This window comes from Leucopleurus acutus (genome assembly GCF_964270905.1).
Source record: "Leucopleurus acutus genome assembly, chromosome: 16".
Taxonomy (NCBI): domain Eukaryota; kingdom Metazoa; phylum Chordata; class Mammalia; order Artiodactyla; family Delphinidae; genus Leucopleurus; species Leucopleurus acutus.
The window spans coordinates 66592366-66653313 of NC_139158.1; the positions used below are offsets into that span (position 1 = coordinate 66592366).

A 60948-nucleotide genomic window follows, 5' to 3' on the forward strand; every position below is an offset into this window, starting at 1 on the left:
ACCTACCTTGCAAAAATACCCAGAGAGGGCAATAGTCTTCTCCAAGGACACACAGAGTGTCCATGGCAGATCAAGATTCAAACCCTCTACCCTGACCTCTAGCCCAGGAATCTACCCCCAAATTCCAGAGTGCTGGAAATGGGAGGCACACAACAGGCCTATTTACAATATTACCCAAGCTGCCACTATGGGGACACCCATTTCACAGAGAAGGTAAGTGGGGCTCGAGGGGCTGGTAGAATTTCTCCCGCATCACCTTGGAGTGGCAGAGCTGCAAAAAAAATAGGATGTGGGGCTTCCCAAGTTATGTATGCCCCCAACAGCCACAGCTTGGCCTGATTTACCTTCATCCCTGGAATTCTCAGCCCTAAAATGTCTCCTTCCCCAAATCTCTAGCTCTTTCCCCCTCTTTTCTCATGAGAATGCCCCTTCCCCTTGTGGCCCCACTTCAAGGCTTTAGGGCCACCCAAGGACACCCCAGGCCTCTCGCTGGGGTGAAAAGGCCTGGGCAGTGCGAAAAAACTGGGCAGATGGTGCTACGGCAATGGCCACAGGGAGGGGGCCAGGGTCATCCTGCGGCCTCTTCCCACCAGCCAGCCAAGAACTTAGCTCCTAATGAAAGGGCTAAATTGTCCTGTGCAGCTGTGCTTGTTTTTTCCTCCTCTTTCAATCTGCAAGGCTGATAGGAGAGGGGGGAAGGTCTCTTTCTTCCTGCCTGTGTTCTACCCCCCACCCCCAGGGAATCCCCCAGGACTATTCTACAAGGGCTATCAAGTGCCGCTTTCCCTTTCTGGTTTCTTGTCAAAGCAGAGTCTCAGGTCTGCAGAGTGAGAAGGGGGTCTCAGAAGCCATGGTGTCCAGCTGTCGCCACATCAGAATGACCCATGGGGTATATTACACGTAGAAGTCCCTTTCTTCTCCGGAATCGGGACCTCCAGGGCTGGGACTGGAAATTGTATATTTTCATAAACACAGCTGGTTGGTGAGACACCTGGTTTCACAGATTGAGAAAAACTGAGGCCCACAGAGTTGTGGACTTGCTCACAGTCACAGAGTGATTTTTATGGCTAGACCCAAGCCAGCTCACTCATTCAGTCAGTCATAAAAGCATTCACGGGCTTCCCTGGTGGCGCAGTGGTTGAGAGTCCGCCTGCCGATGCAGGGGACGCGGGTTCCTGCCCCGGTCCGGGAAGATCCCACATGCCGCGGAGCGGCTGCGCCGGTGAGCCATGGCCGCTGAGCCTGCGCGTCCGGAGCCCGTGCTCCGCAACGGGAGAGGCCACAGCAGTGAGAGGCCCGCGTACCGCAAAAAAATAAATAAATAAATAAAAGCATTCACTCAGCGCTGACTCTACCACACTATATGTTAAGGATTTACCAGAAAGAAGGTTTGCTAACAAGATGCTCACAATAAGCAAACAAGCAACAAACGGGTCCTTCAAAAGCACAATGATAAGTCTGACCATTGAGATGTCCAAGATACTGCAGGAGCCCAGGAAAGGGTACTTAACCGGGCAAAGGAGCAGTAATCAGGGAAGGCTGCCTGGAGGAGGTGATAACCCAAGCAGACTCTTCAAGGAATCTTATGAAATATCTATGTAGCGGAGGAAAGGCCCTCCAGGAAGGTGGATCAGCATGAGTAAAGGCTTGGAGGTGATTAAACAGCATGTTGTGCTTGGGCAGCCAAAAGCAGTTCAGTGTTGCTGAAGCCCAAAGTCTGAGGGAGGAAGAAGTAGAATTTCACTCACTGCTTCTATCTATTGAGTGCTTGCTGTATGCTGGACCTTTTTCAGGCACTGGGTTTGGGCACAGTGAACAAAGTGGACAAAATCTTTGCCCTCGTGGGACTTACATTCTAGTGGGAAGGAGAGAAAAACACAAACTGGTAAGCAAACAAGCAAATAACATGCATGAGGTGATAAGTGCTGGGGAGGAATATAAAGTAGGGTAAGAGGCTGAGGTTTCCTGTTTCATGAGGGGCAGACAGGAAGGCCTCCTGGAGAAAATGGCCATTAGTGGAGACTTAAAGGAAACAAGGCAGTGAGTCATAAAGTATCTGAGTGGAATGTGTTCTAAGAAGAGGGAGTAGCAAGTGCAAATGTCCTGAGGCAGGAGTGAGATGGAGAAATGTTGGTGGGTGTCAATTCAAGGAGGAACTTATGCAACATGTTAAGAATTTTGTTTTCCTTCATTATGGAAAGTATAAGTCAGCAAAAGATTTAAGCAGAGGAGGGGACAAAGTCAAATGCGGACTTTAAAGATCCTTCTGACTGTCATTTAGAGAATGGAGCAGATGGCAGCAGGAAGACCAGTGAGGAGGCTGCTATGGCTGTCAAGGTGGGAGGAGATGGTGGCCTGGACTGAGGGGGTTGATGAGGAAGAGAAAAGAAATGCTAAACTAACTCTCCAAGAAGCAAAATCCACAAGGCTGGATTGGTTGCTATTGTAGGGAGAGAAGGAGGTGTCCAGGATGGCATCAGGTTATAGGTGGGAGGCATGACCATCTCTTAGTTGGAGGCATACTTGGACCTGGACGAGCGGGACTGGGGAAAAAGATACATTTAATTTTTAACTCCTGAGCCTGGGGTTCCTGTGGGATGCCCCTGTCCAGAGGGAGGATGATGTAGGGCTCTAGAGGGATCTGAGACAGAGATGGGGGTTGGGGAGTTGGCAGCATAACGAGGGGCTGGGGAGAGGCTGGACAGATGGGTCATTTGAGATGGTTCATGAACGTTGAATGGGAAGGAAAGGGGGCCCGGAACAGAACCCCAGGAAGCCCCAGCGTTTAAGGGGTGGAACAGACACCCACAAGGGAATAAGAACCAGGGAGCTGGGACCCAAGGAAGTGAGGAGAGAGTCTTTTGGGTGAAGCCAGGGGATGCTTCAATGGGAGAAAGACAGGCTGTGTTAAGGGCTCTCAGAGACACATTCAATCAGGGACTAAAATATGCCCATGGGATCTTTGTCAGGCATTAAACAGAATGGCGCTCCTCTCAATGGGCTGATGTGGAGCTGTCTTCAAGACTGTATTCATTACATACTGCTGGGTAACAAATGACTGACAACTCAGCAGCTTAAAGCAACAGTGAACATTTATTGTGTCTCACAGTTGCTGCAGATCAGGAATTTGGGAAGGTTTAGCGGCCCTGTTCTGGCTCAGAGTCTCTCACGAGGTTGCAGTCAAGATGGCGGCCAGGGCTACAGTTATCTGAAGGCTCGACTGGGGCTGACAGACCTGCTTCCAAGATGGCGCACTTACATGGCTGATGAGTTGGTGCTGCCTGCTGTCAGGAGGCCTCTGTTCCTCACCCCGCGGGCCTCTCCACGGGGCTGCTTGAGCCACAACGTGGCGACTGGCTTCCTCCCCCAGCAAGTGATCCAAGAGAGCACGTGGAAGCCACAATATCTCATGACCTCACCTCAGAAGTCACACACTGTTATTTCCACAATATCCTATCGTAGTCAGTCCTATTCAGTGTGGGAGGGGACTCTACATAAAGGCAGGGGTCACTGGGGGTCATCTTCGAGGCTGGCTTCACAAGATGAAGACAGTAAGACCATCAGGTGCCCAGCAGCATGTCTGGTACACGATGATTTGTGGAAGTCTGTCAAAGGCCACCTGTCTACATAAGCATGTGATGCTTATTTCATAGAATATTTCTGGGCAGATATGCTTTTCACTGTTTAATCCCTTTGTATATTTTACATGTTTCCCCTATTCTAATAAATACATTTTAAACAATAATTATCAGGTGACTGGAAGAAGTGTCCATTGAGTTTGGAAAGGAGTTCTTTCATTCCTTCAAACAACAGACACTTGCACTGAGTTCCTACTGTGTGCCAGGCATTGCCCTTGGCGTCGGGAACAGTGAAGTGAGAGAAAGAAAGTCCTTGTTGTCAGCTGATTCGTTTGCCAGGGCCACCGCAACAAAACACTGCAGACTGCAGAGCTAAACAACAGAAGTTTATTTTCTCACAGCTCTGAAAAATCAAGGTGTCAGCAAGGTTGGTTCCTCCCAAGGGCTCTGAGAGAAGAGTCCATTCCAGGCCTCTCTCCCTGGTTTATGAATGGCCATCTTCATGTTCCAAAGCCTTCTCCCTGTGTTTATGTGTGTCCAGATTTCCCCCTTTTTATAAGGACACCCATCATATTGGATGAGGGCCCCCCTCATGACTTTCTTTTAACGTGATTACCTCTCTAAAGACTGTATCGCCAAATAAGGCCACATTGTGAGGTACTGGCAGACAGAACTCCAGCGTATGAATTTGGAGGGAACACTATTCAGCTCATAGCATCACCTTATGATCTAGTGAGAGAGACAGATGATAAGCCAATAAGCATATGATTCCTCAGGAGGTGAGGGGTGTCATGGAGAGAGAGACAGCAGCACTAGGGATGAGTAGGCCAAAGGAAAGGTGTGGCTCTTATCTGTGGGATGGAAGGTTCCAGGGGCTGGGTGGGGAGGGGTGGCCTGAGGGCAGGAAGTGGGAGTCTGGGCCAAGGAGACAAATGGGGCTTTGTGGAGGTTTAGCTGAGGAGAGGGTGGAGGATGGTAGCTGGAGGGAGGACTGGGATCAAAGGGAAGTTTTATCTAATTTTACGAGGAAGAATTTCATGAGCTGAGAAGACTCAAAAACATTCAGGAGGGCTTCCCTGGTGGCGCAGTGGTTGAGAGTCCGCCTGCCGATGCAGGGGATGCGGGTACGTGCCCCGGTCCGGGAAGATCCCACATGCCGCGGAGCGGCTGGGCCCGTGAGCCATGGCCGCTGAGCCTGCGCGTCCGGAGCCTGTGGTCCGCAATGGGAGAGGCCACAGCAGTGAGTGGCCCGCGTACCGCCAAAAAAAAAATTCAGGAAAGTGGGGCAAGACCCCAGGTGGAGAGCTGGGCCTCTTCTGGGAGCTATGAGGAAGTGAGGGAACGAGTGAAGAGGTGGAGATATCAGCATGAGTGTCAGGGAGGGGAGGGAGGGAGCTGAAGCAGGAGACTTGCTGATGGAGCTGCAGGGTGGGTATGAGGAGAAGGCTGAGGGCTTGGCTGAGGGACACAGGAAGCTTGAGGGTGGTGGCTCCCCAGCCCTCTCTGCCCACAGGCCTCCCTCCCAATCCCCCACCAGCCCCAGCAGCCTCTGTCCTTCCCATTTCCTCCCTGTCTCCCCCAGGACCCTCCTATGACACGGCTGTGGGACACTCCCTCCCCACCGCTGTCCACTCCATCAATGGATGCTGTGTTCTCTCTGACGTTCCCCCCACCATGTGTCCACCGTCACAGGGACCACGTGGCCTGGGGTCAGTCAAGGCCATCTCCATCTGGCGGCAGGGAAGCTCTGCCTCCACGTTATGACAATTCGGAAATTCTTAAGAAGCTGTGCGGGGCTTCCTTGGTGGCGCAGTGGTTGAGTATCTGCCTGCCGATGCAGGGGACACGGGTTCGAGCCCTGGTCTGGAAGGATCCCACATGCCGCGGAGCAACTAGGCCCGTGAGCCACAGTTACTGAGCCTGCGGGTCTGGAGCCTGTGCCCGCAACAAGAGAGGCCACGATAGTGAGAGGCCCGCGCACCGCGATGAAGAGTGACCCCCACTTGCCACAACAGGAGAAAGCCCTCGCACAGAAACGAAGACCCAACACAAATATAAATACACCCAAAACCCAAAAATAAATAAATAATAATTAAAAATGAATATCTGCTTATAAAGAAAAAAAGCTGTGCGGTCAGGTTTGTTTTGGGGTTTTTTTGTCTTCAATTTTTATGAGAAGCTGTGTTTTGTCTTTTCATATCCATTGGACTCTGCCCCACCTTTTGAAAACCCTCCAGTGATGCCCTGTTGCTCAGAGGACAGAATCCAAACACTTCAGAGTGGCCTCCAAGGAAGGCCCTGCATGGTTTGGCTTCTTCAGTACTTTTTTTTTTTTTTTCCACATCGCGCATGCGGGATCTTAATTCCACAACCAGGGATCGAACCCGCGTCCCCTGAAATGGAAGTGCAGAGTCTTTTTTTTTTAAATTTATTTATTTTAGGCTGTGTTGGGTTTTCGTTGCTGCGTGCGGGCTTTCTCTAGTTGCAGCGAGCGGGGGCTACTCTTTGCTGCGGTGCCCGGGCTTCTCTTGTTGCGGTGGCTTCTCTTGTTGTGGAGCACGGGCTCTAGGCGGGCGGGCTTCAGTAGTTGTGGTACGCGGGCTCTAGAGCGCAGGCTCAGTAGTTGTGGCGCACGGGCTTAGCTGCTCCGCAGCATGTGGGATCTTCCTGGACCAGGGCTCGAACCTGTGCCCCCTGCATTGACAGGCAGATTCTTAACCACTGCGCCACCAGGGAATTCCCTAAAGTGCAGAGTCTTAACCACTGGACCACCACGAAAGTCCCTCTGTAGCACTTTTAAAAAACTTTTTCGTTTTGAAGTAATTTCAGGTTTGCAGAAGACTTGCAAGCGAAGACAATATAAAGAATTCCAACATACCCTTTGCCTAGGTTCCCCTAATGTTGCCATCCTACCTCACTATAGTACATTTATCAAAACTAAGAAATTAACGTTGGTTCAACGATGCGTTACTTTTATAATAAATAAAAATGCTTATGGATTTTTTCATTTTTATTGTGGAATTACCACAAATACAAAGGCATATATGTGCAGTTTGAAGAATAATGATAATACCCTTGAACCCACCAGTCCATTTAAGAAATAGAACCTTACTGTTACCTTGAAGATCTCTGTACGCCCCTCCCCGATCAAATCCCCCAGTCTCAATGATTGTACCCACAGATTTCAATTTATGGAGGTGACTGAGTGAGGACTCAGAGAGGCTAAGGTCACTGAAAAAAGAATTGATTACTTACACTTTCCAAGGGAAGGGGGTTGCCCCAGGCCACTCAGGGTCACATGAGAAAGACACCTGGGTGATTAGCAGGCAGAAGCAAGGATGTAAGGAGCTTAAGTTCCTTTACAGGGGTTTCCATGGCTGTAGGGGTGGTCTCTAGTTGCCTGGTTAGCTGGATGATTTAGGGCAGGGAAGTATTGGTTTGGTGTGTGAGAGTTAGATAAAGTGGGTAGTAGTGGGTATGGACTCTGGATTCGTTGGTTTGCATGTAAAAAGCACACTCCTGGAGAAACCCTTTGCTATCTCTAAGAATTGGCTACCCTGCAGTGCCATCTCTCTTGGGCCAACAAGATTTTCAAAATGTCAAAACATCATAAGATAACAGAAAATAAAAATCACAATTAAGGGAGTTCCCTGGTGGTCTAGTGGTTAGGATTCTGGGCTTTCACTGCTGTGGCCCCTGGTCGGGAACTGAGACCCCGCAAGCCGCAAGCTGTGCCGCGTGGCCAAAACAAAACGAAAACAAAATGATTAATATGCCCCCCTCCCTCCATGCTCCTGCTGCCTCACTCGGAAAACCCATTCCCTTGTTTTTCGCTATAGTTTTACTCTTTATATATAATTTCCTAAACAAAATATTCTTTTGCTTTGTCTGTTTTCAAACTTTATATAAATGGAGTCATACTGAATAAGTTCCTCTGCGAGTTGCTTCCTCCCAATCCTCCCGAAACTTCTGCTTTTAAGATTCATCCATGTGAACACAAGCAGCAGACAGTTTCATTTGCCTTCACTGCTGTATAGTACTTCATTGTCTGCATATTACAATGTGTATTGTACAATGCAAATTACAATGTAAGTATGTTCTATTGTGGATGGATACTTGCATCTTCTCCAGGTTTTCGCGGTGGTTGTTTTTCTGTTGTGAACAACGTTTCTCTGAGTATCCCTGCAGATATTGCTGACATACAGATGTGCTTTTTTTGGGTAAACCTAGCAGTGGAAGGGCACGTACAAATACATTCACGTCAAAGCACAGCATCTTCAGCGTTACTGAGGATAACGGAAAACTGTTTTCCGAAGTTTATATGCCTGCCAGCTCCCCTCAGACCCTCATCGTCTCTTGGTACCATCTGACTTTCAAAATTTTGCCAATCTAGTGGGTATGTAAGGTATCGGATTGGGTCTTAATCTCGACTTCTTTGATTGATAATCAGGTGTCAGTCCTGACTGTTGGCTTTTCTTTTTGTAATGGAGGTGGCTGACTTAAGCTTTGATTGCCCAGGCATGCACTTCCAAGAGGGCTACCTCAGATAAACACATTGCTGGCCACAGAACTAGGCCACCTGCCCCAACTGAGGCTCTTTTGTTTTAGAGATCTTGGTTGATTTCAGTAATTGACCTTTTGGGCTACTTGTTTTTGGTTGTTTCCTCTTCCTGTGCTTTAAATTCCCACTCTTATGCTTCAAATTTTCCAATAAAGAGAGAGCCTGAGAAACCCTAGGTCCCCACCCTTGACCCCAATTAAAGCAGGACCCCAGGCCCTCACCCTCTCTCTCTGCTCGAACCTTGCTGTGTGGCCCCAGGTGTGCTGTGTAACTTCTGGTTCCTGTAAGTAATAAACCTTTATTTTTTCATGCTGAAGGGCATCTTGCAATCGTATGAACCACAAGGGCCGGTCCATCCCAAGCACTGTTTACTGATGGGCTGAGACCAGCACACAACAATTAGTAAAGTTGGCTGGATTCTATGATTGCCCTTGCGATTAATCAAGGGGAATGCCCCTTTTACCTGCAACCTTCATACTAACCACCTGACTCAGGTGGGGACTCCACCTGGGAAAGAGCACCGCTTGCTGGGCTTGTTGCACTGCTATGTGCTTTTTTTTTTTTGCGGTACGCGGGCCTCTCACTGCCACGGCCTCTCCCGCCGCGGAGCACAGGCTCCGGACGCGCAGGCTCAGCGGCCATGGCTCACGGGCCCAGCCGCTCCGTGGCATGTGGGATCCTCCCAGACCAGGGCACGAATCCGCGCCCCCTGCATCGGCAGGCGTACTCTCAACCACTGTGCCACCAGGGAAGCCCTGCTATGTGCTTTTGCATATTGCTTCTGTGGTGTGTTGCCTGCAGTATCCAACCCAAAAGGTAACGGCCGCCATAATAATCCGAAGATCTCCCCAGAGCAGCGTGATCAAGGACATATGGTTTAAAGAGACAATTAGACAACTGATTATAAAGGGTTTAATTGACTACAAATGTGAATAAGGGTCCTCCACGTCTCAAGACTAAGGGGAGCCAAGGAGGGTGGATTGGATCGCAAGGCTATTGTCACTGCCCAGGGAGAGGCTCTGGGCTAAAGGCACCAAGAAAAAGTAAGGAGGACAAAGAGGGTGGGAGACCTCAGCCTGCAACCACTGAGTCAGTGGGTTGTACCTGGACTACGTGTCCTACCCCAGGAGTCAAATAGCCTTGCAACCGGAAACCAATGGGAACACCAGAGGGAAAATACAACAGAGGCCTATGGTCTCTGTGTCACCATTTCACTCACAACTGTTGCTCTTCAGTTTACTATGGATTCAATCCCTGGCGAGATGTTGCTGGCAAAAGCCAATCCCTGAGAGGTCTCTTGGGATACCCTAGGGGGAAAAAAGGAAGTGAAAGGGCTCACAGTGATGTCATCCAAAATTTGCCAGTAACAACACACAAGATTAAGGTAACAGGAGAAATCAAGAGGTAGACACTGAGATCAGAAGCTATACCTTAATCAAAATTCAAACCTTTCTTAAAGATTTTACGCAACAAGAAGGAGGGAGAGGGTCTAATTGGCTATTGTAGGTTTTTATTTGTTTGTTTGTCCGAAATGGGCTCCAGATTATTTTTCATGGCTGCCAACATGCATCAACTGGCTTGTATCTCTGAGGACCCTAAATTCCATAATTTTCTTAAAGATCCTTCCAGGCTACACGCTCACTGTCTTCAAGATACCACAGATCCTAAGTCCCCTCGGCTTTCCCTTGAATGGGGCAAAACTAAAAAACACACACCTCGCCAGGAGTTCCTGCCCTCAAGGGAAAAGCTGGCAGGGTTACTGAGGCCTCCAGTGAGGATCACTGCTAAGGCTCACAGTGAATGAAAACCATTAAGATGAGACCTATCTCCTGGTGCACAAAGTTGACCTGGTCCAATGGGTTTATCATTTCCGTGACCGCTGTGATGCAAAAGACACCCTCTTCACTTCCAACCCTGAAGAGGCCCCATCTGACCTGGAATCGAAGGAATTATTTTTACAGGGGCCTTCCCTGATTGCAGGGCAATGCTACTACATTTTCTTGGGACTGTCAAAACCATCCAAAGGACACTAAAACTTCTAGAAGAAAACTTACATTCTTTCTCTGTCTCTTGAAGATATAAATCTCCCCATGTCTTTGAAATTTAAAACCCCAAGAGGTAATTTAAGATCATAAGTGGATGGACACAATTCAAACCCGTGTTGTTCAAGGGTGAACTGTACTTTTTTTTCTCACTACCTGATCCCTCCAGCATTTAGAAACTCTCATTGAGTATTCTTACATTCACAGCAGTATAGTTATTTGCATAAGTTCAATAAGAATCTGTTCTCCTTGTGACAGGATACAATTTGAATCATTGGTTATATTACCAAGGCGTTGGCTGGAACATCGTATTTGAGAATGTGCATAAAAATACACATGACCAGGTTGAAGGAACTAAGGCTGACGATATTGAGCCAGTAAAGCCCAACACCAAGTCTCCCTAAAACTGAGCGCCCTTACTGAGTGTATGATTAATCTCTCTACCCAAAACTTTATTCCCCTCCTTGTCTCCTTTGACCTCAATCCCTTTTTCGTCCCCCCTGACTTCAATCCGGTGCTAACCAAACACTGATCAACAAGAGTCAGATGACTAAGATTGCTGTGGTCAATAACATCGTTAATGTACTAAAATTGCCATTATAGTATCATCATTAATATACAAATTCGGTTTGTTTCTCCAGGGCAAGAGGAACTAACAGACCCCCAAGCCATGGACCACCTGACCTGAGAATTGTAAACCAAAGACATCCTGACTTCCAAAACTATGATTAAGAAATGTTACAGAAATGTCCCAACATGATGTTTAATCCCAGTTTCTTTGTTCTTCCCCTTTAATACATCCCTAACTCAAAGACCAAGTTGGAGTGGATCTGAGACTTGTCTCCCACTCCCTTGCTTGGTGCCTGACAAATAAACCCTTATTTTGTTGCAAACACTCACTGTTAAGAGTTTGGCTTTCTGCACCAGGGGCACATGAGCCCTTGCCCAGTAACAGCCCCTTGGAAAATCAGCCTGGCACCTTTCTTATAGGGTTGCTGGCAGCCTTACCAAGTGGGTAAGAAAGGTCACTTCCTGGCAGGCCCAGGAACCTCAGGATATTTGGGAGACCTCAAGAAGAGAGGAATTCATCTAAATCTATAGGTATTGCAGGCAAAGTGTGATGGTAAATGTTTGGCTTGGCCTCCTAGCCTTTAAAAGTGCAATCTGAGATTCCTTATGAAAACTTCCAGCAAATCAGACATAAAAGAGTCTGTATGGTCCATCACTATTCTTGCTGCACTTATGTGAATAATAAGGCCAGGTTTAATGAGACTAGATTTCTTTTGTGAACAAATTAGTCTTACTTTGATTGCCTCTGATAGAAAAAGGGGTGACCGTAGAGAAAAAAATTATGTTTCAGTAGAAACTATAATACACGCTTGTGGATGCTAGATTCTAGTTCTGTTAGTGGTCTTTGTGGTTTTGTTTTCTACCTGTAAACTGGAATGGATACTGAACCCTTTTCATTTCCTCTGATATCTGGCTCCAACTCTCCAAACTAATGTTTCCAATTTTTCTCCCCCTTTCTGACTTGGAACCACTGAGAACTAAAACTGCCCTTTCCCAAAGTCGCAAAAGCTAAAGTGGAACAACTTGAAATAAACTTCAGAGAAATCACCACACCAGCTCATAGATGGTTGATCTTCATGTCTGTTGCTATGTGGGCCCCTCAGAACGATCACCAGAGGCATTCAAACTGCAAACCAGGAAAATCTGTCAGATCACCACCGCCTGCCCTCATTCCATCTGAAGATGCTTCAAGCTCAGCATCTAGAAATCTTCTCTACTGGTTGCCTTCAAAACTCAGAATCTTTTGTTTCCATAGAAATGCCTCTTATGCAAGTACTTGCACCATGTTGGCCTAACTTGGAGAACTCACCTGCATCACAGCCAACTGAAGACACAACCCTTTAACTGAAGCAACCTGTTGTCAGGACTAAGAGACTGATTCAATGAGATGACGGAGTAATCTACCAAATCAGGACAGGTTCAAACCTACTTATAGCAAATGGCCCAAGGTGTTCAAGTATTTCATAAAACTACTCAAATCTTTGAACAGACTGCTAGGGCTCCCAGATCACTGAGTTAGTTCCATCACAAGGCCCTGCAAGATTGAGAAAATGGCCACGAACTGGATTTCAGACCATTGGCTGTATAATTATTGTAGAATTTGCTACTATAATCCTATTTAGGTGTGTAATTTCTGGGTTGAAACATGCCCTGCCCCTGACTTTTAGCATCCAGCTATCCAGGCAGTTAGTTGACTCATTGTCGACTCTGCTGCCTCCACATCACAGGGTAGATTGTAGTGTAAACCTTGACAACTGGCTTTTCCTTTTGTAATGGAAGTGCCCGAGCATCCACTTCAAAGAGGCCTATCTTGAATAAACAACCAGGTAAACAGCAAGGCCCACATCCCCCACTGAGGCTCCTTTGTTTTAGAGATCCTGGTTAATTTCAATAATTGACCATATGGACCACTTGTTTTTTCTCTTCCTGCACTTTACATTCCCCCTCTTATGTTTTAAATTCACCAATAGAGAGAGAGCCCAGGAAACCTGAAGCCCCCACCCTTTACCCCAATAAAAGCAGAACCCCAGGCCCTCACATGTGTTCTCTCTTGCTACTTGCAGCCTTGCTGTGTGGACCCAGGTGTGCTGTGTACTTTCAGATCCTGTAAGTAATAAACCTTTATTTTCTCAAAGTTTCCTGATGGTTATTTCTGAAGGACATCTTGTAATCATAATAAGAACCACAAAGGCCGGTCCAACCACATTGCTTGTTGATAGACTGAGATGAGCACAAAACAGGTGGAGTGTCTTTTCTCATGTTTATGGATCATTTCTGCTTCTTTTTTGAAATTTCTGTTCATATTTTTGCTCATTTTCTATTGTGTTATTTATTAGTCTCTTTCTTATTGATTCATAGGTGCTTTTACATATTATAGTTGCTACTCTTTGGTTAGTTATGTGTGTTGCAAATATAGCAGATTGTGACTTGTCTTTTCATTCTCTTAATGGGGTCTTTTGATGAATGGAAGTTCTCAATTTTCATGTAGTCAAACTTATCATATATTTCCTTTACGGTTTCAACCTTTTGTATCTTGCTTTTAAAAGCTTTGGTTAAAGAATCTTTCCATAAAGATGCTCTCCTACATTTTATTCTAAAGTTGTAAGCGTTACCACTACATTTAAATTCCTAATTCATCTGGAATGGGTTTTTCGTATATGGCGTGAGGTAGGGAATCGTTTTCATTTTCTTCCTTATGAAGAGCCGATTATTCTGGCACTTCACTGGAAAGACCAATATTTCCTTCTGCATTTGCAAGGCAGGTTGTGTTGTATACCAACTTTTCATATATGCATGAGGAAAAAAAAGTGTTAAGGAAAAAGTAGAATGAAATAAAGTGGCACGCAAGTCTTCAGCCCAGCGAGTCCACGTCTAGGAATGTATCCTAAAGGAATAACTATAAATGCAAAAGAACACTTAGCTCAAGGATGTTGTTCATAAGACCTAAAAAAAACAACAAAAAAAGGAAACTATCTACTTGCATATCCAACAAGAGGGGATTGTTTAAATATATTATGGTACATCCATGCATTGGAACACTGTATAGTAATCTAAAAAGATGTGGTAGGTTTCAATGTGGTGACATATGTTGACTGAAAAAAAAAAAATGCACCACCTGAAAGTTGAGAATTATGTTTTATTTGGCAGACTTGCTGAGGACTTAAGCCCGGGAGGCAGCCTCTCAGCTCTGAGGGACTGCTCTGAAGAGGTAAGGGAGAAGCCAGGATATATAGGAGATTTTGCAACAAAAACCAGGTAGTCAGAACATCAAAAGATTACGGTTAATTAAAGAAAAAACAAACATCTCAACTTAATGAATTTAGTGCTTTTGTATGTATGGGAAGATGCAAGAGTCTGGGTTCATTGAAATCATTCCTTTGATACGCACCTTAACTATCTAGGGCCAGTATCCTCTTTTTCTCCATCCTGAAGCCCCTCAGGGTACACAGCTGGGGGAGCTGCAGTGGCTGATGCCTTGTTGGCCACAACCTCCTTTGTTCACTGATACGGCAGGTGACATTTTTTGTTCACACATGGAAAGAAATACTGAGAAAAGCAGACTGTAGAACCACATATATAGTATAATTCTCTTTATATAATCAGTTCATAAATACATTTCAAAGAAGGGGAAGAATTTCTGTTAAAATACCAGCAATTTATGTGTATTGTTCGAGTTTTTCACAGTGCTATCAGACAAACATAAATAACACACAATTAGCTTTTCCTATGTTAAAACATAATGTTGCCTATGTTAGTAGGACCCAGAAATCCTACTCCTAGGTTCTTATCCAAGAGAAATAAAAAATTAAACACAAAAGCCTGTATGTGGATGTTTATAGCAGATCCACTCATAATCACCAAAAACTACAAACAGATTCCTTCGTCTGGTGAATGGACAAACTGTAATACATCCATACAATGGAATATTACTCAGAAATTAAAATAAAAACAAAAAAAACACTGCTATTAGATGGATATACCTCCATGCTCCGTTCTGTAAAAGAAGTGAGGCTCAAAAGGCTATACGCTCCATTTATGACATTTGGGAAAAGGCAAATGTATAGAAAAAGAAAATATCAGGGGTTGCCAGGGTAGGGCTGGTGGGAGGGGCTGACTGCAAAAAGGTACAAAGAAACTTTTGAGGGTGAAGGAACTGTTCTATATGTTGATTATGTGGTGATTAGACAACTACGGGTTTGTCAAAACTCAGACATAAACACTAAAAAGGGTGACTTACTGTATGCAAATTACACCTCAATTAAAAAAGTGCTAAGTATAAAAGGTGATGCGTATTAATATCTTTATAAATTAAAACAAGCCAACCACATGAAAGCTAGAAAAAATACGCTGTGTAAGAACATCTAATGATATGGAAAAACATTCCCAACATTGTCAAATGAATATCCATGGCACACAACTAAGTAATAGACTTCCATCTGCTTGTGTGTATATACACAAATGTGTATACACACAAATGCACACATACATGCACACACTGGTAGGAAGACACACTGCTGGCTCAACACCAGAAATGGTGTCCACGTCTCTCCTAGTGGAGGGGTCACAGCTGATCTTTATTCTCTTTTGCCCCTCCTTTTTTTTTTTTTTTTTTTGTGGTATGCGGGCCTCTCACCGTTGTGGCCTCTCCTGTTGCGGAGCACAGGCTCCGGACGCGCAGGCTCAGCGGCCATGGCTCACGGGCCCAGCCGCTCCGCGGCGTGTGGGATCTTCCCAGATCGGGGCACGAACCCGTATCCCCTGCATCGGCAGGCAGACTCTCAACCACTGCGCCACCAGGGAAGCCCTGCCCCTCTTTTTGCTGATTTTCCCACGATGACCACGCTTTGTCCTGACTCCTTGGAACCACTGGAGTCCAGGAGGCTGGGAGGACGCGGCCATTCCACAGCTGGGAAAACAGCAGCCCTCACATGAACCCTGAGCCCCGTCCTGTCAATGTTTATTTTTCCTCCCTGAACAGACAAGGCAGGAGACTGGGACGGGGGGCAGAACTTCAGACCCTGAAGCCCCCTTCAGTTGCCACAAGGCAGCCTGGCCGTCTCCCAGGCAGGGGCCCTACACCCTGGGCTCTAGTACATGAGGATAAGGTCAAGAGGGTGGGCTCTGGTGCCCCCTGGATCGACTGGCAATTAATCACTTATCAACTGTGTGTCCCTGGGCCAGGAAGTCAGCTTCTCTGTCCTCCTCTGTAGCATGAGGATAAAGATGGTGCCTCTTTCATCAGGATGTCGTGTGAGCACGCACACATGTGCAAAGGGTTTTGAACGATGCCTGGCACCATTTAAGTGCTCGGCAAATGATTAGGAGGATTGCTGTGAAAATCCCGCTGATAGATGTATGTGTATGAGCCTACTGGTCCCATCTCAGGGCATGTGGTGCTCACAGGGTCACTGTCCTGATATCCCCCAAATAATTTTTAAACAACTCATTGTGATTTAGAGCACCCAGAAAGGAATAGGCACAATCTCCTGAGATCCTTCTTAATATTTCCCTCTCAACAGTTCACATCTCTCACCACCATCACTAGCATCTCTCTGGAGGTCTCCCTTAATTCAGCCAACAGGCGCCTACTGTGTGCCAGAAGCCAGTCTAGCTACTTAGGAGCAAAACAGGTAAGAATCCTTTTATCCATAGTAGATTACAGAGCCATCCCCCAGAGCTAGCCCTGGAGCCTGGTCTTTTCCCTCTTTCTTCCCCCACCCCTGCTTCATCATTTTGCCACTCAGAACCCCCAGATCCCTGCAGCTCCCTCTTCAGAGGGCGGAGGATAGGAAGAAGCTGAGCCAGCCTCTCTTTAGCAGGCAGGGCTCAAGCAGAGCCTGGGCACCTCCAGTCACCAACAGCCATGTCCATTACAGACGGAGATTTCCAGCTCTGGCCGGGCACACAGGAAAGGCTTAGCCATGGTGGCCTTATTTTACAGTGGTCATCTCAACCCCAGTTGTACTGGCAGCAACTTCCAGGACAGAGCCCACTGTTGTTCACTCCTCGGGGAAGGTACACCATGGGGCAAGGCGCGCAGTAGGCTCTTGGTGGCCAACGGGGCCCTGTAGGGCACCCCATGGAGAGATCTCTTTCAGAGACCATGGATGGCCCACGTCAGAATCCACTGATATGCTGGGGAGGTGTGTGGGGCAGGGGGTGGGACTCACCAGCCCAGCCAGGGTTTTCTGTGCACTTACAGAAATCACAGCGCCCCACGCTGGCAGAGCACTCTGCCCCTTTTGAAGACCCCACCTGGCCAGTCTGCCACGCGTTTAGTCCTCAAGATACACCCATGAGCTCCAGGGGACAGACAGTGGGTACGGTGGGAGGAGGCCAGGGTTTGGACTTGTCCTCAGCTCCACGCTTAGTAGTGCTGAAGCCTTGACAACCTTCCTGACCCTCAGTGTTGTCTTCTATAAAAAATACAAATGTTAACCCCTTCCTGGGTGGAGAGGATTCAATGAAAGGCGGTACACAGAAGCATTTGGTTAATGTTTGTCTGCCCTTTTCTCTCAGAAAAATCCTCCACCTTCAGACTATCAGACACCCGGGAACAGAACCCAGTACACGGCTTCTCATGGTTCTTATCACCGCGGTCACTGCAGATCCATACGTGCGAGCTTGTGTACACCACACACACACACACACACACACACACACACACACACACACACACACACGGCAATTATGGATATTGTTCTAACCAGGGATCCTAACTGCAAGCAACAGAAGGCAACTGTGGCTGATTTGAGCAGGAAAAGAAATGTATGGAAAGGATAAAAATTTGCTTCACAGAGTCACAGGAATCTCCAGGCCTTTAGTCTGAAGGCAGAGTGAACTTCATTAAAATGAATTGAGAGGCACACATAACATCAGTGCTCCATCAATGTTATCTAAGATAAGAATTACCTTATGTTACACCTCTGCTCAAAACCCTTTAATGGCTCCTACTGTCACCAAGGTAGTCCTGGCCTCGGGCTGTGGTGCGGGTGGGGATGGAGGATCTGAATTCTTTCAAAGGATCTGTGAACCCAGATAGTCAGGAAGCGTTGTCTGGAAGCCAGCTCACATCCCCAAGGAGGGTAAGAAATGCTCTCAACCCCACCTGCTTCCCTGCTCTCGCCACCTTTCCCCCTCCCCTAGGAATTTGGAATTGCTACTCCAATTGGCTGGATTCCAAGACGCTGATGGGTTCTGGTTTGCTGGTGGGCAGGAGTCTCTGGGGCTAAAGGGCTGCACACCCAAGTGCCCTTTCTCTGTTCTTTTGCTCTGTGCCTTGTGACCAGTAAGCCAAACCCAAGCTCACTCTGGCTTTCTCCCCCCACCTCCCGCCCCCCCTCCGCTCTCTCTCCACGCAAGCCAGCCATTGTTGGGATTTCTCCACCAGGCAGTCAGTCAAAGTCTGGGAGGGGACGGGATGAGCCATGGGAAGAGACCCGTCCCCCTGGCGTCTGTGCTCCTGGCCAGGCTAAGCCACTGGCCACTGGTCCAGCTGACAATGAATCAGTACTTGGTTTCTGAGCTTGACAGTCTCTGAGTTCAGCTCCCCAGGTGTAGTGGGGGCCAGGCGGCAGGGAACCGGCAGCACAAGTTTTAGGCGTTTAGAGGTCCCTTTGCCAAACTATCAACTATCACCTGAACATGCCCCTGGCTCCTCATCTCAAATGTCTAAACCCTGAGCTCGAAAAATGAAAATTCATTTAAAAGAGTGGCTAGTGGCCCCCACTTGCCACAACTAGAGAAAGCCCTAGCACAGAAATGAAGATCCAACACAGCCCCAAATAAATAAATTAATTAATTAAAAAAAAAATCAGAGAGAACATTTCCCGGCTGTGGTCAGAGGAAGTCCTGACTACTGAATAAAGGCACAGAGATGCAACATTGGTGCCTTTAAACAATAAAAAATTAAAAAAAAATAAAAGAGTGGCTAAATCTGCAGTGGCTTTTCCTCAACCTCCTGGTTGCAAACATTAACTATCGTCACGGAGGACCTTCATACTTGAAAAACTTGGGAGTCAGTGGGCTTTCAGAACAAGACCACAACGTGCCTTGGCTTACCTGTTCCCTCCACCTGGCCTCCCCCCACACGGTCCATGGAAAATGCTCAGGGGGCTAAGGGGATGTGTTTCTCAGGGAGTCCTGACATTGCAGAGTCAACTCCATCATGCAACCCAACAGGAAGTGCACCCTCCCCTCTTTTTGAGGCCCTCAACACCCATGTGCCATTCCTCAGTTGTGTGGCCTCAGGCAAGCTACTTAACTTCTCTGAGCCTCAATTTTCTCACCTGTGAAATGGAGCCAGTGATACCTACTTTCAGGGATGGGTGAGGATTATTAAAAGGGAATGTTAGGGTTTCCCTGGTGGCGCAGTGCTTGAGAGTCTGCCTGCCGGTGCAGGGGACACGGGTTCGTGCCCCGGTCCGGGAAGATCCCATATGCCGCGGAGCGGCTGGGCCCGTGAGCCATGGCCGCTAAGCCTGTGCGTCCGGAGCCTGTGCTCCACAGCGGGAGAGGCCCCAACAGTGAGAGGCCCGCGTACCATAAAATAAAATTCAAAAAAAAAAAAAAAAGGGGGAATGTTAGCCAAGGGTTTGACATGGTTGCCAGTGTGGTTTAAACCCTCCAAAGAGGGGGCTGCTCTTACGGATGAGGACCCTGGGCCCAGAGAGGAGCAAAGACTCGTCCAAGTTCACATAGCCGCGTAGAGGCAAGCCAGGGCTCAAAGCCAGGCCGTTCCTCACTGGCCCTCCGTGGTCCCAGCCCGCCTGTGTCTCCATCTCCGTGCTCTTACCACTGTTGGGCAGGGCCAGGCCGGCAGCGGTTTGCTCTTTACCGGCCACAGTCCCCCGGGGCTGGCTGAGCACACACCTATTTCCTAACGTGGCTGAGGCGAAATGGTTCTGGGTGCTCCTTGGACATTTGGCAACTGTGTGTCGCTTTACTTCCTGTGATCCGCCGTGGGGCTGGAGGAGGCCCAGCCTGCTAGAGCCAACACTCTCAGCTTCCAGAGCGAGTGGAGAAGCAAGAGTGACACTCTCTCTCCCCTCTGCCCCCTGGGAGAACAACATTGCTTTCTATTTCCCTTTCCCTCGGCCTTCAGCTCTCCCCAGAAACTGTCCTTCCTGCAAAGCTAATGCCTTCAGACTCAGAAGTGGCCCTCCTTCTCTTAACCCCAAGGCTGCCACCCCAAGGCTGCCACCCCAGGGCCCAGGTCAATGCTCACCTCCTCCTGGAAGCCTCTGGGGATTGTCAGGCTGAGCTTGTCCTTCTCAGTCTACATACATTTATCGTCTGGAATTTATGCTCTGGGTTCTGACCCTTCTTTCATTTATTCATTGGTTTTATTAAATGTTTAATTTTTATAAAATTTTAAAGGTTACTTTCCATTTACAATTATTATAAAATATTGGCTATATTCCCTGTGCTGCACAGTACATCCTTGAGCCTACATTACACCCAATAGTTTGTACCTCCCACTCCCCCACCCCTATATTGTCTCCCCACCCCGCACTGGTAACCACTAGTTTGTTCTCATGAGTCTGCTTCTTTTATATTATATTCACTAGTTTGTTGTATTCATTGTGATCTACTCCAGGACTGCACTAGTAATAATAAAAATAATAATAACAGCACCATGAGAAAGACCTGCCCTCACACCCAAGACCAGGGTACCCAAAGGGGTCTTTTTCTGAGATTTAAAGCTCAGAAAGAGATTTTTTTTTTTTTTAAGCATAACAAGGTAGGGGAGACACCCTCTCAAGAGGTTTTCTCCACGGTACAAAACGTCTGATTGCCTTTTAGATACTACACACCTTGAGGCCTGATGTCCATGAGGTCCTATTCTTCTCCTCCCCTCCACCCCTCGGACCCACCACGAGACCCTTCCTGTTCCTGCATCCCCAATCCACGATCAGAAAATAACTGACAACATACACCAGAAGCCAGACACACAGAGAAGTTGGGACCAGGAGGGAAAGAGCTGGAGGACCAGGGGCTGAGGGGGAGGGAGAAGTTTATGGGGCCTCCACTGACCGCAAAGATGACCTCATGGTCACAGCTGAGCATCGAGGCCTGATGAAGAGCTGCCCCTGAGGATGGAGTGTGGGGACAAATGAGGAAACAGGTTCAGCAAGGTTAAGTGACAAGGTCAAACTCACAGAGTGAGTAAGTGGCAAGCTGGAATCTGCCCCCAGATCAGTGAGGTTTCAGCTTCCACTCCTAACTGCCTTGCTGTGCTGGGAGCGGGTGTTCCTCTGCAGAGCGCCTGGCCGAGGAGTGGCGGCTCACAGAGGCCATGGGAGCCCTGGATTCCTCTCCCTCTGCGCATGTCCAGCCCAAACACAAAGACCCGAGGACCGAGCGCTCAGTAAGTTGTGCCCCTAGTGTGTTTTCCTGGGGGCTCCAGGACTCTCCAGCCAGCTAGCCATGAAGGTTAGGTTATGACTATTTGTTGAGCACCTTCTCTATGCAAATTGATCCACACCTGTTATCTCATTTAATCCTCAGAACAACCCCCATGATGGGCATTGTTTCCCCATATTTAAATGAGGAACCCAAATTTCAGAAGGGTCAAATAACTTGACCAGAGCAGGTAGCCTGGCTGGAACTATGAACCCAGGGCTCCAAGCCCAATGAACTTTCCTCTGGAAAAACTCGACATCCTAAGGAGCACGGATTAGAAAGATGGACAGAGCCAGCCCCCGAATTAACCAGTCTTGACCCATCCCACCTCTAAACTCCTGCTGAGGTAATATATTTTCCTATGATTTAAGCCATGTTGAGTTGGGATAGCAGGAGAGAATTTGAGTGGATGACAGAATTTTTCTATATCCTTATTGTGATCCTGGTTACGTACACATAGCTATATATGCATTACAATTCATAGAACTAAAAGAAACTATAAGAAGTAAATATGGCATAATATTAAGATTTTATAAACCTGGGTAGTCTATTCTTATCTATATGTTTGAAGTATTTTACAGTAATGATAAAAAGACCAAAAAAGAGGAAGAAGAAGAAGAGGAGGAAAAGGAGGAGGAGACATTGGAATAAGCCTGTTTAGACGCAATGGCTGGAGCTGCTGCAACCATCTTGCAACTGTCAATGAAAGATTCATCAGTAGATCTAAGAAAAATGAAAAATTTCATTCACACCAAGTTGAGGATTATAGCCCAGGAACTGGAGAAGTTAATCTGTGAACTTAGTTCCTGCTTCTCCATTCTCTGGCCACTGAATAAAGCTTGTATTGTTTCAATCTAAAACAAAACAAAACAAAATGAGAAAACGAAAAAAAAAAAAACAAACAAACCCAGGAACAGCATCTCAGAAAGCTCTGAGAACTGTTCCACCCATTAGAAGTCAAAACACAGTTACATAAGTTTTTTGAGACAGAGGGCTGTACGTTAGATGACGTATTATTGACATTTTACACAATTCAGATATGCAAGTACAAGGTGATGGGCCATGTGATCCCCTTACAAGATCAAGAAGGAATGTTACCTTTAAGGAGTTCTCTTGGTGATGCTAGGAGAATGTGGCTCTTTAGGGTTGAGCAGGTATTTCTGCCAACAGGGAAGTTTCGGTCAATGCCTAACGCAATGCACAGTAGAGGGGAGAGAGGAGGCCAAAGGGCAGAGAAAATTTTTTTTTTTTGCGGTACGCGGGCCTCTCACTGCTGTGGCGTCTCCCGTTGCGGAGCACAGGTTCCGACGCGCAGGCTCAGCGGCCATGGCTCACGGGCCCAGCCGCTCCGCGGCTCGTGGGATCTTCCCAGACCGGGGCACGAACCTGTGTCCCCTGCATCGGCAGGCAGACTCTCAAGCACTGCGCCACCAGGTAAACCCCAGAGAAATTTTTTTACATTTAACTTTTCTTGTCTTGCCATTAAATGTGAATTTGATTTCACACAACCATGAAGGAAGCCAGTGTGAGGGTAAATCTGAGACACTAGGAGGGCAGAGCAGACAGATGTGGAGAGATGGTAAATGTCTGTTAGATGTTGAATTTTTTTTTTAATTCCCATTTTTATTGCAAATTTGTTTGTTTTTGTTTTTCTTGGCTGCACGGCATGTGGGATCCTAGTTCCCCAACCAGGGATCAAACCCACACCCACTTCAGTGGAAGCACAGAGTCTTAACCACCGGACCTCTGGGAAGTCCTGTTAGCTGTTGAATTAATCAGAACCTCAAACCTGCCCTCTCTCTGGACTTTGTCTCTGAGATATTATATGTGTTTATTGTTGAAGCCAACGTGAGCTGGGGATTTCTATTCCTTGGGTTGAAGACATTGTCACTCATACTGAGTAGAGAGTCAGGCCTGAAGCAGTAGGACACCTCCATGGCCAGTGGCAGAGCTGAAAAGGAGGCCAGAGGGTCGCTGATGGACTCATCTGGATTTGACTGATCAGAGGGAAGCCAGTGGGGCTGGCTGCTTCAAAAACTTGCCCATTGGTTTTAAGATTCTGATGTAGTGGCGGTGTAAGTCATCATCATGTGAGTTTCCTCTTAATACTTCTTTCCTGTCTGACACCCTCACAGATGCAACATCTGCCTGGACCCAGGGCACTCAGGAATTTGGGGCAGTTGGAGCTGCAGGTGTTCAAAACTGTGTAAGATAACTCTTCAAAAATCTAATTGTCTGACAAGTCATGGATCTATATGTTTTGGCATCTATCTTCCTTGTACAGATACAGACATGTGAGTCTGGGGGCCCAGGAAGGTAGAGCTAGGGTGAGGACCCAGGGTGACAAGTCCTCTTGGAAAGCTGGAGGGGAGAATTCTTCTCTCCATGAAAGGCAGTGTGACCTTGATAGGGACATAATCGCTCTGTGACTCAGTTTCCCCAACTCCAAAATGAACAATAATCATCCCACCCTCACAGGTTGTTTTTAGGCTTGGAGACAATATATGTAAAGTGTCTGCCACATACTAGATGCTCTGTGCATGGTCACTGTTTTCATTCTTAAGCAAGCCAGAAGGATTCTTGTTGTGGCAGGTTGGGGCAGGAAGGGAGACCCTTTTAGATACAGAGGAAGAGAAGAAAGAAAAAAAAAAAACAAACTCGGGAGGTCTCATGTCCTCCTGGCTCAATGGGCTTCATTAGGCTTTCATCAAATCAGAGTCGGGGAGACAGGGCGCCAGGGGGCTGATGAGGACTCAGCGGAAGAGAAGCCATCCTCCCCCTCTGCAGCCCCGCCCCTCCTCTAATCACCATGGAGATGGTGCGGCTGCCCAGCGGGATTCCTGCCCACACCGGGCCTGAGGCTGCTGCAAAGGGAGGGCCAGGGGCAGAGCAGACAGAGATCCTTCGGGAAAGCTGGTGTGGAGATGGGGAGTATGTGCTGGTCACCGCCCCCCTCAACCCCCAAGACACTGAAGGACTCAGGATGGTGTGGGATGCATCTGCGTTTGAATCCCAGCTCTGCTAGCAGCTAGCTGTCTGACAGTGGGAAGAACACTTCCCCTCTCGAACCCTCAGGTTCTGCATCTGTCAAAGGAAGCAGTAAAAAGGAATAAAAACAAAAGCTTGGTGAAGAAAACTGTGGGATGAGGAAGCAATGAAATACCGTGCAGTGCAGGTAGAAGGAGACGGAACCCTACATACTGTTCATTGAAGAAAGGGAACTTTACAGAACTGATCGGTGTGATTCCGTATTTCTTTGTTGAAAAACACACTCTGTCTACACTTACCAAAAGGGGGGAGGGGGGAGAGAAATGCTCTAAAATACACTTCTGCTTGTCCTCTCTGGAATTAGGGATTGCAGGTAATTTTTATTTTTTTAGTTCTTTCTCAAATTTTGGTCAATGAATATGGATTACTTTTAAAGCCAGAGTGACATTAATAGCTACCATTTGTGGGCTTATTATGCAGGGGTGTTGTGCTAGGAGCTTTACGTGGTTTAAAGCCCTTTATGTCTTCACAAAAACCCAGGGAGGGAGGGTATTCTGTTTATCCCCACTTTACAGAGAGGAAATTGAGGTTCAGAGAGGTTAAGGGGCTTGACCAAGGTCAAACAACCACAGAGTGGCAGAGTTGAGATTTAAAACCAGAGTTAAGATACCAGACTCCAAAATTCAAGCATTTAATTATTACCATTTTTGCCTCTCAGGACAAGAAAATAATCAATGTTCTGTTTCCTTAAATGTTTTACTGTGGAAAACATCGAGGGAATCAAAAATAGAAAGACAAATATAATTTTCAGTTATAAAATGAATGAGTTCAGGGGATCTAATGCACAGCAAGGTGACTATAGCTAAGAGTACGCCATTGTGCACTTGGGATTTGCTAAGAGAGTAAATCTTCAACCTTCTCACTACACACACAGAATGATAACTATGTGAGGTGAGGGATGAGTTAACTAGCGCGGCTGGGAAAGTCACTTGACAATGTACACATTTATCGAAGTATCACCTTGTACACTTTAAATGTACACTAGACCCTTGAACAATGCAGAGGTTGGGGCACTGACCCCCCCGACAGCAGCCGAAAATCCATGTATAACTTAAGAGTCGGCCCCCATATATGCGGTTCCACCATATCCGAGGTTCCACACCTGTGGATTCAACCAACCACAGATGGTGTAGTACTGTAGCGTGTATTTATTGAAAAAAATCCCCATATAAGTGCACCTGCACGGTTCAAGCTTGTGTTGTTCGAGGGCCAACTGTATCCAATTTTATTTCTCGACTGTACCTCAGTAAAGCATTAAAAAAAAGAAAAGAAAAATATAATGAGCACTGATGTACCTACCACCCAGCTTCCAGGAAGTCCTTAGATAAAGGGATTGGGGTGGGGGTTCAGGGAGGGAGAAGGGGTGCTTAGGGAGGAGAATGATGCCCAGAGCCAGAAGTCTCAACCTACACACACCACACACCACACATACAAACACACACAGCATACCACACCACACACACACCACACACACAGACACAGGGCTCCCAGGCTCCACTGCTGGCTGCTCTGGGGCTGTGGCCCCGACCATGGTGGGGGACGGCAGGCAGGCAGACGTCCATCCCTTCTCCCGCCCCTGCTGTGTTCCTTCCTCTTTTCTACATTCCACTGACTTGCACTTCCCCAGCTGCCTCATTTGTAGGTCCCTGGGTCCCCTCCAAGGCCTCGAGGTTTTGGCAGCTCTGCAGGACAAAGACATGGCCAGGGGCCCTGATGACACGTGGAGGTGGGCGACCCTGGTGGTGCTGGCCGCCCTGGGCACAGCTGTGACAGCGACCACCAGCCCCGGCGTCGTGGCCAGGATCACCCAGAAGGGCCTGGACTACGGTAACTGGATGCCTTCCTTTTCTCCCCTCCAACCTCTGAGGAGCACTGATTGAGCACCTGCTGTGTGCAGCCCTTTACATCCAGCGTACGGCCTGCTCACAGCTCCTCCAAGGAGGCCCTCTTACCCCTGTGTTACATATGGAGAAGCTGAGATAAGGTGAGCTACCCAAGGTCACAGGGCTGGAAGCGGCAGCACCGGGATTGGAGCCCTGGCCTGGAGGACTCTGAGTCCAGTGCTCAGGTCCCTCATGGTCCCCTCCCTCTATGCAATACCCAACTCGGGCTTCTAGGCCTTTCACTTCCTTCCAAGCTGGCTCTCAGCCCTGATTTTTGTCTCAAGGTCCCTGGCTCAGTCTTCAGTGGGGGGAGGCCCTCCCCCAGGGCAGGAGCTGGCAGCCATATTGTGCACACTAGCCATCTGGGTGACCCAGAGAGGGTCCCCCAGGCCATGCATCCAGGCCCAGACAGAGGAGAGACTGGCATGAAGCAGCCCCCTGACCTGCTCAGATCGGTGCCAGGCACTGTGCTAAAAGGACGTACCGTTACTAGCGACCTTTACAGATGAGCAGACAAACTTGGAGGAGGGACTGGGAAGTGGGCGGCCTGGAGCTGAGCTCTGGTCTTGACAGATGTACCAGGGTGGGGCTGCTCAATGCTGCCTCTCGGTGGCAGCGAGATGAACTGCAGAACAGTGGGGGACAGCCAGTGCCAGAGAAATCAGATCCGGAAGGCAGAACCACAGCCGCAGTGGACCCCTGGGGAATCAGGACAGGACCAAAGGCACCTGGTATCCCACCCCTGAATTCCTACCCCAGCCCAGGCAGGACACCTCTGAATCCCAGGGGTGCAGACGGAAGGTTCCCCATGAGCTAGGAGAAAGGATTATGTCCCTGCTCTATACCCAGAGCTGGGGTGGTTCTGAAGTCTTCCAGAGAGCAGAGGCTTGGGCTCGGCCTTTAAGCCCAGAAGTCTTCATGTCCTGTCACAGCAGCCTCAGTTCCCCCTTCTACTCACACCCCATGCGGCAACCAGTGAGAGTTGTGAAATACAGCAAAGCTGCCCATTCCCCCTCTTTACTTACACTGTTCAGTGGTTCCCTAGTGCCCTCAGTGGATGTCTTGGGCTTGGCATTAGAGACCCTTCAAGACCTGGCCGCTGCAGACCCACAGATCGTGGCCATCCCACATTTTCTTTTCCCTCCGGGCAGTGACAATCTAGGCATTGTTTACTTTTGAACCCCCAGAAGGCCTATCCCAGGGCACAGGCTCTGGGACCAGAAGGCCTGGATTCCAGTCCTGCCTCCATCACCTGCCAGCTGTGCGGTCACCTTTCTGAGTCTCAGCTTCCTCATCTGTGAACTGGGAGTCGTAACAGGACCTACTACCCAGGATTGTTCAGATTCAGTAACTTAATACGTGTATAGAGCCCAGAACTGTGCCTGGAACAGAGTAAGAGCTTGATAACTGTTATTATTATTATTACTATTATTATTCTTACTACTTCCTAACTGGCTCCTGGGATCCCTCATCCTACTACTTACTCTTCTCATTTAACGTGTTTGCCTTTTAACTGGTTTTTTGATGCTGTTAACCACGTAATAACTGATGGCAGAATTCCTGACCCTGGAACATTCATTCATTCATTCCTCCAACAGGTATTAAGTTCCAGTCACTGTGGTAAAGACAGGGGACGTCCGTGACGTCTACCACTGACCTTGGGGGGCTTACATCTAGTAGGGAAGAGAGATAGTAGTAAAAAAAAGTCACATGAATAAATGCATAATTACAAACGGTAATGGGAGCTCCAAAAGAGATGCCCACACATCATGAGAATGATAACAAGGGGGGATCGCTCTCATCTGATGAGTCAGAGAAAGTTCCTAGAGGAAGTGATGACTAGAACGACCAGGTGAAGATGAAAGGAAGGGGCTTCCTAGGCAACAGGAATGGTACATGCAAAGGTCCTGTGGCGAGAGAGTCTGAAAGCCAGAGAGATAGAGTATCTGTGAGGGCAGAGCACAGAGCAGATGTTCAATAACACCCTCAGGATGCATGACTGGGTATTTGGAGGGGGTGATATTTTAAACTAGGGGTTGGCAAATGACAGCCCATAGGCCAAATCTGGACCAACACGTGTTTTTGCATGGCCCAGGAACTAAGCATGGCTTTTACAGTTGGAAAAAATCAAAAGAAGAATCCTATCTCACACCATGTGAAAATGATATGAAATTCAAATTCCAGTGTCCATCAATAAAGTTTTATTGGAACACAACCATACCTACTCATTGACATATTGTCTACGGCTGCTTTTGTGCAATAAAAGCAAAGCTGAGTGGTTGTGACAGAGACAGTAAGACCCACAGAGCAGAAAATATTTGCTCTGGGGCCCTTGACAAAAACCTTAACTTGAGCCCTGCTTTAGATCTTTCCAATCCCAACGTCCCTGCCATGAACAGGCTGCACACCTCTGACCACTGACCCCGCTCTTTCCCCTCAGCCTGCCAGCAGGGAGTGGCTACTCTGCAGAAGGAGTTGGAGAAGGTCACAATTCCCACTTTCTCAGGAAGCTTTAAGATGAAGTACCTTGGGAAAGGGAAGTATAGCTTCTACAGGTAAGGTCCGTCAAGCTCAGTCCTCCATGTGCAGGACTGTAGTGTGTTGGGGCCACCAAGACCTAGACTCACAGAGCCACCGACTCCTAAACTCAGAGACATTAGGATCCCAAAGCTAATGTTTACACCATCCCAAGGGGATCCAATCCCCCAAGCTGCATGTGGAGAAAACCACACAAACGGTCTTTCAGGCACTCGCCGTGACTCCTGCGCGGATGTCACGGACCCCCAAACTCTGTGCCAAGCCCACATGTTAATTAGGATTAGGGGTGGGGGTGAGGTTTCAAGGACAGAAAACCTAGTCCAAAATGGCCTAAACCAGAAGGTATTGGCTCACAAGTCCCTGGAATTGTCTGTCTTCGGGTTCAGCTTGAGGAAGGCTCAACTGTCACTGGACCCTGTTTCTCTCCTGCCACCTCTCAGCACCGCTTCCCTCGGGAGGGCTAATTCTTGGGTAGGGCCTCCCCGCGAAGCACTCGCCAGCACCTTCTCAGCACTCCCAGCCCTGTGGGCGGAGGGCACCTTCTCCTTACAGCTCAAGCAAAACTCCTAAGATTCACTCTGATTGGTCCGTCTTAGGTTATGTACACACTCCTGGACCAATCACTGTGGCCAGGGGGATAGAAGACACGAAGGAGCTTGTGCTGAAGTCTCAAGCTCCACCCCCTGAAGATGGCGGTGAAGTCAACTTACTTTGGAGCGTCACGGACTAGATGTGGGGAAGGGTTCCTCCAAAGTAAATGGCACTTCTGTCATCACGAGAGAGGGGAATGGGTGCTGGGGAGAGAAATCCATAAATGTCCTCTAAAGAATTTTATGCACTCACTCATTCAACAGATATTTTTGAGCACCTACTGTGTGTCTGACTCACCAGGCTATGCTACAGTAGTGGAAAAATGGCAGACACATTCCACCCTTTACAGAAATTGTAGTCACTGGGATAATCTTCACTGATCATCACACACCCTGCAAGACAGAGGTTACTGTGCTCATTTTACAACATGAGGAAACTGAGGCTCAGCATGATTAAGTGATGTGCCCGGGGTCACACAGCAGTAAACTGAAGAGCAGGGTTCAAATGCAGATTTGTCTGACTTCAAAGCCTAACCACAGAGCTCCCCAGGCTGCTCTCATGGCTTCTGGGTTCTTTTGGAATAACTGGGGTAAAGGGCCAGGATGGAGGGGAATGCGTCTGCACTGACCACTGACTGAGTCCTTGTGGGGACACTTAGAGACTAACTGATCATTTCTTCTTTGCAGCTTGGTTATTCGTGAATTCAAGCTTCCCAATTCCCAGATAAGACCGTTGCCTGATCAAGACCTTGATCTCTCCATCAAAGATGCCAGTATCAAGATGAGTGGAAAATGGAAGGCACGAAAGAATTTCATGTGCGTGTCCAAGCTCAGTGTTTGTTGAGTGTGTGGGTGAGTTCTTGGTGATATTTGGAGGAGATGAGAGCCAAGGTCTCGAGAATGCCCAATTTTTGCCTGGCCCATTACCATTTGCCCCCTCAGAGTTCCTGGGGGAACTTTTCACAGAAGAATTTTCAACATAACCCTTGGTTAATAGCTGAGAATTTTCCCACATCTCAATGCAGGGCACGGGCAAGGCTGAGTTGGTGCGTGTGGCTTAGGATGGAAGGCTAAGTGGGACCTTTAGTTTACCCCTTTATCAGTTAGCTATCGCTCTGTAACAAACCATCAGTGACCGAAACTCAGTGACCTCAAACAAGTCATATATCATCACTTACCTATCTATGTGTTGACTGGGGTTCCCTGATGTAGGTTGACCTCAGCTGAGGTAGCCGTGCTACACAGGTATCTCCTCCTCCCTGGACCAGTGGGCTACCCAGAGCATATTTAGTGATGGTGGAGGTGCAAAAAGGGCAACCAGAAACATGCAGGTCCCCTTAAGGCCTGGGGGGGGGATTGAACTGGCCCATGGTCACTTCTATTCGTATGCCATTGGCCAAAGCAAGTCATGTGATCAAGTCCAAGGTCAGGAGCATGGAAATACACACATATCCCCCCAAGGTAGGCAATGGTGAGGGTATGGGTGCAGGGAGGGGTGAAAATTGGGGCAGATTCAGACCCAAACAACAGCTCTGAATCTAAATATTGGGCCCTCCCTGCAGTGACTCTGTGCAGCAGTGACAGTGACTCAGACTGACCTGTAAGTTTATCAGCTTCTCCTTTGTGGTGAATCCAGGGAGAAAACAGACACTTTGGTGAGGAGAGGGGCGTGAGTCTGCCTTCTGTTACAAGGACTGCTGGGTGTGTTCATTCCCCACAACAAGAATTGCTTACTTCTTCACTTGGGCTGTTTCACATCTATCATTTCACTACTGATCACACACACACGCACAAAATGATAACAATACTTCCTCACATTATGGAAGAGTTGACAAACTACATTCACACTCACTGTCTTATCCCAAACTCATTTCATCCCTGAGGGAGGAGTTATTAACCCCATTTAATGAATGAGGGCATTAATTAAAGTCATTGGTGCCCCAAACTCAGCTTTCTAGTGGCAAAGCTGGTGTCCCACTGCTGGTCCAGGGTCTGGGTAAGGAAACTGAAGCTCAGAGAGGTTGAGAAACACTCTCAGTGCCACACAGCACACAGGCAGAGGCTGAGGCAGTAAGAGCAGGGTTCTGCCAGGCAGACATGGGTTCAGACTTCGGGTTGGAATCCTGGCTCTTTCACTCAGCTGCTGTGTGATCTTGGGCAAGCTGCCTTCCCTCTCTGAACTCCCTCTCCTCACCCAGAGTGGAGATAATAGCAAAACCTGCCTTCCAGCATTGGTGTGAAGTCTGAATGGCAGCGAGAAGAAAATGCTTTTTGCTCCAAGTCTTTTCTTTCTGTTTCCCGTCAGCAAAGTCAGCGGCAACTTTGACCTGAGTGTGGAGGGCATCTCCATTTTGGCTGGTCTCAAGCTGGGTTATGACCCCACCTCGGGCCACCCCACAGTCACCTGCTCCAGCTGCAGCAGCCACGTCAACAGTGTCCGCGTACGCACCTCACGCAGCAGCCTGGGGTATGATCTCCTGGGGCTGTGGATGGGAGGAGGGACAGGATTGTCCTAGTTATTCTTTCTTTTTTTATAAATTTATTTATTTATTTTTGGCTGTGTTGGGTCTTCGTTGCTGCGCATGGGCTTTCTCTAGTTGTGGCGAGCGGGGGCTACTCAGCTGCGGTGCACGGGCTTCTCATTGTGGTGGCTTCTCTTGTTGCAGAGCACGGGCTCTAGGCGCGCGGACTTCAGTAGCTGTGGCACACGGGCTCACTTGCTCCGCGGCATGTGGGATCTTCCCGGACCAGGGCTCAAACCCGTGTCCCCTGCATTGGCAGGTGGATTCTTAACCACTGCGCCACCAGGGCAGTCCCTGTCCTAATTATTCTTGTATTCAGAAAACACATCCCAAATGCCACTTCTATGCCAGGCCTCAGGTGTAAGGGGACAGGGGTCTACAGATGGAACACACAACATCCCTGCCTTGAAGAGTCACTCACTCATTCAATATTCATTCAGCAAACTTTACTGAGCACTTATGCTCCGGGCTGTGCACTAAACACTTTAAGTGCACCAAGTTATACAATCCTTACCACAAGCCTGCAAGCATTCATCTCTCCATCCATCCAACGAATATCGACTAAGAATCTGCTATGCACCAGGCTTACGCATCGTGCTCAGGAAGTAGCAGTGGTCACTAAAAATTTGGCCTTGCTAACAGCGATTGGAGACTTACTGCATGCCTGGCACTGTTTCAAGCATGTTCCTTATCTCATTCAATCCACACAATGGCTCTGTGCAGTTCGTCAATTATTACCCCATATTCAGAGGAGACAAGACACGGAAAGAATAGGAAATAACCTGAGTTTTCATCCCTAGTGAGTATTGAGAAGGGATTGGGATTCAGCCCAGGACTTGCTGGCCCCAGAGTCTTAGCTACACAGTCCCTGCTCTTTTGAAGCTTCCAGCCTGTGGGGAAGACAAACATTAATCAAATCATTGCATTAATGAATGGCTCACAATAAGAACTGAGAAAAAGAGGTACAAAGTGCGATGAACACATAGAACTGGAGGATCTGACCTAGTCTGGGGGCTGGCCATTTCATTTTCTTTGATGAAATGACATTTCAATTGAGATGAAAAGAATAAGTAGGAGTTAATTAACTTGGGGACAAGGGGTGTTTTAAGCAGAGCGAAGAGCATGTGCAAAGGCCCTATGGTGAGGGGAAGCACAGGACACAGGAGGATACAGCAAAGCAGTGTGGCTGGAGTATAGAGAGAGGGAGTGGTGAGGACTGAGGCTGAGATGGGATGGGGGTCCAGCCGTGCACCTGTTGAAGAAATAACCTCAGAAACAGGTCACTGCACACGGGGGAAGAAGTGTCTGATGGGGGTGCACAGAGTTGGAGCCCAGGGATGAGGGAGTTTAGGTTTATTTGGAAAAGGGAGGAAGGCTTCCCAGATGAGGCAGCCTTCAGAATGCATCCCAGGGACACCTGGGAAGCCTCATGCATGTCCCCACGTGTCAATCTCCAGGTGGCTGATCCAACTCTTCCGTAAAAACATCGAGTCTTCGCTCCGAAACAGCATGAACCGCAAGGTACGAGGGGCTCAGAATCTCACCTCCTGTCAGAGCGGGTGGGGCCTTCTGTGTCCACATACCTCACGCATCGCTGGACACTTCTGCTCTCACCCAGACCTCTTTTATATATATATATATATATATATCTTTATTGGTGTATAATTGCTTTACAGTGTTGTGTTAGTTTCTGTTGTACAACAAAGTGAATCAGCTATATGTATACATGTGTCCCCATATCCCCTCCCTCTTAAGCCTCCCTCCCAGCCTCCCTATCCCACCCCTCTAGGTCGTCACAAAGCATGGAGCTGATCTCCCTGTGCTATGAAGCAGCTTCCCACTAGCCATCCATTTTACATTTAGTAGTGTATATATGTCACTGCTACTCTCGCACTTCGTCAGAGCTTCCCCTTCGCCCCCTGTGTCCTCAAGTCCGTTCTCTATGTCTGTGTCTTTATTCTTGCCCTGCAGCTGGGTTCATCAGCACCATTTTTTTAGATTCCACATATGTGTGTTATTTGTTTTTCTCTTTCTGACTTACTTCACTCTGTATGACAGACTCTAGGTCCATCTACCTCACTACAAATAACTCAATTTCGTTCCTTTTTATGGCTGAGTTCCCTTGTATATACGTGCCACATCTTTATCCATTCATCTGTCGATGGACATTTAGGTTGCTTCCATGTCCTAGCTATTGTAAATAGTGCTGCAGTGAATATTGTGGTACATTTATCTTTTTGAATTATGGTTTTCTCAGGGTATATGCCCAGTAGTGGGATTGCTAGGTCATATGGTAGTTCTATTTTTAGTTTTTTAAGGAACCTCCATACTTTTCTCCATAATGGCTGTATCAATTTGCATTTCTACCAGCAGTGCAGGAGGGTTCCTTTTCTCCACACCCTCTCCAGCATTTGTTGTTTCTAGATTTTTTTGATGATGGCCATTCTGCCTGGTGTGAGGTGATACCTCATCGTGGTTTTGATCTGCATTTCTCTAATGATTAATGATGTTGAGAATCTTTTCATGTGTTTGTTGGCAATCTGTATGTATACTTTGGAGAAATGTCTATTTAGGTCTTCCACCCATCTTTGGATTGGGTTATTTGGTTTTTTGATATTGAGCTGCATGAGCTGCTTGTATATTTTGGAGATTAATCCTTTGTCAGTTGCTTCATTTGCAAATATTTTTTCCCATTCTGAGGGCTGTCTTTTTGTCTTGTTTATGGTTTCCTTTGCTGTGCAAAAGCATTTAAGTTTCATTAGGTCCCATTTGTTTTTTTTGTTTTTATTTCCATTTCTCTAGGAGGTGGGTCAAAAAGGATCTTGCTGTGATTTATGTCATAGAGTGTCCTGCCTATTTTTTCCTCTAAAGGTTTTATAGTGTCTGGCCTTACATTTATTTAGTCTTTAAACCATTTTGAGTTTATTTTTGTGTATGGTGTTAGGAAGTGTTCTAATTTCATTCTTTTACATGTAGCTGTCCAGTTTTCCCAGCAGCACTTATTGAAGAGGCTGTCTTTTCTCTATTGTATATTCTTTTTTTTTTTTTTTTTTGCGGTATGCGGGCCTCTCACTGCCGCAGCCTCTCCCATTGCGGAGCACAGGCTCCGGACGCGCAGGCCCAGCAGCCACGGCTCATGAGCCCAGCCGCTCCGTGGCATGTGGGATCCTCCCAGACCGGGGCACGAACCCGTGTCCCCCGCATCGGCAGGCGGACTCCCAACCACTGCACCACCAGGGAAGCCCTCTATTGTATATTCTTGCCTCCTTTGTCAAAGATAAGGTGACCATATGTGCGTGGGTTTATCTCTGCTCTCACCCAGACCTCTTCAGCAGTCCCCCACGGCCCTTGGAAAGCACATGTCCAGCTCTAAAAATCAGTCATGTCAATTTTCCTGGGGATCCAGTGAGAAACTAAGAAAGGGTCATGTGACACACACACGGCAGATTCCCCCGTGCTTGGACCACCTCTGCTCTTCTCCCATCATTCTTCCCTGCAGAGAAACTACCATTCTCTTGCACTGAGCCCCTCTCCTCATAGCCCTCCAGCCTCCTTCCCCATCCCCCAACCCCGAACCCCCTTGGTAGCGATACCCACCCAGAAAACGTGCAGCTGATGAAGCTGCTAGACTAGAGTGTGGTCAAACTATGTCCTGAGGCTGGAACTGGTACGAAAGACAGACACGGACCAGAGCTTCCCAAGCCTACCTTCACCCTAACCCCCGCCCCACACAAGCCAACCTCTTCAGCTGAGAAAAAGGGCCATTCCTTGGGCTAGTTTTCCATTAATAAATTGTCAGTCTCCAGGAAATCCCTGAGCCTGTCTCCCAAGACAAGTGAGCTTGAGTTTTCTCAAAGGGCAATGGGGAGCCATTGAAGGTTTTAGGCAAAGGGGTGACCTGGCCAGATCTGTGCTTTAGAACAACTTCTTTGGCTGCCGTGAGAATGGCTGGAGTGACCAGGAGTCTCGGGGACACTGAGGAGGCTTGTGCAGTCTTCCAGGTGGGAGACCTTGGTCTCCCAGTGAAAGGCACTGACAACATGGGTAGGGAGACATCCATCAAATGAGATCATCTATCTGAAGGCCCTCTGTCAAAAGTTAAAAAAAAAAAAAAAAGTCCATGCCTGGTGGTCAAAATGCATAACAGAGGAGATTATAAAACAGGTTTTAGAGTCAGAGTCTCTGGGTTTTGATTCTGGCTCCAGGGCTTAGCTGTGTGATGTTGAGCAAATCACTTGACTTTTCCAAACCTCAGTTTCACCATCTGTAAAATGGGGACATTGATACCTTCTTCACCAAGCCGTTGTAAAGATTACTAAAATAGTGAAGGCTCCCCAGCAGCCTGGCTCAACCGTAACTCAACCATCTTTGTAATTAAGTAATAGTATGAGGGGAGTGTTAGCATGTATTTAACGTAAAGAACTATTGAAACAGATTATTTCTTGTTAACGCCTTAAGAGTGACCCCTTGAGAGCAGCCAAGCTGAACAGTAATAACACTGAGACACAGATAGAGGAAGTGATAGGGCTGGGCTTCAAACCCATGCCGCCCCATCTCAGAGGTGAAGCTCTTAATTAGTCTAAGATATTGTTTAGAAGAGAGTATGGGCCTGAATGAATGAATGGATGGATGAATGAATAAATGAAGTGTCAGGGTGTCCATGATGTTACAAAGGCCTGGAAATGGCAAGGAATGAGTTTGGGAGTCCACTCCCCAGGAATTCAGAGAGAAGAGTGGGCGTCTGGGGGAAGGAAGGGTCTATATAGGGTGTGGATGGGGGTGGGGGCGGAGGAGGGTGGCAGCAGACAGGCAGGCGCCAGGCTGCCGTGTGATTTGCTGTGATTTGGAGCCCCCTGGTGGCCCTCATTAGTAACTGGCATTGGAGGGCAGTAGCTGAGGGCAGGCAGCCCAGGTGTCCAGCTGGCCCTTCGCTGCCAGATGTGCCGCCTGCTCTCACCTTTGGGCCACTTGGAGCAGAGGCACGGGTTTCTCCGACAGTGACATTCTTAGTCTCCTTGGGACATCCAGAGTTTTATGTGATAGAAACACACTCCATGAAAACCAGAATTTCTCCCTCCTTCCTTCCTTTCCTTCCTCCCTCCCACCCCCCCAGATAAAATAACTTGATTGACAGTGGGGAAGGCGGGAGGGAAGTGTGGAGGGCACACTTCCACAGGGCAGATAGGGGGACCAGTACTGTGGAGGAGTGGGAACCTGACGGGTTTGGTTGAGATGTGCTGGCCTTGGGGGCCTGTGGGACATCCAGGGACTTGGTCCAGGAGGCAGCTGGACTCTCAGGCTGGAGCTCAGGGGAGATGTCTGGCTGCAAACCAAGGTCTGGGTGCTGGCCGCAGGTTGGGAACGTGGAGCGGGGGACCCAATCAGGGTCCCCCCAGGCATGGCTGAGACAAAGATTCAGGTGCGAGTGTTTTATTGGGCGGGGATCCCAGGCGAGGGGTGGGGAAGAGAGCTGGGGACAGGAACATTATTGAGTGGGCTACCACTCTGGACAGCTGGGGCTCAGTGCTGCGGGACTTCGGGGCACACACCTCAGAACTGTCCCAAAGGGGTGGGGAAGATGGGTATTTATCCATCAACTCTCACCCCTCTTTCTGGCTGCTATAACTCCTTGGCACTTGGGAGCAAGGTCCAGGGATTAAAGTCCTCAGGCAGGGAGAGTTGCTGGGTGTGTAGGGCGCTGTCATGCCAAGCGCAGGGGACCCCCGGGGTGGACCAACAATGTCCCACAGGGGCCATGGGCATGTATGGCAAGCTCCAGAGGGGCTCCTGGGTGGAAGGAGCGGGGAGTCCCAGGAGATCAACATCTTCACGAGGGAAAAGGAGCTCACAGGGTGTCCGAGGAAGAGGAAGTAGCGGGCCAGGTGGAGAGCGGGGAGGGTCCTCAGTCAGAGACAGTGGCCCATCATGCCAGGGGCTGCCCAACAGTCAAGAAATGCAAGGACTGGAGAGACTCCGTTGGATGAATGAGGTCATTCAAGACGTGGGGGGAGCAACGTCGTGAAGGCGGGGCTTATCTGACCACCGCCACCTACTGCACCACCTACCCCATCAGCCCCAATGGGTCAAATTAAGGAAGCCTGTGATTTTAATCCTCTATTCCAGCTGTTGCTTCGAAACAAATAGCCCCACATACAGCGTCATCCAGCAACGACCATTCGATAATGTTCACGGATTCTGTGGATCAGGAAATCAGCAGGCACAGTGGGACCAGCGTAGCTTGTCTCTGCTCCATGATGTCTGTACCTCATCTGGGAAGACTCCAAAGCTTGGGGCTAGAGTCATCCGGTGGGATCTTCTCTCAGGTCCGTGGTGCCTGAGCTGGGAAGACTTGATGCTCGGCTCAACTGGGGCTGTTGAGTGGAGCATCTACCCGTGTCCCCTCCATGGGGCTGGGGCTTTGCACAGCTCATCAATGGGTTCCAGAGGGAGCATCTCAAGAGACCAAAGTGGAAGCTGCACAGCCTTTTATGACCTCACCTGGGAAGTTACACAGTGTCACTTGCGCTGTTTTCTATTGGTTAGAAGCAAGTAGCCACCCCGCCCACCCAGATTGTAGGGGAGAGTTCACAGACTCCACCTCTAAATGGGTGTGACAGGGCCACATTCCAGAAGAGCAAATGGAATGGAAAATACAACCCGCAGGGCTCCATTTTACAGATGAGAAAATAAGGGTCTCTTTTCTCATAGAAATGGAGTAACTTCCTCAGTGGCAAAATCAGCATGTGACCCAGGGCTTCTCAGACCAGTGCTTGTTCCCCTATGAGTTATGGGAGGGGGACGGCTGGGAAGTCTTCTCTGGCCACACAAAGCAAAGATGAGGGTGCCCACCCAGGCTTGAGCAGAGGACCTGCCCCCTGCTCCTAGAAGCACACACAGGGGAAGGCTGACATCTGACCACCTCCTGTTCGTTTTTTCACCACCTCATTCCACAAAGGGTCTGAGTGCAAACAAAAACAAACAAACAAAAAAATCTCACATTAAAAAACAGAAAACATAAATACCCATCAGGAAAGCTCCATGCCAGAGTAGGAAGTAAAATGCAGATGTGCAGGTCATACAGTCATATAAAGTTACTATTTCCAAGTTACATGTTGAACTCTGAGCTTCCTGGTGGCCAAAGAGAAAAGCGAAACTTGAGTAGTTATATGATTTTCAAGGAAACATTCAAGAAGAGCAAAACATGTCTGGATAATTATTCTCAGAGGACATTTTCCACTATAGGAAAACTTTGCTGATCAGTTCTTTTGTTCTCCCCAGATCTGCGAGGTAGTGACCAGTACCGTATCCTCCAAGCTGCAACCTTATTTCCAGACACTGCCAGGTAAGGAGGCTGGGGTAGAAGGGGGAGGGGGTGAGGGACACAGGGAGAGTGTGATGGAGCCAGCAATTTTCCTAGGCAGGCCTGGGCTTGGGTGGGAATGGGTAGCACAGATTATTTTCAAATGGCATCAGATCCCCTATTGGGCCAGGTCCTTGTGGCAGGTCCAGAAGTTTAATGGAAAAGCAGCTCTGCAGGGGCCAAACAACAAATACCTGCAGCTCTCTGGAGCCAGAGATACATAGCTGGCCTGAGATCTGGGGCTGATTGCTTCCCCTCTCAGGGCCTCAGTTTCCATATCTTTAAAATGGGGACAATCTTCTCTTTCCCCAAATGCTTGGTAAATGGTGAAGGGCTGCAGTAGGTGGGGGAGGACCCGTATGGCCAAGTGCTCACCATGTGTCATGTACCCAGCAGAATGGTTTCCTCTCGGCCTCCTAACACCCCACTGAGATCACTGTTTTGTCCCAATTTTACCACCAGGAAACGGAGGCTCAGAAAGGAGCCGAGACTTACCTGAGGTCAAGAGGCAGTAAGAAGCAGAAACAGGATCCCAAGCCTGTGCCCCAAACTGCTGCCTGGGCTGCCTCCCTGTGGAGCCTGGTTTGGCTGGCACATGGCACATGTCCATTTCAGATACATTCCCTTCCCCCAGGCATCGCCCCAGCCCCTCCAGGCACAGGGCCCCTCCTGGGCGTGTTCAGTGCAGTTGCAGTGTCCAGGGTTTGGCCTCACCAGGCAGGAAAAAGATTTTGGCTTGAGTCCCAGCCTTGTCGCTCACCAGCTTTGCCATCTTAGACTAGTTACCTTTTCTGAGACTCGGTTTATTCCCCACTAACATGGGAAGGAAGGGCTAAAGGAGAAACCAATATTTATTTAATCCTCATTGATTACTGCTGGGAAACAGAGAAACCACTCAGACCTAAAGCCAGTCTGAGCTCAGCCTGGGATATTATCACTGCTAATAATGATTCCTTCTGGCTTGACAATGTACAGGGCATTGTCAAGGTCACTAGTAGTACCCCATTTTACAAATGAAAAAATGTGGCTCAGAGAAATGAAAGGACTTGTCCAAGGTCACATAGATTTCAATTCAAGCCCAGGTCTTTCTGCTCCTTGACTCTGTTTTAGCCACGTCTCCGGGCTGTTGGAAGAAGGGAGAGAGATGATATCTGTGAATGTGGGGTGTGGGCTCATTTTCCTTTAAGGAGACCTCAGGGAGGGCTCCCTGGAGGAGGTAGGAATGGAATTAGCACTGCAGGTCTTGATTCAACTTTAGGGGATGCTGCCCCTGCATCCCAGGCCCCAAAGATGCCATGGGGAGCCAGTTCATGGTCCATCTTCTTTCCCCCTAGTGACAACCAAAATAGACAACGTGGCTGGGATCGATTACTCTCTAGTTGCACCTCCCAAAGCCACAGCTGATAACCTGGATGTGCTGTTGAAGGTAAGACTTACACCAAGAATCATACACCCTCACACCTTTGCCTCAGACCACCTCCCCCCGCCAGACTCCCCATCATCCTTGGAGACAGATCTCATGACTCCACCCCTTTCCTATCCATCCTCACTGCTCTCCCCAGTCCACTCTCCTCATCTTCTCCTGGTTCCAGTCCCACTGGCCCTCCGGCTATTCCTGAAATGCACTGCGACTGCTCCCTCCCCAGGGCCTTTGCACTTGCATGCTGCCCCTTCTAAACAGGAGGCTCTGGCCCAGATATCCACAGAAACTCTCCCTTTCCTCCTTCAAGTCTTTGCTCAAATATCTTCTCCCTAAAGAGGCCCTCCCAGACCACTGTTGCTAAAATAGCGCCCTCCTCTTCCCCTATATCCTGCCTTATTTTTCTCAGCAGCACTTAGTACACACGGTCGCAAGCTTGTCTCCCTCAATGTGATGAAAGAAAAGGGGCTGTGATTGCTTTGTTCTTTTTTTTTTATTTAGTTTTGTCTGTGTTGGGTCTTTGTCGCTGCACACGGGCTTTCTCTAGCTGCGGCGAGCGGGGGCTATTCTTCATTGGGGTGCGCAGGCTTCTCATTGCGGTGGCTTCTCTCGTTGCAGAGCACGGGCTCTAGGCACGTGGGCTTCAGTAGTTGTGGCATGCGGGCTCAGTAGTTGTGGCTCGTGGGCTCTAGAGCGCAGGCTCAGTAGTTGTGGCACATGGGCTTAATTGCTCCGCGGCATGTGGGATCTTCCCGGGCCAAGGCTCGAACCTGTGTCTCCTGCATTGGCAGGCGGATTCTTAACCACTGTGCCACCAGGGAAGCCCGCTTTATTCTTTACTGTATGTGTAGCACCTAAAACTATGCTTGGCATATAATAGGTGCTCAGTAAATATGTATTGGATGGATGGGTGGATGGATGGATGGATAGATGGAGTTAGTTTCATTTCATGCCACTTTCCCCCTCATTCCCCAGCCTCCAACCAAACTCACTGGCCTTGCACTTCCTCAGCATATCCAGCTAGTTCCCACCTCAGGGCCTTCGTCCTGTCCATTCCCTCTGCCTGGACTCCCCTCTTTCCCATGCCCTCCTCTACCCCACTGGCTTCTTCTTATCCTCCAGTGGATGTGGGCTGGGTTGTCGCTCCCCGAGCAGCCTTCTCGGACCTCCTCAGCTGGAATAAGTCCCACTCCCTGAATCCCCTCCGGATGTACCTCAGTCCCTCCACAATCGGTGATTGGCTTGTTTGTTTACTATTTACTTGTTTGTTCTAAAACACATTTGATGTCAAAAAGAAAATGTAGAAAACACAAAGGAGCAGAGAAATAAATAGGAGGGAAGGAAGGGAGGAAGGAAAGAGAGATTACCCTAATATTACAACTCAGAGATATGCACTGTTGACACACAAGTTACAGTCTCCCAACCCTCCAATCCTTGTCTCTGCTGAGACACAAGAAATTACACACACACACACACACACACACACAGACATGCGTAACAGAGGCAGAAACAAATACACATAAAAACCACATATATAGACGTAGAAGTACATACACGCACACGCATGTATACGTCATATTTTACATTCTGTTTTACAACTTTTAAAACCAGAACAGTATAATGTGAACATCTATCAATGAAATGTCCTCCCGTAGCCCTTTTACTGGCTCTTGGGTCTCTCAGTGGACAGCTTGTGGTAAGGTACGTGGACAGTGCCCCCTCCTGGGGTGTCTGTGCTCTCTCCATTTCTCCCACAAGTTGAACCAGAGCTGCCTCGAATATCCTTATAGCTGGATCTCTGCCCATCTTTGACTATTTCCTAGAAGTGAAATTGCTGGACCAAGTAGTACAGTTTTTAAAAAAATCTAAGTGATACGATGGAATAAAAGATTAAAACAATTCTGTTTATCCCTAGCAAATGAGAATGTCCTGTTTATTGCCCCCTATCCCCACTCGGGGCTCCTGCCCAGAGGTAATGGCTGTCAGCCGTGGAGGGTATTAGCCCTCCGGTCCCCTGGTCCTGAGCATGTATGTGAAAGCCCATCTAGTTTTGCTGAGAATCTGTTTGCACGTAGGAATACACACTGTTCTTCACTTGCTTTTCTCACCTAATGATATACATTAGAGCCGGTTCCTCTTTGGTACATAGGTCCACCTGTTTTTTTTAATTTTTGTCTTTTATGTTTTCTTTTTTTGTCTTTTTTTTACACCTGATATTTTTAAGAGTTGCATATGGTATTTATTCTATAATATGAGTGTCACAGTCATTAATTGTAAATAATGAAATGATCCAAAAGTACAGAGAACATTGCACCTTCTCACGTACCCACAACCCAGATTTCAGACATGTTACATATTTTGTCATAGTCACCTCTGATTTTTTTGAAATGAAACATTGTAGAAATAAATAGCTGAGGCCCCCTTGGGGACCCTCTACCCTCCAGGGAATCACACGGATGACGTCCCTGTGTGTCCTTCTTGCCTGTGTGTGTCACTAATGCGTATATAGTATGTTTTATAGGCCTTTAAATTTTACATAAATGGCATTCTAACATATGTATCCATCTACAATTTGCTTTTTTATAACTCAACATTCTTGTTTCTTTAGCTCAATAAGTGATCTGTTTTTGCAACGTGTTGCCAAATTGCTCTTCAGAAACATAAACGTATAATCCCCAGCAGCATGTGAATGCTTTCATCAAAAACTGGGTAGTATGAGCTTAAAATACACACACACTTAAAACCGTTTACCGCTCTCTTGAAAATTTTGCTAATTTGATAGATGAAAACAAACAAACAGAACCTCCTTGTTCTCTTAGGAGAATTTCTGCACTTCTTTGCGAGGTTGAGGCAGAGGCAACGGCGTGGTTGGGCGTGTGCTTGCCGGACTCTGGCTGCCCAGGTTCAGTTCCTGACTCTGCCACTTACCCTTCTGAGTGACCCTGGGCAAGTCACTTCACCTCCCTGAGTGTCCTCTCCTGTAAAATGAGTATAATCTCACCTACCTCACCGTGTTGGTGGGAAAAGCACTTAGAACGTAGCCCCAGGAGGAGATGCTATTGTTAGTTTCTGGCCATGGCTTTCTCCTCTGTGAATACGTGATTGGTATCCTTAGCTCAGTTTTTCTTGGAATGGAGACATCGAATTGTAATTCCTGAAGGATGCCCAGGCTCACTCTGCCGCCTCCTCCCCCAGGGGGAGTTTTTCAGGCTGGCCCACCGCGGGCCCCCTCCCTTTGCCCCGCCGGCACTGACCCTTCCCAACGACCACAACCGCATGGTGTACCTGGGCATCTCCGAATATCTTTTCAACACGGCTGGGCTCGTGTATCAAGAGGCTGGAGTCCTGAATTTCACCCTCAGCGATGACACGGTAAGGCCAGGTGGGCTCAGAGTGCAGTAGACGGTCTGGATCTGAGTCTTGGTTCACAGTTGGGGAGATCAAGGTCTGGACTCTAGAGTCAACCAGACTTGAGTTCAAATCCCAGCTCCCCTCTTTTCCAGCTGGGTGACCTTAGGTGGTTATTCAGCCTCTCAGAAGCTCGGTTTCCTCTATTTCCTCCAAAGGGTGTAATGAGGGTTAAATGAGATATGAATGCTTGTGCAGCCCCAGCACGGGTTTATCAGCACGGAGGAAGTCCTCTGAATACTAACAGTAACAGCCAACGTTGACTGAGTACTTGCCATGTGTTGGTCTGTAATCCAGCCTTATCATCATATCACCGTTATCGTCATCATCCTCATTGTATATTTGTGGCTGAGTCCTGCTCTGGGCCTCAGTTTACCCATCTGTAAAATGAGGAAACGACCATCTTCTCCAGAGTCTAGGAGCAACCTGATCCCACCCTGGTCACCACCCGCACAGGGTTCCTCCTACGCTGCTCCCTGAAGAGATGCCACATCCTCCCTCTCTGTAGAGGCACCAAAGGGATGCTGACCCCCACATGTCCCCCTGTGGAAATAAAGAACAGCCACCCGAATGAGAACTCTTCAGGGCAAGGGAGTCAACCTCTATCATTTGCGTTTGGCAGAGAATTGAAGGCAGACAGGGGGCAGGAAAGCTTTGTAGTGAAAAAAAGGGAGGGCTTCAGGTAGGCTCTTATGGAGGTCGTCGGTGCGGGGAAGCTGGAGGTGGGCTAACGTGCGCATGGGCCGGGCAGCCTATGGGATTGGTTTGAGCAGCATATTTGACTTTTTCAATGCAAAAAATAGGGAAGCTGGCAGTCACTGATCGTGCCCTGACCCTTCTGGGTCGGCATTCTGTTGTCATATGTGGTCTGGCCATGGTCTGTTTGTATGTTCAGCCTCTCACCCCTCATATGGAATTTGCCACCCAATCTATAACATAATCTTCCAAGATCCTTTTCTCTTCCTCTCTCACTACAGTTACCAAAGGAATCCAAGTTCCTCCTGACAACAAAATCCTTTGGAACCCTCCTACCCCAGGTGAGAAAGGATCTGCTCCCCTTTAGGCAGCTCGGTGAGGAGGCCTGGGGGAGCTAAGTAGGACAGGGCTCTGCTGAGCGGCCTGCCGAGAGCGCCCCTCTCCAGATCCAGAGGCAGCCCAGCCCGAGAGTATGGAAGGAGCTGCGTGCAGCCCATCCCCGGTACAGAGAAAGGCTCCAGGCACCCACGTGATCAGGTGTGAGGGTAGATGCTGAGGGCTCATCCGTTCAACAAATATTCATTGAGTGCCCACCACCTTTCTGGGGCCCTGTGCTGGGCGTCTAGCAAAACAGACCATATCCCTGCCCTCCTGGAGCTCCAGTCCAGTGGAGAGAGAAAATTATTGTTAGAAACCCAAAACAATCAAAAAGAAAATGCAGACTGTGATAAATGAAGCCAACAGTAATTGGCTGAAGTTGATGAGGTCACTTCAGACAAGGCAGCAGGGGAAGGCCTCTCAGTCTGCTTGGCGGCCATAAGGAAATGCCACAGACCAGCTGGCTTAAACAACAGAAATTTATTTCTCACAGTTTTGGAGGCCAAGAAGTCCAAGATCAAGGTGCCAGCAGATTCAGTGTTTGGTGAGGGCTCTCTTCCTGGCTTGTAGATGGCTGCCTTCTTGCTGTGTCCTCAGATGGCCTTTCCTCTGAGCACATGGAGAAAGAGCAAGAAAGCTCTGGTGTCTCTTATTAGGACAGTAATCCTGTTGGACCAGGCCCCAGTCTGATGACCTCATTTAATCTTAATTACTTCCTTAGGGCCCCATCTCCAAATACAGCCACACTGTGGGTTAGGGCTTCAGTATATGAATTTGCAGGGGATGGTGGGGGGCAGGGAGACCCAAACTTTCAGTCCATAATGGCTTCTTCGGTGGTGGTACTTCCAGAAATTTTTATACAGGAGGTACTGGTGTAGAGGAGGTGTGACTGGTAGGGGGCCAGGGGAATTGTCTTGAGGCTTCATTTGCATAACGATAGCATTCTTTTTACTCAGACTGTGAATTTACCTGGGGGAGGATTGGAGGCTAGCTGAGATGGGGGTATTGCCAAAGCTCTCCTCTGTTCCCCCTTGAAGCCACCACTGCTCTCTAGACTTGAAGGAAGGAAAAGAGCGAAGCTAGGGAAGAATACAGGACAAGGATTCAGGGAGAGGGAGCAGAGAGTGCAAAGGGTTTTAGATGGGAAGAGAGCGGGTCATATTTGAGGAAGAGAAGTCCCTTGTGGCTGGAGTTAAAGGGCGAGAGGTAGAAGCATGGGGCGTGAGGTTGGCAGGGTACCAAGTGCTGAATTATGCAGTCTTTACGATTTATTCCAAAAGCAATGGGAAGACATTGGTGGTGTTTATGCGGGACCAGGACAAGATTGGATTTAGAAACATTTTAATAAAATTGCCCCTTTTGTTGGTTGTCCCTGCTGGGGGCTGCAGGTGGCTAAGATGTTCCCTGACATGAAGATGCAACTCCTCATCTGGGCCTCCTCCCCACCGAACATTGCCGTGTGCCCCACTGGCCTTGACCTCACCTTTGCCCTGGATACCCAGGCTGTTGCTGTCCTCCCAGACTCCTCTTTGGCCCCCCTCTTCCTGCTTGAGATGGTAAGCTGCTCCCGGGTGAGAACAGATGGGGAGCCCTGGACAGGGCCAAGAGCATGGCCCTCAGAGTCAGAGGGACCAGTGTGAATCCTGCCCAGACTCAAACCTGGACTGTGTGTTTCCAGGGCCTGAGACTGGAGCCACTGTCCTACTGCTTCTGACTCCTACCGGCATTCATTCATTCCGTTGTTCGTTCCGTCGTTGGCTTGAAATATGCGTACTATTTCCAATTCATTCACTTGTATCTGTGGTCATTCAATTATGTATTTGTGGATTTGTTCATTCATTTATTCATTCATTTATTCACTTGACTGCTATCTTGAAATATACTATATCTTTGCTGGTTCATACGTACATTCATCTATTCCATTATTCATTTACTTATACCTTTGTTCAATTGATCATTCATTTGTATATTTGTTCATTCATTCCTTTATCATTTATTCACCCATGCATATCTTTATTCTGTCCTTTGTCAGTTTAATCCTCCACTTATTCAAGTATTTATTCCATGATTGACTTGTGCATTCATTCATTTGTTCGCTCTGTCACACCGCAAACATTTGGTGGTACCCACTCTGGCAGTTGAAGGCGAGGGCCAGATTCTCCCCACCAGGAGGTACTCAGGTCTGCCCAGTCTCAGGCTGAGGCCCATTTTCCCCACTTTGCAGATTCAGTGGGTTCTGAGGGGGTTGCCCAAGGCCGCACAGACAGTGGGCAGGAAAGCTGAGGTTGGGAATCTTGGTTTCCTGACTCAGTAAACATTCGTTGTGTGAATGAATGTCTGTGGGAATAGGGCTGGCCTGGACTCCAGCCCCACAGCCTGTCTCCCACAGTCCATGGGAGTGGCCTGGGAACGCTGAAATGGTCTCAGAAGCAGGGGGAGAAAATGGTAATTGGTTGACAAGCCAGGACTCATCAACAAGCACAAGGTTTGCAGAAGGAAGAGTCCTCTCCTCCGTGGTCCCGCAGGTGGGCTTCTCTGCCGAGCCTTTGTGAAGCTTACCTTCCGGTCTTGGAGGTTCGCAGAGTCCCCAGCCCCTGGGTCAGGGGCCTTCACTTCCTGGATTGTTTCTTTGCAGTACGTGAACGTTTCTGCGGATATTGGTGCCAGGTCAGACAGGCTTGTTGGAGAGCTCAAGTTGGACAAGTAAGTGGGCCTGTGGGCACGCGAGGAGGGGACTGCCCATCTGTTCTTGGTGCCCGTGGGCTAGCAATGACCTTACAACGTGCCAAGCTTTCCTGTTCATCCGTCACATTTAAGCCTCAAACAGCGCATGGTGGGCACCGTATCCGCATTTTGCAGACAGTGAAACTGATGCTCAGAGATGAAGTGACCTGAGACCACACAGTGTAGGGTGACCAACCATCTCGGTTTGTCTGCAGCGTCCCAGTTTTAGCACCGAAAGCCCCGCAGCCCAGGTCACCCCCCACCCCATCCTAGGCCCACTCATGGCTGGGCAGTGCCAGCTGATGGATTGCTCCAGCCCCCGGCCACTCCACGTCCCTGGCCTTCCTTGGCACTTGGAAAACACTTCAACTTCTTCACACGCTTCCTTGGGACTTCGTCAGCCAACTCCTGCTGGGAGACTCTGGAATCCGTGCCTGGGTTGGAATCCCAGCAGAGGAGGTTGTGGTTAGGGATGTGGGCTCTGAGGTTGAGCCTGTTGCCTTGGAAGCGCAGCTCACCTTTGGCAAGCACTGAACTCTCCAAACTTCAGTCAGTTTCCCCGGCTGGTAAAATAAGCCCAATAACTGTTCTTTGCCAACAGCATCATTTTGAGGGTGAAATGAGGTATTAATATGTGTTGCAGTGCTTAGAACACTTCGAGGGATACAATAAGCAAGAGGAAAAGAGAAAGACAGAGGGGCACACAGAAAAAGAAAAAAAAATCAGAAATGAGGGAGAGTCAGAAAGAGACAGAGACAGAGAGAGACAAGGGAAGGGAGGGAGAGACGCAGAGAAAGAGAGAGTGAGAACAAGACAGACAGATGGAGAGACACATTAACAGGAGAGACAGAGAGACACAAAAGGTGGAAAGAAGAGAGAGAGACAAGCAGATACACAGAGATCAAGAGTGAGGGAGACGCACAGAGTCGATGCGGTGACCCCCGCATTCCAACCTGGCGTCTACATCTTCATCACTTTCACACTGTTTAAATTGAGTCGACCCACATTCCTCCCCAGTTCTGCCTTCTCTCTGGCTCAGAGCTGTCCTTCTTAACCTTGAGTTTGGCTCCTGAGGTTTACGTGCTGCTTATTTCTCCTGGCATCATTTTGACAAGTGTTACTGCTTTAGAAACATGTGGATTTAATTTTCCTGGAAACACCCATGGGCCGCTCAAGTAGAGGAGCCGGGGAAAATAGAGCTGGGTGACGGCTGAACACAGACTTTCTAAAATGCAGGGATGGGGGTGGTGAGAGTCCATAGGCAAGAGTTTTCAAACTTTGTAGGGTACTTGAGACAACAAAAGCTTTGACATCAGGGAGACTTGTTTGAAATTCTACTTGGCTGAATGTTAGCTGTGTGACCTTGGGCAGATTGCTTGACTTCTCTGAGCATCAAGGACCTCACCTGTAAAATGGGAGTGTGATGGCCCTTGGCTCTTGGGTATTACAGGAATTCAATCGGATAAAGCAACCAACATAGCGAATGATAGGGGTTCAATAAATAGCCATTTATTTACCAATTTCCTAGATCATTGTTAAGATGCCATAAAGTCTGCAAATACGGGATTGTTTATTGGCTCAAATAATCGAAACGTCCAAGGGTTTCAGGCAAGGGTGGATCCAAGTGCTCAAATGATATCCTTACAACTCTGACTCTCTTGATCTCTTGGCTTTACTATCCCTTATGCTGGCTTCATTTCCCAGCAGGCTGTCACCAAGTGATGGCAAAAATTGTTACCAGCATCTCCCTAATTTTGCTGGAGAAAAGAGAATACCTCACTTCCAATATTTCCAGCAGAAGTCCTGGGACCAACTCTCATTGGACCAACACGGGCTAGAAGTCAATCCTTAAAGCAATCACCGTGGCAGGGGAGATAGACTCTGCCCTTTGGCCAGCCCACCCCAGAACCCAGCATTAATAATGTAGGGAATGGGTGACCGTCCAAAAGGAAAAATCAGGGGGCTGTCACCATAGAAAGGGGGAATGGATACAGGATGGGAAAACCAGACAGCATCTACAGAGTGGGCCCCTTCTCCCCAGCAACTGAACTCTAATATGAGTCAGGCTAATGGTGGTCTCCACTTCCCCCTCCCCTTCTCACAGGCTGCTCCTGGAACTGAAGCACTCGGACATCGGCCCCTTCCCGGTGAGTCTGAGGCCATTGGAGGCTCCTTCCTTCCTCTGATCTTGAGATAACTGTCCTGAGGGCACCTGGGCTCATAGCATCATTTCAACATACCACTGGTTCATTTGCATATAATTTGCCTGTGAAGTAATGATGCAGGGAGCTTTGTGGGCACAGAGACCCGAGCTGGAATTGCTGCTCCAAGCTTACTAACTGTGGGCCTTGGGCAAGTCCCTTCCCGTCTGTGAACTTCATATCTTCCCCACAAATCAAGGATGATCCTTTCCACCTGAGTTAGTGTGGTGAGTTTTAAATGGGATTAAATGTGCACAGTCAGGTACAGAAAATCTGCTCAACAGATGTGTGTTGAATAAACGAGTTAATTACTTTATTGAGTACCTACTATGTGGCAGACACTGTTCCCCAGGTGTGGGAATGTGCTGACGAATTAGATAAGAAGTGACTTCTTCTAGAGCCTACATTGTAGTAGAGAAACAGACAATAAGAAATGAAGAAGATCATTTCAGTCAAGATCAATGCTAGGAAAAACTAAGTGGAGGTGGGGTAGAAAGTGATGGCGGAGGTTAAGGGTTAGACCGTGTGATCAGGGAAAGCTTCTCTGGGGAGGTGATATTTGGGCTGAAGGAGCCTGCAAGGTGAAGATCTGTTGCAGGCAGAGGGAATAGCAGGAGAAAAGGCCCTGTGGTGAAACAAGCTTGGCATGGGGAATGCAGAGAAGCAGTGTGGCTGGAAAAAGCAGGTAGGGGCTGTAGAGAGGCAGGCAGGGGCTGGCTCGCCTGAGCTTCCTGGACTAGAACAGGTTGCGTTCAAAGGGCAGCGAGAAGCTGGTGAACGTTTCATGCATGGAGTGACATGATCTGATGTATACTTTATAAAAGATGCCTCTGGCTGGGATGGGGGGAATGGATTACGGGGGACGAGAATCAGACCATGTGGATCGTTGGGGAGGCAGGTGCATTTGCCCATGTGAGAGATGATGGAGGCTGGGTCTAGGCCAGGAAGAAGGAGAAAGATGGTGGATTGGAGACACACTTTGGAAGTAGAATTAGAACTTGGTGAGAGATTTGATGTGTGTGGTGGGGGTAAAAGGCAATGAAGAATGACTCGTAGATGTTTGGCTTGAGCAGCTGGGCGAATGAATGGCAGAGTCACTTAGAGATTGAGTAGGGCAGGTGGGAGGGAGACGACAGGTGTCTTGCCAGCCCAAGTAGATGATTCCACTACCCGGAATCACAGACTGTCATCAAATAGACTCACCCCTGCTGCTCCCCCATCACCACCCTCTGGCACTGGTGGGGAGTTGCCCGTGTAGATAGCAGGTCAAGTGTACTTCCACAGCCGACCTGAATGAGCATCGCTCTTGTGGCTTCCATTAGAAGCCACAGTGTGCTAATTCTGTCCACAGCACTTTACTGCACATGGCCCGAATCTTCCAGAGAGCCTCTTGCTAAACCTCTGGAGAACATTTCCTTAGATCTCTGAGATGCCCCCCAAGATTTCTGCTGAGTGGGTGGGTGCCTTATAAGCCACCCAGCCCTGAAGTCAGTCCCAACATCCCCTCCAAATCCAATGGAAATCCAGCCAGCCATTTCCATCTCATAAGATTACAACAAACAGAAGGACCCAAAGCAACCTCATTGTATTTTCATGGATTTACTGGTGCCAAGGCTCTCATGGTGGCAGCTGGACTCAGTCGGTCACTAACTTCTGCTTCCGCAGAAAATAAAAATTTAAAGTTCCCAGATTCATGAGAAGAAGGGCACCACATTTGATGAGCCCAGGGAACTACAGTTTGGGGAAGGAAACTCAATTGTTCTAGAAACAAAAATGTACATATTTACAAGGTGTAAATGTCACCACTATAGGCAATCATCTTGAGGGTGTTACATTATTTTTGAATTTTTTAAATTATAGCAAAAGCAAAGCATATACATTATAGAAGAGTCAGAACCTACAGATTTGCAAAACAAACAAACAAAAAATAAAAACCATTCCTGGTTTCACCACTTAATTAATAATTTGGAGTACATCCTTCCTGACTTTTTTCTATGCATATTTAATAACAGAATGGAATTACATGGTTTCTGTAGCCTACTTTTTCTTTATTTTTACATGTTTATTGGAGTATAGTTGATTTACAATGCTGTATTAGTTTCTGCTGTACAGCAAAGTGAATCAGTTATACATTAGCCTGCTTTTTCCTACTCAAAAATATATCACGAAAAATTTGTGCTGATAATTACATTTCTACAATATCATTTTTAATAGGTGCATAGTATCTCTTAGTATCAAAGTACCACCATGTTCCCCAGATGATTCCCCAATTGTTGGACATGTAGGTTGCTGTTAATTTATTGTTTTGGTTCTATCTATCGCAATGCCTTAGAGGCATGTTTGCTGGCCCACCACGCACACACATCTTTAAAGCTTTGGATGAACATTGCCGAATAGCCCTCCAAAAGTTTGAACTAGTTTGCCCTCTAGCTCAGTGTCAGAGCAGGTGCATTTTCTTATGCAAAGTTTTTCACATTTAAATACTCTGTGACGACCTTCCTTACCTCAGCCTTGCCCCCTACAGTCTAGAATGTGATTGGTATCTGGAACCTTTAAAGCAAAAGGGGTCACTTTGGTGACCTTGATCGAGCTGCAGAGTTTTCGCGTCACCCCTGGGTCCGTCTCTCAGCGGTTTTCCCAGCTGTGAGGTTGCCCTGGGTGGGAGGGAGGGTGACGGAGGACAGCTGATGCTACAGTGCCCTGATGTGTGTCCCATCATCCTTGTGACCCCCAGGTTGAATTGCTGCAGACTATCATGAACTACGTTGTGCCCACTGTCGTGATTCCCAAGATTAACAGTAAGGAGTTTTGGAGAAAGGACTGATTTTCAGTCCTGGGGAAGAGGCGGGGTGGGGGTGGGGTTCGGTCCTGAAACCACCCGATACTCAGCCCCAGCTGTGGCAGCTGGAGGTGGTGCCCTCAGATGAGCCTCAAATGGCATCTGACCCAGAAAAGGGATGGCAAAAACGGTTGAGTTCCTCCCATGTGCCCATCCAGCCTTTGAGACAGCCCCTAAGACAGGGGATGGCAACGGCGTCAGTTTTCATAGGAGGAAATGGGAGATCAGAGAAGTTAAGTGCTTGTTCCAGGTCACAGAGAAGGTGAGAGATGGAACTGGGATTTGATCCCAGCCCTGAAGCCAGAGCCCTGGGTCTTTTTCCACCTCTGAGAGAGAAGGACCAAGGAAGGAGGGCGAACCTGGGCTAACGCTTCCACTCAGCTCACTCACTGGTGAAACCCCTGGCCTTTGCAGAGCCAGGGGCAAGGGCACAAATAGAGGCCCCCGTGCTGTGTAACTAGAACACTTGGAAATTGTAAATGAAGACAAATTATTACATATAGTCTCTGGCTTCTCCTCCTACCTTGACAAATGCAGCTTCATAATGACCTGAGGGACCAGGTTGGAGTTTAGAATTCTCCAGAGTTTCACAGCAGAATGTGGCGGGATGGGGGGGCTGGACCACAGCCCGCTTCCAGTTTCATCCTAAACATGGAGGGGTTTCGTGTGCCTATCCATCACATGTCCCCGGGGGGCCTCCACAGCCCAGCAAGCAGCCGCTCTGGCTGTCACTCGGGCTGGGTGTGCACCAGCAGTGCCGGCACCCTCAGGAGGGTGGTCTTGGGGCTGAGGGGGCGGGAATTCACCAGTCCTGGGTGCTCAGAGCACGGTGGAGGAGAGAGTGGGAGATTCCAGGCAGCCTCTTCACAGGTTTCTTCCCAGAGCCGGGCCAGGGCGGCCGGGCTGTCTGTCTCAGATCCTTGCCGCTCCCTCCACCTCCCTCTTCCCTACAGAGGAAGTCCCTTAACCTTAACCTCTACCTTAACCTTCAATGCAGAGAAGCTGCAGAAAGGCTTCCCTCTCCCGCTGCCCGCCTCCATCCAGCTCTTCAACCTGGTGTTTCAGCCTCACCAGGTGAGTCCCCAAGCTCTCCTTTGCCAAATCTCCCATCACAATAGCCACCTTCCTCCATGTCAGCTCTGGATCAAGCGCTTTCTACCCTTTCAACAATCCCAGAGGGTGAGCGCTGTTACTGAACAGAGAACAGAGGCTAAGACTCAGAAAAGCCACATGGCCATTACATGAAGTCCAAAGTCAAAGCCAGGTCCCTGCTTTTAACCATAGGCTGCACCACTCCCACCCTCCCCTTGGTAAAAGTGGAACTCACGTGGTGGCCCCAAAGCCTCTTTTATAAGGTGGATGCACTTAAATACTTGACAAGTAGGTGTCGCGTGCCTTCCTTTGCATCCAGCATCCTTCTAGGCCCTGGGGTATAAAGCGCAGGGTCAGGCAGATTAAGATACCGTAATGGACGGCCTCCTCTTCCCTTTCCCTCACCCTGACCCCCTGACAGCCTCTGACACTATTTTCCCCATCCATGGAATGCTTTCTTCTCCTAGCTTTGAAGATTCCCTCTCCTGGTTTTCCAGCCACCTCTCACTGGGCTGTTTGGTCTCCTTTGCTGGTTCCTCCTTCCCCTACCAGTGGGAGTTCTCCAGGGTTCCTGCCCCGGCCTCCGCCCTTCCCCCGCTATTGCTTTCCCTGGTCACTTTCATCAACTCAGGCTCAACAGCTACCTTTGTGCCGCCCAGTTACCCGGCCGTGCTTCCAGTCTCTTCTACGTGCCCAAAGTGTACATATGCTGGTTTCCTCGTGCCTCCATCCTTAAACCCACTGTGTCCCAACACAGCTGATAACTGCAAGGAAACCATCACCCACTCTTACATTCCTTACCGCTGTCCGTGGCTTCCTGATGACCTGGTGGCCCTCCTGGGAAACCTCCGCCCAGCTTCCTCCCTCTCCCTCACCCCCAACATCCATCCCATCAATCCCTGATTCTTTCAACTTAATGGGAGAACTACCAGGGCTAAGAGACAGTAGAGAAATAGCTGAGCGAGCAGAGGAAACACATTCCCCATGTTCCCTACATGTTACCAAGTTCATCCTTAAAATAAAAAAATGACCCCATAGGCACAATTTAATTCCTTCATTTCTGAAAATTCTGAGTGAAGGGCAGGAAGGAGCGAAAGAGAAGTGGTTTTGCAACTGTGATTGCAAGGAGGGCTCCCTGGAGCTGCCAAGAGGCAGGGATGACAAGTGAAGGCCTTCCCAGCAGCCCAGGGGTCTCCACGTCTGAGAAGAAAACAGCTGGCAGAGAAGCTGCTGACAGATTCACGGGCCGTGGCAGCCACGGATGTGCAGACCCCAGGGGTGGGATGCCAGGTGCCCCCCGTCCCACTCACTCCTGCCTTTCTGTCAGCAGACAGGCCTGCACCACTCTCTCCTTCCCGACAGACAGGCTCCCAGAGTTTCCTTCCAAAAACCCAGCATCCCCATATTCACAGATGAGGGGTACACTTCCGGCTGATGACAGCCTTCTCGTCTCTCCCCCAGGATTTCCTCCTGTTCGGTGCAGATGTCCAGTACAGCTGAAGTCCCCATGGGTGCTGGGGGCTGTCAATCACATCGGGAGGTGAGGGGCTGTCAGCACCCTAACCCTGACAGGCCCCCTGGGGCACGGGCTGCCTCCCTCCAGGCTTCCCTCTCTAGCTCTTGACTCGGAGACTCTTGCAAACGTCTCTGAACTCAGATTCAGAAATGATCTAAACATGGGAACCTTGTTCCTTGGAAAAGTGTGTGGAGTGTATTTTAGGGATTATGAATTTCTTTCAAGGGCTAAGGCTGCATGGACATTTCCTCCAGGAATTGCATTTCAATTGTAATCACAATATTTCTCTTTGTGCTTCACACAACATTAAAAAAGAAAGATAACAAAAACCCTGTTTTTTCTGTGGAATTCTGTGTGATGGTATGGTTTCTTCTTGTTTTATGTCCATTCATTCGTTCATTGGCTGTACGCAGTGTGGCCAAGATACAATCACCTCTTTTTAGTTCTCTAATTCATTTCTTGAGCCCCCCACATGCTTTCCTTAGCAGAAACTCCCACTGTCCCTTTTTGAGGGCATCCCTCCTTCAACAATCCCCAAGAATATTTGGGGTTTACTTAGTCCAAAGGGAGTGGGTCTTGCTTCCTAATGTCAGGCAGAGGTCTGTAGAGTGGCTCTGTCCATTGGGCTGTTGTTCCTGCTACTACCACATGGTATCGCTGTTGAACAGTGATTCCGCACCGCCCGTTGTCTTCCTGTGCAGTCATCTACCGCGGCTGTTGCTCCTGTCACTACCACGCGGGATCGCTGTCGGGCGCTTATCCTGCACAGCCCGTTTTCTCTGCCCCACACTTGGGCTCCACCTTGATGGCTCTCTTAGTCCATGCTTTCCTGCCCAGCCATTGGGCCCAAAGCAGAACACTGAGTCAGGGGACAGAGCCCTTTGGAGTTTTTAGTCAGTCACATTCTCAGCTGCAGTTAACACTTCCCCATGACTCTCCAGGCTGGTATGGAAGCCCGATCACCAGCCCAGACTGTTGTTGGACTCTTGGTGAGTTTCCCTGGGGACTTTGGGCCATTTCCTATCATGGAACATCAGGTGTGGCTATCTCAGGCCATTAGATGGAGGCTAAGCACTGTACTTGAAACTGGTGGAACATTCCTGGAAAGCCTCCTTAGATGTTGACATTTGGTCTGAGACCAGAAAAATGAAGAAGAGTTTGAAGGAGGCAGTGGTGTATGGATGACATGACCAGATTTCGTTTTAAAAATGTTTTTTTTTGTGACTTCTGAAAGCATTAGAGGGGCAAGAGTGGAAGAGAGTGGGCACAAATTAGGAGTCTGTTGTCCTTCAGAATTCATCCAGGCTGGTGCTAGTAAAAATGGAGAGAAACACTGCAGTGAGGAAAAGCAGATAAAAGACGTTTTTTAATTTTAAAAGAAAAATGTACATGCTTCTGCTAACATCATTGATTCTCTGTTAAATGGAGGTAGAGACTCTGGGGCCCCACAGGGAAAGGGAGGGACATTGATCAAGCACAGCACACTAATGATTTCATTTAATCCTCACAGCACTTTCCATCCCCCAGGGTGAGATTTGTTCAGTCCTTGTAGATTGAGTCACTCCCTGGATTACACATCTGGTAAGTGGCTGAGCTGGGATTCCTGACTTTTATGTCATCAGAGCCCATGCTCTTTCCACTCCTCCCAGATGTCCAAATCTTGCCTGTTTGGGGCTTGGCATATTGAAGGCAGGACTACTGGTTTCAGTTGCCTAGGCAGTGCACTGTAAAAAGGCACCAGGCTGGGGCTTCCCTGGTGGCGCAGTGGTTGAGAGTCCGCCTGCCGATGCAGGGGACACGGGTTCGTGCCCTGGTCCGGGAAGATCCCACATGCCACAAAGCGGCTGCACCTGTGAGCCATGGCCGCTGAGCCTGCACGTCCGGGGCCTGTGCTCTGCAACGGGAGAGGCCACAACAGTGAGAGGTCCGCGTACTGCAAAAAAAAAAAAAAAAAAAAAAGGCACCAGGCTGAGGGAACAAAACCCTTTCTCTAATTTGTCCTTCAAGAGGGTGCACTTTTTCTGTTGGCCAAAGACTAATGGAGGCACTGAATAGGAACAGAGAAAAGCAGCTTGTTAGGCTGGAAGAGGGTGAATGGAGCACAGCATGGGATGAGGCTGGAAGGCCTTGAAGACTGTTAAGGACTCTGGATTTTGTTCCAGAAAATGAGGGAAGCCATTGGAGAGTTTTGATCAGGAGAAGGACACAATCTAATTCTCATTTTTTAAAGATCCCTCTGGCTGGGGTGGGAGCATAATAGATAAGTAAGGGGACATAACCCTGCCTTTTCCCACCCTCACTTCGTCTCCCATCATTCTCTTTGGAGATGGTCAGCCCCTTCCCACGCCTACCCTCTACCTTCCAAAACATTCAGGCAGCCCGTGCCCCACTTTCTATAGAAAAAAGTACAATTATTTCTTGGATCTAAAGACCTGTGAGTGGGACTTCCCTGGTGGCTCAGTGGTTAAGAATCCACCTGCCAATATAGGGGACACAGGTTCGAGCCCAGGTCCGGGAAGATCCCACATGCCGCGGAGCGGCTGAGCCCGTGCGCCACAACTACTGCATCCTGCGTGCCTCGAGTCTGTGTTCCACAACAAAGAGAAGCCACTGCAATGAAAAGCCTGCGCACCACAACAAAGAGTAGCCCCCACTCGCTGCAACTAGAGAAAACCCATGCACAGCAACGGAAAAAAAAAAAAAGACTAGTGAGTGGAACACAGCGTGCCCTGGAGACCTCTTACTAGTGGCTGAGAAATAGGCAGTTGTTTGGAGGTCTGATGTGAGGGGCATCCCCCCAACACACTCCAAATTATCTGCCACGCTGCCTACAAAACCACTGTTAGAGCGGCTTCTCCCTTCAGGCTAAGCACTGCTCACTCCAAATGATGGCTAATGGGTACAGGGTTTCTTTGTGGGGGGCGGTGCAGAAAATCTTCCAAAATTAGATTACGGTGAGAGTTGCACAACCCTGTGAATATATAGGGCTGGCCAAAAAGTTCGTTCGGCTCTTTCTGTCAAAAACCCGAGCGAATTTTTTGGCCAACCCTATACTAAAACCCATTGAACTGTACACTTGAAGTGGGTGGATGTTATGGTATGTGAAATATGTTGATAAAGGTGTTTAAAAAAATAAGAATTGAGCTGTCCACTGTGGACTGCCTAAAAGCTCATCATCAGAGCAGCTTCACTTCTGGTTAAGCATTGCCCACTTGGGGCTCCTTTTGGCAGTGCTGACTTAAATATGAAGGGGGGTACCCTACAGGGGGAGAGAAGAAGAGGTGTCAACCCAATCCCTCTTGGGCTGCACAACTTTCCGAATGGCACTTAACCTCTCTAATCCTCTATTTCCTCCTCTGAAAAGTAGAGGTAGAACCTTGCCCTCCCCTGTGGCGTGAGGGTGTTGTGAGGAATGAGTGGTACCATTGATGAGCTCATGCCATGGTGGTTAAAAGCAGAAGCTGTGGTCCCAGACACCGTGGGTTCAAATCCCTGCTCTGCTGTTTACCAGCTGTGTGACCTTGAGCAATTAAGCCTCTGGCCTTCAATCTTCTCATCTGTAAAATTAGGATCATAATAATACCCATCTCAAAGCGTGGTTATGAGAATCAAATCTACGTGAAATCTGTGGTACAGTATCTGACAAGCAGTAATCAAAGTTGGCACTAAATATTAATAAACCCATTAATCCTCACTCTACTGTAAGAACTATATCTTGCTTGCCACGGTTCTCTTCCCAATGCCTGCCGTACGGGCGACACTCAATAAATATTTAGTTTTTAAATGATCTGGGATTTGAATCCAAAACCACTTTGTCATGATTTTCAAAGTATGATCCAGGGCTGCCTGCCTGGGTGGGCCTGACCCCAAGAATCAGAACCACTGCCTGGCTAGAAATCTGGGTTCAGTGATAGATTCACCGTGTGGCTGGTCTTCCCCCCTCGGTCTCAGCCTCCCCTTTTGTAAAAGCAAAGACCCTCTGGACTTCCAGGAAAGGAATCCAATAAAGTGAACTCTGGCAACTATTAAAGAATCTTTTCTTGCTGAGACATTTTCATTTTAACAGAAGCTCCTTAGGGTCCCGAAAGCTATTCAGACCTGTTGAAATGAGGCTATGGCTCGGATCTTAGATGCTGCCAATTGCAGAGGCGGGGAAGGGATGGAGGGAGACATGGGAGGGTTTTCAAGTTCCTTAGAGTTTCCCCGGGGTGAGAGGCTGTGTGTCCTCATGGCCAGCCCTGCTTCAGCAGGTGACATCTCCTGGCATCCCAAGTAGGTGACACAATCTCAAACCACATTGGATCGGCACTGACAGTACTATTTTTTTTTCTGTAAATCCACATGCCTCAGGGCTCATGCATGCGTGTGTGTGTGTGTGTGTGTGTGTGTGTTCATGCACACACATCACAGATCTGCAGGTGACTGGGTTGAGAGAGGGGGCAGCCATAGACATCAAACTCCAGAGTGCCTACAGAGCTCCAAAAAGGCAGGTCTTCACGACATCCTTCTCTTCAACTAGAGCCGATGTGCTCAGGAGTGCAGGCACCATCATAGAAAACTGTGCCGAAAATAAGAGTGAACAGAGGTATAAAATCACTGAGCTTGGAGGGAACTTGAGGCCCACTTAGTCCATTGTTCTCAAAGTACAGTCCAGGATTGCCACCACCTGGAGCTTGTGAGACAAGCAGAGTCTCAGCTACCAAAGGAACGTGATGAATCAGAGTTTGTATTTAACAAGATCCCTGGTGTATATATACATACCACAACTTCCTTATCCATTCATCTGTTGACGGACTCTTGGGTTGTTTCCATGTCTTGGCTATTGTGAATAATGCTGCAGTAAACACTGGGGTACAGATATCTCTTCAACATCCTGTTTTCATTTCCTTTGCATATATATCCAGAAGTGGAATTGCTGGATCATACAGCAGTTCTATTTTTAATCTTTTGAGGGACTTCCATATGCTTTCCCTAGTGGCTGTACCAATTTACATTCCCACCAACAGTCTACAAGCATTCCCTTATCTCCACATCTGGAATTTGTATATCTATACGCAATGGACTATTATTCAGCCATGAAAAAGGAGGGAATCCTGTCATTTGCAACGACATGGCCCTTGAGGGCATTATGCTAAGCAAAAAAAAAGATAAATATTGTATGATATCATTTATATGTGGAATCTAAAAGAGCTGAGCTCGTAAAAATGAGAGTAGAATGGTGATTACTGGGAGCCTGGGGCAGGGGAGAACTGGGGAGATGATATTTAAGGGTCCAAACTTGGAACTAGTAGATAAATAAGTCCTGTAGGTCTAATGCACAGCATCGTGATTACAGACAACAATACTGTATCATAAACTTCAAAGTTGCTAAGAAACTAGATCTTACTTATTCCCACCACAAAAAAGAAATGATAATTGTGTGCTGTGATAGAGGTATCAGCTAACGCTACAGTGGTGATCGTACTACAATATATAAATACATCAAGTCAACACGTTGTACAGCTTAAACTTACCTGTCAATTATATGTCAATGAAAATAAATTTTAAAATAAAATAAATAAATGAGATCCCTGGGATC

At 48.2% G+C, this 60948-nt stretch overlaps 1 protein-coding gene across 1 annotated transcript; it reads left to right on the plus strand.

The window, feature by feature from the left end:
- Positions 1 to 25900: 25900 nt before the first annotated feature.
- BPI (bactericidal permeability increasing protein) lies at positions 25901 to 55354 on the plus strand (the record flags this gene model as incomplete). Its single annotated transcript, XM_082857298.1, has 15 exons — positions 25901 to 26030; positions 28527 to 28641; positions 29902 to 30030; positions 31520 to 31681; positions 33194 to 33257; positions 39015 to 39078; positions 40431 to 40522; positions 43712 to 43888; positions 44902 to 44961; positions 46387 to 46554; positions 47634 to 47701; positions 49827 to 49869; positions 52658 to 52721; positions 53760 to 53836; positions 55316 to 55354. 15 exons carry the CDS (start codon positions 25901 to 25903, stop codon positions 55352 to 55354), a joined length of 1452 nt encoding a protein of 483 aa, XP_082713424.1.
- Between the last annotated feature and the right edge of the window lie 5594 nt (positions 55355 to 60948).